At 36.4% G+C, this 70,397-nt stretch overlaps 2 long non-coding RNA genes across 2 annotated transcripts; one reads left to right on the top strand and one right to left on the bottom strand.

The window, feature by feature from the left end:
- Window positions 1–42,776: 42,776 nt before the first annotated feature.
- Window positions 42,777–59,458, bottom strand: LOC113965056. Its single transcript, XR_003533422.1, has 4 exons — window positions 59,447–59,458; window positions 54,646–54,649; window positions 49,348–49,352; window positions 42,777–42,887 (listed from the first exon to the last, which is right to left on the bottom strand). It is a non-coding gene; the product is annotated as an uncharacterized LOC113965056 (long non-coding RNA).
- Window positions 58,837–67,157, top strand: LOC113965049. Its single transcript, XR_003533420.1, has 3 exons — window positions 58,837–58,881; window positions 62,993–63,135; window positions 66,998–67,157. It is a non-coding gene; the product is annotated as an uncharacterized LOC113965049 (long non-coding RNA).
- Window positions 67,158–70,397: the final 3,240 nt, after the last annotated feature.

Raw genomic sequence — 70,397 nt, 5'->3', positions numbered from 1 at the left:
ACCCACACAAATATTGTTTCTGAAATTTGCACATTTATTTAAAGTAAAATAAGCCAAAGGTAGTTCAAATATTAATTATTATTAAAGAATTTTCATAGGAAAAAAACTTGTTACTAATTCATTATTTACTCCATATGTACAAATACTTTGACAAGGCCAGACAAAGTGTTCAACAGATGTAAAATAGATGATAAAGAAGTTTATCTTTAAACATCTTCTTCTATACATTCAACGGTCTAATTCAACATGCCTACATTTCATTTATATTCAGTGAACTTCATTTCATGGTTGCAAATGCCTATCTACTTATTTTACTAATGAATTCAAAATATTATTACAATTACTTTACAAATATTTTATGAGCATTCATAAAGATCGATCATAGTGACTATAGGAATACATTATCCAGACTTTTCTTGTGAAAGCCTCTTATTATCACAAAAGTCTTACCCTGCTTTTCCATCACTGAAAACAAAAACATCCTAATCAGTTTCTACAGGCCCTTGCATCCAGCGCGGTACATCTCACCCAACCATAGCCAGCTAAAAATTGGAGTAAATTATTCAACTTCCTTGCCATCCTGTGTTGCAGCTACCTCAGACACCACAGAAATTCAGGGCAGGCTGGACTCTCCATGGCTTCAAAATGAGAGTCATCCCTCCTTATGGGACTGACTTAAACACGGTAGACCTTCCACAGCAAAGACCTCCTACTAATACATTTCCTTCATGTCACTGAGGGCACTAACTTCCTGATTAATCACCCCCAAAGCTTCATCTGCTTTCACCAGTCTTATAGGGCTATAAGGATTCTACTTTGTCTTTCCACCTTCACATACATTTGGATTTATTTTTTTAAAAGTCAATATTTTTCTTTGGCAATAGCTCCTGTCAGTCTTGAATAATTATTATTGCTTTATAGTATTCTACTAACAGCTAAAGGTTTCCAAGTCAGCTCCTTGTGGAGATAGCTATTTTGATATCACAAATTTCAGATAATACAGAGAAAAAGACATGAAATCAAGGCCAAAAGAGGTCAAATGGTTCATGTAGCTGGTTAACTCCTGAGCTAGAAACAAGTTGTGGGTCCTGAAATATTCAGCCCACTACCTGGCTCCTGGACTACAGGCAATTTTTTGCAGATCTGCTTGTGTTTTCTTGGTGATCAATAAAGTTAGTAAAAATAAAAATTCTATGTCCACTGAGTTAGTCAGTTCTGGTTTTGTATGGCACTTTGAACAACTTTTTTGCACGTGACAAAAAGATTTGCTTGTTGACTTTTTTGTATGTTTGCTGACATTCTTTATTCCTTAATCTTTCTTCTCTGGTTTACAAGTCTGAATATAATTTATATGGTTTGTTCTACATAGGCTGAATACTTCTTTCTTCTAAAGCTCATTTTAACCAGCTCCTGATATTGCATCCCTTTGGTGATCAGAACTTAAGCACTAGTAAGCTGTTTGCACCCTGTAGCATCCTGTTCCAGTGGCAGCATCCTAGGGCAATATTTTCAAGGTCTCTTCTCATTTTGTGCTTTTATACTATGTTGGATTTTCTTCTAAGACCATAGGTTCATTCTACAGCCAATAACTCTTTCAAATAACTAAAAACAAAAATACATCTATGTATATAGTTACATCACATGTTTATATAAAGCTAAGCAAAGCTAAAACAAATCAGATAATAGTTACTTGACCATTAGGTAATTTCTTTTATGGCAAAAAAAGCCATAAAATGTATCCACTCAGGCCAAGAGAAATCCAGAGAATAGCTGACAGGTCCTGGGGCCAGTGTTATGCTGACACTAAGCCACTTACAAAAAGTAACATCTCTGTAGTTGCTACCTACAAGTCTACAATCTCTGTAGGGTTTTCAAGGGGAAATCACAATCAGAAACTAAGAAATAACTGTTTTCTTAAATTTCAAGTATTTCTGGAAGAGGAATTGCCTCTGAAAGGAGGAGAGAATAACCCTTACCCTTCTCTTGATCTGCATCACCAGAGAAAAAGTAAACAATATTACAACAAGTCTAATGTGTAAGCATTTGTCAAAAATGTGGTTTCACCCTTGCTATTTCTTCAGTGTATATTTGCAATATGAAATTCCTGATTGTTCACCACGTTTTGATTTGCAGATGATTTGTCCAGCAGAAAAGTTTTTTGGTCTTCTGCTGTCTAACTGCTCCTATGTGACAGATGGTTCAGATTCGCAAAAAAACCCCAAACAACTAACAACCCACAAGCAGTCTGTAAGATTTATTGCAACAGGATGTCAGTAGTTATTTTCCATTGTTACTGGAGAGTGGTAGAGACAATGAGAACCTGATGATTAGAGAACAAATCTAAAAAATATCCATAAAGAGATTGCTTCTGCTATAAACCCGGAAAATTTTGGAGCATCAGAAATCCAAAGAAGAATCTACTTGGTTGATGCTTTTCTGTTTGCTTTTTCTGCTGTCCACAAAAAAACTTTTAATGGAAGTAATTGTGGGAACAACCTAATGCACCACATATCTGTTGTAGCAGAGGTCTGTGGAGACTTCATTTCTTAGGGATAAAGCAGAGATCTGCAGACTGTTATCAAAGTTTGTTATAATGGGTTAGAACTAATGGTAGTTAGAACTAGCATTTACCAGGATAGATAGAAACAAATAATATTTCTGGACACTGAAAGTTAAATCCAGTTTGTACCACCTTTCTAATTTTCCCTTGCATTGTCCATAAATTAACTGTTCCTACCATTCCTTGTAAAATACACATTTTTTTTCTTTTCTCCAGAAACCACATAGAACAATTTCAGCTTTCCAAATTTCTCTTCTTTATTGATTTATTGGCTTGTAGGATTCTTATGAGTGTGCATTTTTTGCTCTGAGCATTTTCTTGCTGTTTCTTTTATGTGTTCCTTTAAAAGAAAAAAAAAAAACAGAAAAGGGAAAAGAGCAGGAGGGAACCAAATGTAAGAAGGTAGAACTGTCACTGTGGAATGCAGTTTGAAAGACAATCAGGAACAAAACCTACCAGGAGTTCTGCAACTTAAGCTGTAATAAAAGAAGAATTTGGACCTTTATTTTTCCTTTGTAGGGAACAAAATACCCTTCAAGACACCTAACAGCAGTCCCACTATTGCAGAGACATGGGACATCAGAGATGCTTTCCATTATCTTGTTCTCTTAGAATGGCATGTTAGAGATATTTTACTGTAGCTCTTAAGTTCGTGATGGTGGGATGGCAAGCGTTTTTGTAACCCTTACTAGGGAAGTGATAATGAGAAAAAGTTTCTAAAGTAGATATAACCAAGATTGTTAAATACAAATTATCTGATCTCATATTCTTTTGGTTTTTATTATTATTATCTTATTATATTTTAAATAATTATTTGACATTTGAAGTCTGAGAGTTTAACAGTCTTAGAATGGGTGTTACTTGTCTACAGGAAATGTTTCAGGAAAGATAAGGAAATCTTTATGTCAGTTTGCACAAAAAATGGGAAAAAAAAAGAAGAACAGGTGTTCCATTCTCACAGTGGATCCCAACAACCCTAAGATCTGCTTGGAGAACAGCACAGTATGGTGCCAGCAACCCAAGAGTTTCTGGCACATCAAGTGACAACTGTTTGATATAGGAATCAGATGGGCTAGTTGCAGGACTGATCCCATGGGCCATCTAGGAGGTAGTCTAATTAAAGTAGAAAAATATCAATATGGTTCCATCGGTAGACTACAATATGGGTAAGAAATTGGCTAGTTCACCATTGTTCAGTCTAGTGGTGGTCCTTGTTGAAGAAAATATTAAGCTCAGTAACAATTCCCTGGTCACTAGTAGGGAGTGCACCTTCATTAAGTTCATGGGCAACACCAAACTAAGAAGAATATTCAATGTGCTGAAGGGTAGGAATGCCCTCAAGAGTGAAGCTAGAGGCACAAGTGACATAAAAGTCCCAAAAGCAGCCATAATAACAGATGTCCAAACATCAGTTGTAAACTGATGGTATGTCATTTGAGTGTGGTTTTTCACATGTTAATATGATACTTTCTGTCATCTCTTTTGCTGAGATAACTCAGAATAAAAAGCAACATGTTGCCAGTTTAACTTTAGGAATAATTTTTGCCAAGTGTAGTAGTTACATCCAGAAATATTACAGCTGGGATAAAGGAAAGGTACACAATAAGTAGCATAACCATCTGCTTATCTAGAAAGCTGTTAGCTCACAGATGAGCTCACAGTCTAGGCTGTTTGGTTTGTTTGATGATTTAAGAGGTGCAAACAACTTTATTATGCATATGTAGCTAGAGAAAGCATACAAATTCTGCTTTTTTAGATAAATAACATCATCCCAAACCCAAGAATTCTTGCTTATTTCTTTGTTTGATCAAAGTTAGGCAATTCACATATGTTTTATTGCTTCTGACTTCCTGGGAATTTAATATTCCCTGTCATTTTTCAGAAGTTGGCATACCCTTAAATAAGTTAGGTTTAACCTAGGCATACCCAAAAGAGTTTTTGTATTCCTACCCACTTACTACTATCTCTCCTAGTAGTTGCTGAAGGGAAGCTGTATAACTTGTACCTTAGAGAAGGATGAGGGAGGACAAGAAATAAAACCAATGTCGTGCATCTCAAAACCAAAGAATGAAAATTAAGTCATAATTCATTTTTGATAATAAAACATAATAACAAAGAAACCAGAAAAAACTCAGAGTTTGAAAACCCATTAAAAGGTAAGCTCTAGAGATGAATCTGAGATACAAACATCAACTTTCCTTCCTTTGTGATTGTTTTAAAATGACACTATACCATGATCCATCCTTTGAGCTTTCAAAAGTACCTATGTGGCAACAGCATAAGTAGAGAAAAATATAATTTTCTGACAGAACAACTATTTTCTTCAATGTTATTTACACTTCCAGTGATAAATTCCACTTTGAATGCATTCCAGGCAACAGTCCAGCTCAATCTGACATTATAGCTTTCAAAAACTTCCTTCTTCTGGTCTCAGATGTCTTTTTTGAGTGTCAATGCTTCCTCATCAAAAAAGCTAATTATCCAATTTACAACACATGTTCTAAATTCCTACCACCTGAAACCAATATGCTGAAGTCCCAGTGCATACTTAACCCCATCTTATGCAAAACAGGTGGAAAAAAATCAAGTGCCTACTGATTTTCTTAGGTGTTTTTCTTTTTACTGAGACAGGATTCTCAGCTGGAACAATCAATCTTCCATACAGTGACAAATCATATTTTAGAAGTCCTTAAAATAATGTCAATGTGGGGAAATTTAAAGTGATTTTTTTTTTAAAGTATGGAGATATTTGCTGGTGGTAATGTTTCATGCAGGTTCGCTTATGCTAATGGATGGGAAAAAATCACTAAACAGTTTCACTGCTGGAAATGCTGAGTGTCTGTATAAACACATGGGCTCATTAAGACTATACTCATATGCTTAAACACTGAGCAGTTTTATACCGTGTTATACTGTTGAAACAATTCTGAAAGTGTTTGCCCAACAGTTGTATACTAGTGCTATTCTGCATTTCTGGAGTAGGCTAAAAACTTCATTAAGAACCTTATCTATTGGGTTTCTGCACCTCACTGCAAAATATCAGAGTAAAGCAACAGGACTAAGGTCATGGTTTTCGAACCACTAGTTTAATACATCTTCACTGTTGCAGTATGATATTTGTGGTGTTGAAAGCTTCCATCAACTGAATTTATTTTACAAAGTTATTGAAACAATCCTAATGAAATATAGCTAGGTCTGTTGACTTTATATATTTATTTATTTATTTTTCAGATGATTACAGAAAATAGTTTTTCATCTATTTAAGCAGTGAATTTTTATTACTTTATAGGAGACCTAAAGAGCTAGTGCTTACTGAGAATTACTGCACAAGCAGCTTCCACTAAGTAGATAATTATATACATCCTTTCATACTCCTATATTAACTTAAATGCTGATTATTGTGGTTCTTTTTCATTTTCTTTCTTTCTTTTTCTTTTTTTTTTTTAACTTAAGATGGTTCATATGGGTTCAAGTCTTAGCACATAAAGCATAGATGTGCTACTGTAGGGTCTACTTTATATACCACAGAGCTTATTGGTGGGAAAATCCTGATATCCAGGATTAACTTCACACTGTGATTAACTTTTCAGTGGCAACAGGATGGGATTTCTAATTCTAGGTTTTAATAAGTTTATGTCATTTATCAGTTGAACACTTTGGTTAGAAATACACTATACTCCCATGAAGTGTTTTTATTCTACATTCTCTTTTTCTGCTTCTCATAAACCAATTTTGTAAATAATTCTTATTCTTTTTTAAAGGATTCATTTCAAAATAGACTCACACAAGGCTTTCAAACTTTAATATTTCAGTTATTTTCCTTCCCAAGTGATTCTTCTGTCAAATGACACAACTGTTAGTGCAGCATCCACTGTTAAACAAATCAGGCTTGTTTGTGGCTTACCTATATGAATTCATCTGCTGAAGGAGAGGATAAAAATGGTAAATTACAGGGACTTAAAAGTAACTGAAATCTTGTCACGGTTTTTGAAAATTATTGGCTTAAAGGCTTTTTTTGAGCCTGGGTCATATGAGGAATAAGAACAGTCATACTCACAAAATGTCCACCTGCAGTGTTCTAAGGGTTGACCTTTGAATCCCAAGCTGACTAGCCATCACCCAAAAGCAGCCTGGGGCACTGTGTGGGTAAAAGATGACTGCTCTTTAGTTACTAGATTGTGAATTTATTTTTTATTTTTTTTGTTTCTCTGTGTATGATATGCTAAAGTATTTGATGTTTTGCAGTTATATTTTTCTAGAGATAGGTATGACTTTATTGTAGAGCATTTAAGGCATGTATACTTCAGTGTAATTCCATGTAGCTATGTTATTTTGTCTCAGAAATTACCATCAATTCAATTTGATTACAAGATATCTAAACTCTCATCCTCTTTTTTCCCCCCATCTATCACACTGTGAGTACAACATCTCTCTTCCTCATGAACTGCTTTTATCTCCAATTTCAAAAAAAGTAGCCATAGTAAATCTAGTTGTAAAAACAAATTGTTGGTCTGGATATTGATTCCCGTACTTCAACAGCTGGAAACTATTTACTTTACTGCATACATAGATAATAAGGGCTTCTGTGCAAGAGATCAGGAATGCGTGATGAGTTCACCAAAAATGCTAGGAAAAGTGGTACCCAATGCAGCATAATGAGTCATGTAGTATGCTCTGCTGTAGAAGACATCACTGGGAAGGTGGCAAAAGAAGTGTGGCACAAGCAGTACTGCTCCTGTCACCCTTCTTCATGTGTCTATATAAACCCCCATTAGGAAGAAACTAACTTGGTCTAAATGCAGCTCTGCTATTCAGCTCCAGAATCATAACAGGCTTACATGTGGTTGCCTTGACATATCTACACCTGCCTGAAATTCTCTGCAGAGGTGCTCCAATATTAGTCTAGCCCTGAGTTATTCTGTAAGGATTATTATACAATCAGAGGTCAAAGTCAAAAGAGAAGCTTCTCAGGGCAACAGACATCAGTATTTTGGGTGTTAACTATTTTAACAGCATCCCATAACATTGCAAATTGCAGAAGTAACCTTCCATTATAAATCACTCGTTTTTTCAAGTGGAGCTATGTTTTCTAATTAATTGCTTATATAAGACTGCTAGAAATTCAGGGCCAAAAATTGCTGGAAACTACAGGAGAGTAGTTGAGACAAGAAAGGTTAAATTCTGCCTTTGAGCAGTATTCATGTAGGGCATAGTACAGCCTGCAAACTTTCGCTTTATGAAATAAACTTCATCTATTTCTACTCTGCACAGAGCATAGAAAGCCAGATAATTTACTGCAGTTGAGCAGATGCTTGGGTTTTTTTACATTATTATTGTTATAAATAAAAAGAATGAAGAATAAGCAATCCCAGCCAATGGAGAAATGTTATTGCTATAAATGAAGAACTTTGAAATACTGCACAAATTGAGAAATCAGACAGAGAGAGAGCATCTCTTAAAAAGATGTCTAAGAAAAAGGATAAAGGAATAAAAAAGGAAACAATAAAAAGGATTATGGACTGAGCTTCCTTTGTTTCTCCACCATGGTGGGTGTCCTGCTGTTCAGGGACTGAGGTGGTTTCTGTAGGAGACAGAGGCCAGAGAAAGGGTACTGTAGATACTGTAGGTGAAACAACCAGCTTTCCCTTAAAGGAGGCAGAGCTTAGGAGAGGCAAGGAGCACCCATCTCATCCTCCTCGTTGGTAAAGAGGTCAGAGCATATACAAAACACCTCACTCTGAGCAGTGTGGTCCCTAGGGAACACAGATGCTCATTTCCTACGGCACTGGGGGGCATGTGGCAACAGCTTGTAACCAGACTCATCCTACAAAGTGATAGGCTTCATATATTAGTAATACTTGTTTGTGGGGAGGGTAGCTAAGAAGAAACCCTATTTCTGCATTATGGGGATAATTTTCTACATCTGTGTTCTATAAGAAAAACCTTGGTTGTGTTTTCGAGGGCTACAGGACCACGTTTAGAGCTATTTCTCAAAGGGAGCAAGATTTGTCCTTTTTGCATACAATGTTTTGTCCACTAAGAAACACCAAAGAATTAAAGCAGAGATAATTTAGCTTATTGAATTCAGGCTGTCTGAAGACTGTATGGTTTTCAGAATAGCCTCACTGCCTACATAGTGGTTAGCATGACTGACAATAAGTTAGGCTTGATGATTTATTTGAAATACCCCAACCTAGTGCTCAAAAAGTTAAACTGACAGCCAGAAGGAATGCAACTCCCATGCGGTTGGCATCTTTTCCCTTAACCTGTTTTACAAAATTTTACATGAAGGGTCTATTAAGTCCATCAGGTTGCTTGGCTGGTATCCCAGGGCAGATAGTTGGCACCAAGTAGGAATGACAAATTCTGGTTGTTCAGTACGTGACAGGATTTTTATCACTAGCTATCACAGCTGATGACACTTGCTCATTCAGTTCATTGATATGACTTCTTTTTTTCATGTTCCTCTTAGTAGAGGTTTCTGGGGTGAGATATTTTACAACTATTTTATCAGCTTCATATATGTGCATATATATGTCTTCCTAATGAACATTTGAGGCAAGGACATGTCATTGATTTGACTTTGTCAGGTATGATGGCACTTCAGCATGAACCTAGAGAAAAATAAGGTAGTCTTAGTCTTTAATAATAGCTGGTTTGGTGTGTTTGTCTTCCAAACATTCTAAGCTTTTAAGCATTGGTTTCAATATTAACTTCCTCCTCAATTGTTGGCTTATCATTTCAATTGGTATTGTTTAAAAAATATATTAGTATTTTTGTTCTGTTATATATTAACATCCATCTCTATGTAGCAACTGTCAAAGTAATGAAACTTGTTTTTTTTAATTCAGTTTATAACTTCTCTGACTTTAAGATTTTGTAGCAATTGTTTTTACATTTCACTCATAAGTTTTCACTCTACTATTTCTTTGAATGACTTTTTTTCAGGAGAATTTTTACTATGTAGACCACTCCTTATGCGATTTAAATAATTTATCATTGACCTGCACTGTTGTATCTAGTGTAGGTAGGGGATTCTAAATTCCCTCCCTCAGGTCTCCACAAGCCACCTTTAATGATCTTCATGAAATGTTGGAAACATTTGCATTCTCTTTCACAAAACAGATATTTAAAACTGATTTTCATAAAGTGTTATACTTCCACAGCATAACAGAATTGTTGCAGTCAGAAGAGATTTCTGGAGGTCATCTGGTCCAACACTCCTCATCTCAAGTAGGGACAGCTGAGGCTGGTTACCCAGGACCGTGTCTAGAGGGCTTTTAAATGCCCCAACCTCTACGGGTAACCTGTGCCAGTGCTCAGTCATCTCCACAATTAAAAAAATTTTTTCCTGTGTTTCACTTTGTGTCCATTGTCTCTGGGCCCATCACTGGGCACTACTGGAAAGAGCCTGGTTCCATCTTTTTTGGATCCTCCCATCAGCTATTTTTTGACACTGATGAGATTACCCTTTGAAGCCCTCACTTCTCCAGACTAACTGGTCCTATCTCTCTCAGCCTTTCTTCATATGTGAGATGCTCCAGTTCTTCATTATTTTTGTAGCCCTTTTCTGGACCCTTTCAATATGTCCATGTCTATCCTGAACTGCGGAGCCCAGAACTTGACCGATCACTTCAGGTGCAGCCTCATCAGTGCTGAGCAGAGCACAGCTCAGGATACCACTAGGCCTTTCCGTCACCATGCTCAAGTTAGTGTTTATCAGTAACCCACAAGGTCCTTTTCTGAAATGCCGCCTTTCCAGCTAGTTAGTCCGCAAAACATACTGGTGCTGCAAGCACCACTCCCGAGCATATACTGGGGAGGTTGTTCCATCCAGGTGCAGACCTTCGTATTTCCCTATACTTTCCTGTGCTGAAATCCAAGAGATTCCTGTCAGCTTTTTTCTCTAGACTATTGAGGTCTCTCTGGATGTCAGCACAACCCTTTGGCATATCAGCCACTCCTCCCAGCTTTGTGTCATCCACAAACTTGCGGAGGGCACACTGTACCCCATGAACCAGATTATTAATGAAGTTGTTGAAGAGGACTGGACCCAGTATAGATCTCTGGAATACACTGCCAATTACTGGGCCTCCAACTAGACTTTATGCCACTGACTACCATGCTCTGGGCTCGGGTGCTCAGACAGTTTTCAATCCATCTCTGTGTTTATCCAGCCCCTACTTCATCAGTTTACCTGTGAGGATCTCAGAGGAGACAGAACCAAAAGCTTTCCATAAGACAAGGCACACAATATCCACTGCTGCCCCTTCATCTACCCAGTCATTTTGTTGTAGAAAGCTATCAGACTGGTCAAACCAGCTTCCCCTTTGTGAATCCTTGCTGACCACTCTTAATCACCTTCTTGTCCTTTGTGCCTGGAAATGGTTTCAGAATTAGTTGTTCTAAGATTTTACCTTTTGTTTATGTGCCATGTTCTACTTTATTTGAACCCCAGTCTCACAGTAAAAGCTCAATCAAGTCAACATTCAAACCTCTAGAGTATTAGTGAATTTGAGAAAATTCTGATTGATTTTGTAACCTGTAAAATAGGCTAAGTAATATTTTACTGCTTTCTATGGAACATAATAAGTTTATTTTAAATTGGCTCCTGAATTCAAAGTGTTCTGTAAAGTACAGGTTTTTTCTCTTTTTTTTTTTCTGAAACATCTAAGCAAATGAAACATCTTTATCAATCTTATATCAATTTTGTATAATTGTACAATTTGACCCAAGAATAGGTTAAAATAATGCAAAATATGTAAAAGAAATTGGTACATTTATAATACACTTTTCTGTAGCTTCTAGATTAGACAAGCATCATGTTCCAAGTTTAACAAAATCTTGGAAAATTATTTGGTATTTCAAAGACAGGAAGTAATCAGCTTGAACTTATCATTTATTGAAATGCCTTTTCAGTCACTTAAAAAGGCATTAATTTCATAGATTAGCTTCCAAATTCAGGTTGGCAATAAATTCTTAGCACCAAATTGTAAACATGAGAACTCAGTAGTGACATCACTAATCTACAGAGAAATTGGGAAATTTTCAGCAATTTATTTACAATTTTTGGATAATTAATTTGATGGAAGGCTTGTCAGTGTTTACTTTTCATATAAAATACCGGCTTCTATTAAAATTGTCTACTTCAGATTGCTTCATTATTTGTCTATCTACAATCACAAATGATGAGGGCAGAGAGAGGGTTTTTATTTCAGGGAGTGAGTGGGTGGTGGGTGTTATTTGTTGGTTTGTTGTTTGTTTTTTTCTTTCCTAGTTCACAATAAAACATCTGACGCTTGTAAGCAGTAGCAGCTTTTACTCTAAAGATATCTTGATTGACATCACTAAAATTACCCTGTAATGGTTAATACTTTAACTATTTGAGGAATAAACTGCCATGTATTGTTTCCTCTTCTTCCCTTGATTTTTTTTTGTAAGTTTAATTGGTTTTTAGATATATATGTTATTTTCTAAAACAAAGTTATCAGTCAACTTAAAAAATAACATATTTATGAGTTCTGCTTGAATAATAGTTGGCAAAACTGTTAGTCATGTGTTTACTGCATGACCTTGGAATTTTTTAAAAGTTAGAAAAAACACAGTTTGAATTTCTTGTGTCTAGTGGAATATATGTACCTGGTAGTTAGTGGGGAAAAACAATAAGAAATCTTTTCAGTCAGAGACTGATGAAATCTAATATAGAAATCCCAGATAAAAAATGAACATGGAACTCAGTAGTGCCAGATTTGTTGTCCGTACTTAGTGTTCTTATTTCTTAGATCTTCATGAATGTCTGAAATGACTTCAAATATCAATGAAAGAGGCTGTGCCACTTAAAATTGTCTCTCTATACCATCACTGTAGCTATACAAGAACAAATTATACAAAATGTGAAAAGCCTTCTTGTTTTCTTTCATTAGTTCATTTTCAGTAGTATGTTTACCTCTTTGACTGGAAGATTTCTGCCTGCTGCTTTTGCTTCTTTTATTCATTATAAGGAATTGAGTTTTGAGAAGGAATGAAACACAGCTCTCCAATAAAACCATAATAATCACTATTGTAAACAATCCAGTAAAGTCAAAGAGAATATTTTATATAATTTTATTTCACCTGCTTATATTTTCTGAGTTGCTACTGATTTTCTCCTCTGAGTCAGACTTTTAAAAGATGAGGTTAGCTTGTGATGAAACTAAACTTTAATTTCCAGTTTTCTCTTCAGAATGTTCAGTGTTTTTGTGTTAAAATTATTGTGCTTTTTTTCATATTCTCATATTTTTCTAATACAGTTTAATTGATTTTTCTCTTTTTTCCCCAACCTTACTTCTATTCCAGTCCTCATGTTGTAATTCTCTGATTGCTCATATTTACCTGAAGCATAATATTTCCTAGACTAGATGAGAGAGTAAGAAAGATTTTCATAACTCACATCTTAAACTGATTCTTTTCGATATTCCTCTTCCAAGTAGTTTATTTTTACCTTTCTACTCTCTATTTTATAATTGTGTTTATTCTGATCATGTAATATTTGAAGTTTTAAAACAATAATTAAGAAAACTTTTTCTCCTTATTTTCAGAATAGACTTATTGGCATCTACCATATTAAACTTGAACACACAATATTTTTTTCCAAGAAAAAAACAGATGTATTACATTTACAGAGCTGTGGGGTTTAATCTGCATTTGGCATTACTTTCAACATTCTGCTCACAATTAACGTACAGTAAAGAGTGTTCTCTGTAGAACCAATTTTATGATACATTTGCAGAGATACATTTTCATTTTATATATATGCTTTTAGACGCATTATCATAACTCCTAGTAAGCCACTCACAGCTGAGTTCCTGGTCCATTTAGGAGTAAAGAAATTGTGATCCAAACAACCATATCTGCTTCAATGACTTCACATGTTAACAGTGCTAAAAAAAACCCAAAACGTTGGCTATCTATATACATGGCCTTCAGGAAAGCAAGATGAAATGTCTCTTATTTCTGTCCAGCCAATATGGGTAAATGTAAACTCAACCTCCAGCACAGTTTTGAAGGTAAACTAGATCTGGACTTCAGAAACAAAATATTGATCTCTATGAGAATATTTCAAAAATCTATAGAAGAAGGAGAACATAGATGAGGTATCAGGGTATCAGGTCATAGTTGCACAATCTTTTCTGGTTTTCCATTATATTTAATTTTCATTGAGCTTCCTTTTTTTTTTTTTTTTGGTCTGAATGAGCTAGATCCAAGTTAATGATTTAAACTTTTTGCTTTTTTGGTAGAAGTTGGACTTGATGATCCTTGTGGGTCCCTTCCAACTCAAAATATTCTGTGAATTCTGAAATCTCTGTGAAGTCCTTCACAGCAACTCGACTATGATTGTATTCCAAAAAAGCACCCTGATAGCAGTTTCACTGGAAACAAAAGTAAGCAAAAAAAAAATAATAATCAAAAAAACAACCAAATAAGCAAGCAAACACTGAATTTATTTCAAACTCTTTTCCTGGAGTATGAATGAATAAAAACCAAAAAATCACATGGATGTGATTTATTGGTAGGAACACTTAAATCTAAACTAAATTTGTTTTTGAATATAAGGCTAGAGACTTAGTGTCATTAATGTAATTGTACGTCTTTGTTGGACTCAAGAGACCAAGTCCCCAACCTCTTTGAACCCAGAGTTTTAAAAAATCTGAGGCTGGTGGGAAAGAACAGGAAACTAACAGATAAAAAGGAGCACTAATCTAATATTGTTCAATATTTTGCTAAAGCTCAAGGCAGGCCCTTTAGCTGAAGTATTGCATCTAATGTTGTGTTTCCTTTCTAGATTGTATTTTATTAATGTTTTCTTTTATAACACAGTGTGAAGGGACATAAAGCTTTTATGTTTTATTTAAAATTAATGAGGAGTATATTACTTCACCAGGAAAGAACATCAGAAGTAAAATCTTTTCCCTTGTAAAAGGAAACAGGTTTGTAAGCAAATTTGGTTTTTGGTTCTGGATCTTCCTGTTTTGTAAGGTAACCTTTGAAAAATTATTTAAAGTGCTTGTGTTGAAGTTTCTGTGTTTTTATGCTGTACTGATATATGCAAAGTAAGCTCTTAGGTGCATTGCATGCCTTCATTAAAATCTACATTGTGATAGCAAAAATTTAAGCCAATAACATTTACTCTTTTAATGAATTAAAGGCCCTTGACTATATATCTTCCATCCAGTTCAGATGTGCTGAGGCAATATCTTGTATCAAAAAGACATTGGCGCTAAAAAGTTGACAATGTTTGTTAATTTTAAGTTATTGGTTTTCCAGCTGAACTCGAAACAAAGTCAACCTTCCCCATAAATATTAATGTTGCAATATGTCTATCCTTTCATATATCACATGGGAAATAACTCAGAGGAGAACAGCTCTGACAAAAAGAAACCCTAACATAAATGTCTATCCTATGAAAATTTACAAGTCAACTGGACTTTCTCTAAAGTTTTAAAATGTCTTTCAATACAGTAGCTGCAGGTATCTTTCTCCTATGGTACAAGCTGCTTGAGAACCCTCTGCACTCTCCTGCAGACATCTCAGACACTGGTACTGTACCCATGAAATATAGGAGTCAGCTAAATAGTCTGTTCCTCTCACCTTCCCTCCCCGCCTCCCTTCCCAAAGAGAGTGTTCTTACCAAAGTCTCAACAAACACTCTGTGATTTTCTCAGGACCATTATAAGTGTGCCAATTGAGCAAATAAATGATTTATTTTTGTCAAAAAGGAACACTCCAAAATTTAGAAAAGCTCTAAAGTAAGTATTTTGACCATTTTTCTTTAAAGTACTCTAGAAATTCAACAGGTCTATCTTTTAACTTTTTATAGAAGTCTCATTCATCCTGAACGATTGAAATACAGGACAATGTATTTACTTAACTCAACAAGTCACTATTGTCTTCATCACTATAAAATCTGAGATAATTGATTTTAAGAAAGACATATTCTAACCTGTGTGATTAATATAATGGTCATAGGATAACAAAGCAGATGCACAAAGCAAAGCAACATGAATGGAGGTGATCAGAACTACAAGATGAATTATACTGTCTTCCTGAAACACCAAATAGCAAAAACCAGTTAAAATTAAGCTGTGTGTGCAACAGTTCATTGCCCTTAAAAAAAATCAGGGAGACAGTTTTTTCCATATGATTTGCCTGTTTGAATTTCAACAGCAGTAACTACACTAAACTATTTGGCATACACCATGAAACTCCAAATTCCTCATTCGCTCGTCAGAAAACTGATAGTTGGACAAGTTGTCCAAACTATGTTTCATGTGTGTGAGAATCAAATTAATAGAAAAGAAATGTAGATATGATAGATAAGCATTCCCTCAGCAGATATGGAGTCATGAGATATGGATGAAATCAGATTTAATAACTACAAAACTTTACAGTGCATATGAAGCCCAGCACAAGAGACAGTTTTTTATGATTAACAAAAATAATATTAATTTACTTTACTTCATCCTGAGTTTGCATTTTAACAAAGTCAATTACTTTCAATTACTTATTTCCAGTTTTCCTGAAGTGACTGCCATAGACCCTAATTACCACAAAGTTTAGGGAAAAAAAGCTCATAATAAAGTCTATTGATATCAGAAATGTCTGATCTCACTGTATTGAAAAAAATTTAAAAAACCAACCAGATCCAGCATGGATCAACATTCAACAGAGATTTACTCAAAGCATTTTATATAATTTATTAACTTTTCATAAGATCCTTTGGAAAATAATAACAATAAGTGTATTCTCTGTCTGCACAGAATTTTTTTTTCATGGAACATACATAAGTCACTGAATGGCCTCAACATTATAAAATGCAGTCATGTAACTTCTCATTCTCACTCAAAATAGTGTTGGTTTTTGTAGGAAGCGGTTTCATGTCAAATACCTTAAAATTGTTCTTTTCTTGTCTATTGGCAAAAGATTATAGGGTTTGATTCTTACATATAAAGGGAATAAAGGGCCTGAAAGCAACTTTCAAAATACTATAATCATCTTGACTTATCACTGTTCTTATTAATGCAGATGGTCTTGTTTATTATACTTTCTTTTCCAAGTTTATGTTATTGTTTAATGCTCACATAAAACTGATCTTCCAACTTTCTTTTCATGTTTATTTGCTTTATTTTTGTCTTCATTAAATACTAAACCACGTTGAGTTGTCTGATTCTTCTAGGTTATTTTACCCATCTCTTTCTACCCAACATGAAACTCAACAGGGTTTACGAAGTAAACTGAATTCCAGTAAGAGGCCTCAATTTTTTTCTTGCTTATACTGCTTTGCATATTTTCTGATTATGTAATTATTACAATTTTCTTCCTTAGGATTTGCTTTTGATTTGCAAGGAGAAAATTTGATTTAGAATCACTCTGAAAGTACACCTGAGAAAAGTCTGGGTCTTCAACACATATTTGATTCAGCCATTTACTGACTCAAAAGCATATTTTAAAAAGAGAAATCCTTAATAGTCAATGCTTAAAAGCATCTAACTGAAAAAAAATGTACAAAACCAGCTGAACCATTCCTCCTCTACATTCCTTGGAGACAGTTTGATAAACTTTTTTAAGACTGTCTTTATACTATTTGTGCTGCAGTATATGAGAAAATAGATACAAACATGTTTTGGGTATTAAGAATTCAAAGTAGATCATTGACCTTTGTAATCCAGGGTATTTCCTCCATTTGCTATATACCTTTCTTTTGCTGATGAAGAAAGCAAGTTTACTAAGGGAAGAGAGGCCCCAGAAAGCCAGTTAATATTCAAGGATCACCTTGTCCATGCTCAAGAGCAATGCATCCCAACAAAGAGTAAGTCCAGCAAAAAAGCCAAAAGGTCTGCATGGATGAACAAGGAGCTCCTGGGCAAACTCAAACACTAAAAGGAAGATTACAGAGGGTTGGAAGCAAGGACAGGTAGCCTGGAAGGAATACAGAGAAACTGTCTGAACAGCCAGGAATCTGGGTAGGAAAATTAAAGCCCTGATTGAATTAAATTTGAAGAAGGACATCAAGGGCAACAAGAAAAGCTCCTGTAGGTATGTTGGTGATGAAAGAAAGAGGAGGGATATTGTGGACTGTCTCTGGAAGGAAATGGGAGACCTAGCTATCCTGGTATATGATGAACGCCAAGGTAGTCAATGACTTAATTGCTATAGTCTTCATCAGCAAGTGCTCCAGCCACATCACCCAAATTACAGAATGCAAAGGCAGGGATTAAGAGAATGAAGAATCACTGTCCACAGTAGAAGACCAGATGTGAGATCACTGAAAGAACCTGAAGGTGCACAGGACTATGGGACCTGATGAGATGCATCCATGGGACTGACAGATGTGCTCTGAGGGAACCAATGGATGAAGTGACTAAGCCTCTATCCATCATATTTGAGAAATCATGGCAATACGGTGAAGTTCCCAGTGACAGGAAAAGGAGAAACATAAGCTGCAATTTCAAAAAGGGTAATAAAGAAGACCTGGGAAAATAAAAATTGGTCAGTCTCACCTCAGTGCCCAGCGAGATAGTTTCTTGAAAACTATGATAAGGCCCATGAAAAATGAGAATGTGATTAAGTGACAGCCAACATGGTTTCACCTAGGGAAAATCATGGCTGTCAAATTTAGACGTCTTCTGTGATGGGGTTTTAGTGTTGGTGGATGAAAAAAGAGCAACAAGTGTCATCTACCTGGACTTGTGCAAAGCATTTGACACTGTCTGGCACAACTTCTTTGTTTCTAAACTGGAGAGACATGGATTTGATGGATGGACTACTTGGTGGATAAAGAATTGGCTAGATGGTTGCATTCAAAGAGTTGCAGTAAGCAGTTTGGTGCCCAAGTGGGGACCAGAGATGAATGATTCCCCAGGGGTTGGTATTGGTATTAGTGCTGTTTAACATCTTTGTCAGCAACATGGACAGTGGGATGGAGTGCACCCTCACTAAGTTTGTTGACAATACTTAGCTGTGTGGGAAAGGATGCCATCCAAAAGGACCCTGACAAGCTTGAGAGATGGGCATGTGCAAACCCCATGAGGCTCAGCAAAGCACAAGCAAGTTCAAGGCCCTGCACCTGATTTGGGACACTCCCAAGTACAAATACAGGCTGGAGAAAGAATGGATCAAGAACAGCCCTGAGGAGAAGAATTTGTGGGTCTTGGTTGATGAGAAGCTCAACATCAGCCAGCTTGGACTTGCAACCCAGAAAGCCAACTGCAACTGGGCTGCATCAAAAGCAGTGTGGCCAGCAGGATTGCTGCTCTACTATACTCTGGTGAGACCCTGCCTGGAATACTGCATCCAGCTCTGGGGCTTCCCACATAAGAAGAATGTGAAAGTCCACCTTTTGGAGTGGGTCCAGAGGAGGGCCACAAAGATAATCAGAAGGTTGGAGTACCTCTCCTATGAAGACTGGCTGAGAGACTTGGGATTGTTCAGCCTGGAGAAGAAAAAGCTCTGGAGAGACCTTATAGCAGCCTTCTAGTACTTAAATGGGCCTATAAAAGAGCTGGAGAGGGACTTTTTACAAGGGCATGCAGCAGTAGGACAAGAGGGAATAGCTTCAAACTGAAAGAGGGTTGGTTTAAATTAAATAGTAAGAAGAAATTCTTTATTGTGAGGGCAGTGAGACACTGGAACAGATTGCCCAGGGAGGTTGTGGATGTTCCATCCCTAGTAGTGTTCAAGGCCAGGTTAGATGGGACTTTGAGCAACCTGGTGTAGTGGAAGGTGTTCTTGGCCATAGCAGGGGCGTTGGAACTAGATGATTTTTAAGGTCCCTTCCAACCTGAGCAATTATATAATGATTCTATGATTCCATTGCTCAGAACACGAAAGGACACATACTTCATTGTGCTAATTAAATTATATTTGAGTATTTTCTTCCTTAAGAAATCACATGAGAGAAAGGACTCAATCCTCCATTGAAAAATGTCTAGCAAAAGTTAACAGAGGGGAAAAAATAGGATAGATAATTATGATAAAATGCACTCAAAATTATATTCTACGGCACTTTTTGAGCCTTTCAGAAATTTAGCAGAAAATATTGTCCAAATAATTCTACAGAATTTTCATAAGAAGATGGGAGTTTGTCAGCACTGTTGAGAAATATCTAAATTAATAACAACTGACTTTGAAGATAAAAACCAGCATAGCAAGGTCAGAATATTTTTAAATGAATGGAGCTTTTATATTTTTTATTAGTGAATCTTTACTTGCCACAAAAACATTCAAGTTTTGTATGTGCAGGCTAGACTACCTACAGCACACTTTTAGTCTTCCCCTGAGCATATAGCTGATTATTCTTGTCCTGCTAGTGCTGAATAGAAATTTCCAACATTATGCTTGCTCTCTGGCTTTCCACTGAATGCATTACATGACAAAACAGTGGTGTTTAACTTGACCAACAGCAGTAAACTAAAGCAGCCAAAACTGGCCAGGAGTAGTGCAGTGCAATTTTTGGGTTTATTTCTATAAAATCCTTTTCCTGTGGATAATTTAATCTCCAGCTATTTTCTTTGTTCAGTACAAACAAAACCTAATTATTTCAGGTAGCTCCCAGAAATGAATACAAACAAAAAGCATTTGCATATTCAATAGCATCTACATTTTATTTTCATCAAATATACACCAAATGACCAATCTATGCTAAATGGTTGATGGTAATCACTTCTGAAATTAGAAAAAGATGTTACTAAACTAGTGAACCTCATTAACCTTATTTGCATGAAGTATAAAGTAACTATAAACTTAGAGAAACTAACAAAAGAACACAGTTACTTCAGGTTGCATTAGAATAATTTCAGTGATGTGCAGCAGCACATTATATACTTTTATTTAAATCAGTAAAATATGGGAATGCCACTGGTGCTATTTTGCATGTGCTATATTTTCACAAGCAACCAAAGCGTGCTAAATGAAGCTGTGTAAGTAGGTGCTTCTGAGTTGTTATTTTATGAACAAGATGTTTTAATCTCCATTAGACATAAGATGTTGATTCATCTCCATTTATTGTGTAAATACAAGGCGGAACACTATGTACAAAAGAAAAGCTTCACTTTGCTTGTCAAATAGATCTAAAAAGACTCTGCTGCTATCTGCAATCTTACTAGCAGTTCAGCGTATGCCCTGTGCCATGTATGTTTGGAGCTGGCTCTCTGCCAAATTGCCAAGACCCAGTGAAAAAGCCTACTCCCCAGGGAGGGAAGGAAAAAAGCCCGAACAGCCAAAGCCATAGCAAAAATATATATTTACAATTATATATACAGTTTGAATATACACACGATAGGGAGCTCCCAAGAGGGAAAAAAGGGAAAAGGGAAGGGGAAACAGGGACAAAAAAACCCATTACTATAGACCTAGCAAATTAATACAAAAAACGAATTAAATACTTCCCTGAACGAGACAGCAGAACTGTGCGAAGCACCAACCAACTTCCCCACGCCTCCCAAAGAGACTGGAGATAATGGCAAGTCTGAGGAGCAGGCCCTGGCCTATACAAGCAAAGACCTGTTGCCTTCAGCCACCGGAAGGGAGAAGAGAGCAAACTCCCTTATATACGTCTTTTTATATGTTGTGTTACAGAAAGGAATGATATGGAATACTTCCTTAGATTTCTGACCCCATTGCTAAGGAAGGCCTAAAAAATCCAAAAGCCAGCGCACTACATTTGCTGAAGTCATCATGCCTGTGTTTCAAATGCTCATCTTTCTCTTAACAGAGTAGGAAATGCATATTTTCAAAGGCATATTTTTATTTTTTTTAATTTAATAATGTGAATTTTTAAGTAATTTATTAGGTATTTTTATGAAGACATTCTCCTGTATGGGAAGTGAATAAGAAAACATTGTTTTCTTTGGTATTTTTCTTAAATAATAACACACACTGTCCCAGTTTGCCCTCCTAATTTGCCCATCAGGACAGCAACTCCCAGCTTCTGATCTGAGGAGGATTTCAGCATATTTGCCTACTTAAAGACATGGAGGTGTGCAGACCATGTTCAGATTTAACACCTGGGGGGTCCTCCTCTAGATTCAAATGCTGGCTAGACTTCCCTGACTCCATGTGAAGATTGTGCTTGCCAGTCCCATCTCATAGCCAGGTAGCCAGGCTGTGCCACCGACTGAATCACACTGGCATGGCAGAGCAGGGTCCACACAAACACAGCTCCATAGTTTCTGGGACAGAGGAGTCTCGTATCTAGGCAGGGGGATCACCCTTGCCTCATTCTCGTTCTGCTCCAAGGAATCTCTATTATCACTTAATGGAAATACCAAATTTCAGTCTGAGGACTCTTCTTCTTCCTGGTTGGGTCCCTTTGCCTTGATGTTAATCACACTTTTCTAGTGGCTATTTGAGGTGCCAGGGTAGCAAATTCAGCATAGCTCTCTCTCCAGTCGGGCAGAAGGAAGTTTAAACACTGGCGTCTTCCATTAATCCATGTCTCTTTGAACAGGTGTCTGTGAAAGGAAGTGTTAGCTCCTGCTGCAGTTTGGATAGAGCCAGATTCAGCAGGTGTAAGTGGACCCACTTGTAATAACAAATCCCTTCTTGAGCCTGAGATACAAATGTCAAGCTTGCCTAGAAGTAGAGCCACAAATACCTCAGGAAATATCATGCAGAAGACTCAAACACTTTTTCAAAACTAGCTTTGTGACAGACATTCAACACTTGAATGAGGACTGTGTACTTACAGACCAAGAGTGACATGGCAGGTGCCTAATTATCTTTATTGATATGGGCCCATAATCCTTGGTTAAAATATGCACTAAGGAGAATACTTTTAAAATTCTCCTGAAGTTTTATCGTAGCATATTAAAAAAAAAATCTTAATTTAATTGCATTTGGCATATTTGTGCTGACCATTATGTTATATGCAGCAAATGAAATCTTATCATCTCTTAGCTTGAAAAAATCCCCACATTATAAACAAAGCAACAAATAACAACATTTTTCCCAAAATGCCATCTCATGCAACCCAACCGTGTTTGTCTCTCTGCATGTAAAGCACTAGGGCAAGAGAAGCTGACAAGCATTATGCATAATTCTGTATGACAGATACTAGTGTTCCTCTGTGTGCGTACAAGTGTGTGTGCATGTGTTATATCATTTAGAAAAAGCAGGAAAGCAATTACTTTGTCAACAACTCAGAACTAATCCCCTTTCCTCTGTTTCCAATTTGGCTGTTTTTAAATAAATAGTTTATACACAAGGACAATTTCTTCCAGATGTTTTGCTATAGAAAAACTTTCACCTATTTCTCTTTTGTATTTATTCTATTTAGTGCTATGGCACTGAAAAATTAAATGAGTTCATAATTATCCATACTTTTTCTAACATTGTACCTTAGCACTTATAGAGTTTTGGGTGATGGTTAAGCAATTGTTTTCCATCTGTCAACATGCAACCATCCTGGTACAATGAAAAAGCCACAGAGGTGCCTGGCTGGTTCATTGTTTGGTTGTTGTAAAAAAACCAGAAAAACTTTATCAGCCTTATACTATGCAACATGACTTAAATAGCTTTAATACTTCTGTACTAGTTTAAAGGACTTTGTACTGAAGTACTTAAAGCTTTGAGAATATGACAGATTTTTTTTGTCCTCCCCCAAATAAAGCAAACTACCAATAGCACAAAACACTTCAATAAGTATTTATCTGCCCCCAGTGTTTTTCGGCTCTTCCAGTGCCAGGAACAGGGAGATAGTCCCATCCTGCAGCTGTCCGATCCAGCTCTTGGACTCCTCCCCATGTTGTGGTGCAGCACACCGAATCAAAGCAATTCACCAAGGTCATTCTCATAATGGTTTCTACTTGATGGGATGCATTATTTGTCTGTTGTTTTAAAGTTTCTGTTTGCAGGCAGTTTAAACCAGCGGGGGATAGTAAATGCAGAATGCCTTTTCCAAGATTCTGCTGGCTCTTTTTTATTTACACAGTTTCTATCACACTTATCACAACGGCATCTAAGCACTTTTCAGTGTTAAAGATGACAATTACACTGATGGCTTTTCTAAACCTATTGAAGCCTGCCACCAGTTGGCACAGCTTCCTCTCAGCTGCTAGATACAGTCTATGAGATTGCCAATAATTTCAGAGGCTGACAGACCAGCAGTGTTTCAGCCCAGGGATTACCCGAATGAATATCCCTTTGGCTAGTGTCTCAGTCTGTCAATTACAAAATTTCATCTCAGAATGCTTCTACACGCCAATTTTAATTGCTGTCAAAAAGCTGGTGCATGTAGCTGCAGATGCTTAGTGCTGTTACAGTTTACAGGGCAGCAGATAACAGGAGGATTAAGTAGGTGAAATGCTAGATACCTGTGGAAAATTTATGATAGTATGCAGCTACCTTGAGCTTCTATGACATTATTTGAATACAAACAAAATAGACATGGCAAGACTTTCTTCTTTTCTTCATTACACTTGTCTTTCAAAAAAGACTTAAAAAATAGCAACTATTTGTAGCCTGTTAGCCATCATCTCAAATTGTTGCTCCATATATGTTAAACAAATTTGTCTTCGGGGAATGTGAACCTTTTCATGAAGAAAAGAAAGAGGACTTTTTCTTGTCTATTTACCGCATGCATCCATCATCCCTGTACCTCAGGAAGAGTATTTCAGTGCCATTTAGAAAGTACATTCTGAAAAAAAATCTGCTAATCAAAATGCTGATTTCCAAATGCTATCCTTGGGAGATTCTGAAATGTCTACTTACGGAGTTAAGAAGTTCATATTGCCATGTAAATTTATGTATGAGAGCATTCAAAAATCTCTCTCCAAAAAGTTAATGATCCAAGCAATGACAAGTTAACCTTCTTCACTCAGCAGGATGTGGAAACACAAGAAAGCAGGGATTTAGTGCCATTGGGCTATTGTCTTAGTTGGTATAAATTTGCATGGCTTTATGAAATCCACTGACTTTCAGGATCTGAGGATCTTCAGAAACAATTTAAAATTAGACATCCCATTCCAGCCCATCTAAACTACAAACCTGTGTAAAAAACCCCACCAACACTAATAATATAAACAAGAACTCGCATACTGTTAAGTGTATAAATTAAGCACACTGAATAAACCAACTTTATAAGGCTTTTTTTAGGCATCTCAAAACTCAAATAATATCTTTGAGCCTTGACTTATTAGGAACCTCTCCCATTCACCATGATCAGTCAAATCTTACTGAAAGTGACCATGATATTACATCAGCCAGCTCCCTCAGCCTTTGTGAGAGCATCCTGCCAGGCCCACAGACCTATGGGTGTCCAGTTTGCTTAGGTACCTATTTTTTAAACTGAGCTAACCTGGTTTTTAACTTTAGGGTTTTCCTCTGTTTACAGATACGTGTTCACAGCAGATTATGCTTTGAATAAAGAGACTGGCCTTTATTTCGTCTATTTCAAGGCAATTGAACTTCCCAAGAAATTGTATCAGAAACCAAGGCTGTTTATCCAGGACTATGGATGTAGTAGGCTGCAAAGACATCTGTTGCTACAGTGAGGAAAATTACAACTACATTTTAAGATTTCAGAAACCACTTAAAACCTAAACTAAGACCAGGAAACACAAAGTGTATTTTGGCTATATTTTAATGTACTTGAGGCAGCTTTAATATAATCTTTGTAATAAATTATATTATACAATAAATTTCATCTATTACATTTGTCACAGAAAGCAGCCCAAATAAAATGAAAAGAAGTTTTGTTATCAGATTACATGGAACTAGAGCGGCATGTTTTGCCTTTTGTAATTAATATTTCCATATTTTGTAGTAGGAGAAAGACAACTAAAATAAGTGTACATATCCAGAGAAAAATCTTATTTTTCATTATTTGTCTGGGTAGATTTATGACCTATCCCTGAAACAGGGAAGTTTAACCTTCTTAGCACTTAACAGATACGTACATTGTTGGTAATACTATGGTTTTCAAATATGTCCTAGATATGTCACCCTCAAACATAATGCCATGAACTCCCATTTGTTAATCTGAATTAATGAGCAGATGATGTCCAGCTAAGGCCAGAAAAAAAAAAAATCTTATATTGTTAGAGATGATTCATATACAAATACGTATTTTCTGAGGAATAAATCCTTTATCACAAAAATTGTCTATGTTCCTCCTTCTTATGTAAGCATCCCTAAGATTTTTTAGGGGAAAACTTTTTAATGACAAAATTTTGACTAAACAGAGAAACAGCAGCTACATTATTTTTCTGGGTTTTTTTCCGGATTTTTTTTCAGTATAATTGTCGGCACCAGGAACAACATGTTTTGTGATCATTTTGTGGATTTGTTTTTTTTTAAAGAGTACAAAGAATTTGAATATTTATTCTTCAATATTTTCAAAGAATAGTTTAATGTACTACTAATTTATTTTAGCATTTTTGCAAAGCACATAAGATTTACTGAGAATAAATTAAAAACCTACAGCATATTTTGTCTTATTCATCCATGCTGTTCCATGTCTGAAATTCAATGTTTCCTTCTTTTTTCAAGTAATGGGGTATTTTAAGGTATTTTTATATTTTAATTATAGACAGTTGTGGCAATGAATATTTCTTCAGACTTTAAAGATTTCTTTCAAGAGAAAAGGCACAGAAACAGTGCCTGGTGACATTTTTGGTTAAATTATAGGGTAATTAATTTTCTTCTATTTTGTAAAATAAAAATTGATTGAAATATTTAACTAAATAGCCATTGTAAAAAAGCAAAGAGCACAGATAATTATCTCTCTGAAGATAAATATATAGTACTATTTTTTAAACATTTTCTGAGTGTCAGTATGGTGGGTTTTTGCAATCTAAAATTGTTATATGTATGATTATTAAAATTATATTGCAACTTCCTGTATCTTTTGTTGCATATTTTGTAATTATTTTGTATTATATTTGGAAGTATACATTCATTTTCAGATGGTAGAATAGCTCATCGAGTCTGCTCTCTTTCAGATTAACAGAACAAAGTGCACAACTGTTAAGCAAGAGGGATTCTGGAGCGTTAAACAACACCCCACACTCCCTAGTTCTGGATTGCTTCAGAAGCTTGTGGAACATAGAGTGCAGTAAAATTAAGTCTTTTCACTGTCTCTATAATGTCTTTCCGATTGACCCATCCTTGTACCTTTTTCTGGACCACATCTCACACACTGAGTATCTATTCTTGAGCCTTTGAACACCTTTGTCATGATAAAAAATCCCTCAAAATGTACCAGAATGCAAAAGGGAAGCCGGTGATTCTTCTTGCTATATTTTTTATCACTGTGTGTCTTAGACTGGGAAAGATGGTGTCTCAAAGAGATGATAATAATAAGAAGGCATATTTATTAACAACCTGAGTATTTAAAAAGTTTTATTTGCTACCAGCTCCTTGCAAACAATTTTCTACCTTTAGTTTATGAACCCAACCATGGCAGTATTTTAACCCTTCTGAGGTTAGGGAAACATACTTATGAAAACTTGCTTGTAATTGCAGTGCTAGCTGCATAATATTTTTCTGACAATCTTTATATTGACATATTTTATGTTTCTATTATAACATGAAACCTATAACTTGTGCTGTTTTGTGTCATTAAGAAATGATGGACAGAAGTGTTTTGACACTTGTCAGAGAGCTGAGAAAATGAGAAAAGTGAGATTGTGTGTTATGTAGAGCTGGTCAAGAAAGAAAAAGCAAAACAACATAAATAAAAAAAGCAAAATGTAGGGTGTTTTAACCAAAGTGTATTGCAAAAATGTATATTTCCTAGCTTTTTGTTTCTTTCAAAAGCACTTTCTATTGGAGCTTTAAGAAAATTAACTCATTAGACAAGGAAGTTTTTGGGAAAACTTTTAAATATCTATAAGAGAAAAAATTAATCTTTTAATACTCAAGAATAATCAGAACAGCTAAAACAAGACTTAGCTCCAATCCTCCATTTTCTGCTTTCACTGACCTATTCAGTAAAATATCTGTGTTGGACCAGCCCTCTGTATGCTCTGTTGAATGGACAACAGGGCTGAGGAGGTGCCTTTAAGTGGGGGCACCGGCAGTTCTTCCACCTTTGCCTGTGCTGGAGAAATGTTTTCATTATCCAGAGCTCTCTAGATTTCACTGGTTGTATTTCCTCTTTACCATAGTCTGGGGATAAGATGCTTGAAGAGTAGGACTCTCTTTGTCTCATCGTCACCCCTCTGCAGATCTTCAGTGCTAGGATTTTGAAATCAAGGGAAGGGACTGAGGGTTAATCTTTCCCATAAAGAGCAACTCTTCAGCTAGGGGCTGATTGCTGTTGATATCCTGTGTTTACCACTTACCTAGTGTTTCTCCAGGGAATTCATTTGTGTCATTTCCATAACATATTATTCATTACCTTTTTTTGTGATACGTGTTAGAGAGTTTTTTGTAACAATAACCCAACAACTCAAAAAACTACAAACCAATACAAACACTGAAAAAGCAGATATAAATCTCTAGAATTAATTACGTGTGTTTTGGAAATCAGTCTTTGCAGCCTGTTCTCTTCAGGGCCTCTGTAGATGTATATGTTACGCTGACTGAGACTCACCTTCAAGACATTCCCTATCTTCTAGTCAAATATGTAAATGTGTTACAGTACTACTGAATACAGATACGTCATCAGATATGACAAAATAGAATTATTCTTCATTAAAGTTTGGTATTTGAAGAAAATTCCCTCATCCAAAAAAGTTCAACTTTGTTTGATATGTGTGAGGGAACAGCTTGGAAAATATATTTTAAGAAGAACATTAAATCTAGCTAAGATATTTTTAAGTCCTATTTTTGAAGGTTTTATTGTAGATGGAAAAAGGAAAACAAATAACAAAGCAGAAACAAAATTACAGAAATTCAATATATCCTTTCACATATATCTACATCCTGTTGAAAGAATAGATGTTGAAGTAATATACCTCCTCTCATTCATAAATAAATCTTTTTAGGGCTTTTCTAAGTTATTTAGGTTTAATTAATTCAATTTACCATGAGCGTTTATAATATATTTTAAATATTTTAATATATTGATTTAATAAACACAAGGTGTTCAACTTTCATAGCTTTATTTTGGTTGTATAAATATAGATTTTAGGTGACCATACTAAACTCTCTTCCCCAAAACCTATGTTATTAGAATAAATTATAGATATTCAGACTGGATAAATTTTTATTAATTTTAAGAAATACTTACTAACTTGTTAGGAACTTTTATTAGACTATATTTTGGTAGATAGAAATCAGGATGGTTCTACTGGAACAACGTGGATTTATGCCACATATAGTTTACGGATTTAACTTCCTAGTTTTACTCTTGCAAAATACTGAGTACCTTCCACACAGAAATCAGCGTTAGTTAAGGGGGAAAAGGATATCATCAGGTACCTCAGTAGATTGCAGAAATGAACTTTTGAGCCCACAGGATATAATCTATGCTAACAAAAATATTATTTTTCACTTTTTTACATGGATGTCACACTATAGTTTAGAAGGAAAGGACAGTGAGCCTATAAATCCTGCTCCCATTCCTGGCTGAACCATTGATTTATGGTTTTTCTAGCACGCAAGATAAATCTTAACAACCTTATCAACGTCCAGATCATATCCTCCAGCAAGGAACAGGTCCATTTTGGCTTCTCCAAAATCCAGGAGGGGTTACTTGTTATTACCCAAAGTCTTCCCTCAGTGTGGCATGAAATGCATGATGGAGTTTCGAATATTGCTACAGGTCTCACTTAAAGACATATTTTCTATGAACTTAGGAAAGCCCTTTTGTTATTTTGTGCATTTATTTTTCTGTCTATAAGGCTGGTTCATGTCCATGGGGTATGAATAATTTCCTCCATCTATATGTTTGTACATTCTCTATCAAAAGAAGAGATTAATCTCAGCTGAGAGCTCTTTAAGCTTTTATAAAACAGAAACGTTACAGTATAATTATTTTAAGTGAAACTAATTGCATAGGTACAGCAATAGCATCTTCAGAACACTTTGTTGTTCTTTTCTAGTGTGTTACAAAAGGTGCTTGTATTTAGTCATTCTGATCTGCTTTTTGCACTGCAGTTCCTAATTAACAGAAAATTTAATTGAATATTTTTAAAAGAAGAAAAATAATAATTTAAAGAAATTGAATTAATGAATACTCGGCATGAAAACCTTCTTTAAAAGAATACAGAAGCTCTTTCCAAGACTATAGTTACATGACTTGTCAAAATCAAACAATGAACTTGAAGTTCTGGGCTTAGTCTGTTAATAATGATTACTAATTGCTTTGTAGCATTACAAGTGAACATAACTATTTTTACACTTTGTCATATACTTGACCTGGGTAGCCACCCAATCGATGTGCACATCATTACATAATAAGTTGTCTGAGTTAACCAGCTTATATAATAACATCACATATGTGTCAGATGGAACTGATTGAAATTGTCTTGACCAAATAAAGAGGTTCTAGTTACAAGTGTATGGGCTACATCTGCCATATTCAGGGTGAAATTCTTGTATAGAAATGGGGAATTCTGTATTTATCAAGTAAAGCTGGTGTATGCTACAGGTATAAGATCCTACTACAAGCCAAATCCCTGTCTTTCTGAAGGCAAAGACAAAATATCTGTCATACTCAAAGAACATGAATCACAACTTTAAAAACTTTACATGTGAGCAAATTCAGTCAAGAGAAGAAAACAAAAATTTAAACTTTTGGTATTTTTCAAAAATACCTATTTCCATTTATATCAATTTGAAACGCTTTTCTGACTTTTGTGTTCTTTACCAGAAAGAAAATACTTCAATATTTTTTTAACTTAACTGGAAGAAGCTTCTTGAGAAAGCATACAGTCTAATTTAATTGAAATTGCAGTCACTCTCTCTCATTATAAAGTTTAAAGCACTTAAAATAATTTCAGTGGAAATTGATAGTCACATTGAAAATGTCAGCATAAGCATTTGTATTTGTTATTAAAAATAAATATTACAATTTAAAAATTTTACATTACCAGCTAGGTTTTTATTTTGAAAGGCTGAAAAATATTTATTGTTATAATAATTAAGCTCCTTCATCTGAGACCAACAACTTATTGTGTTAACTATTACAAAAATACATAATGAGACCTTAAGATTTATTTTCCTGAAACAAAAGTCAGGTAAATTGTATGCCTGAAAACTTTCTGGATAATTTGGGAGAGTCACATTCAGAGGACATAACAGAACATAACCTGGTAAAAAAACTAGATTAAATTAGATTAAATTTTATAATGCCTTGATTTTTTCCCCATATGAAAACTATTTTATGCAGTTGTTACTATTTAACTTTCACTGGTATACAAACCAGATCATTTTTACCGTCAGTGCACTTTGCTTTCATGAATTTGTCTTTGCATATTATAAAATAGGATGGTATATTTTCTATAGAAACACAAAAGGCAAGGTATAATAATGACAGAATAAATATGTCTCATTTTGTACATTCTGGGCATCACCTGAATAACAGCACCAAATGAAATAAGACTAGAGATAGTCACTAATATGGGAAAAAAATTCAAACAAATATCGAAACTTAATTTCTGGTTTTGTTTTTCACGTTTCTCCAACTCACTCCATACTACTTTAGGCAACAGGCATCATCAGCTCTTCATGTCAAAGCTCACTCTTTCAATTTCGCAAACATCTGTTGGAAAGTAGGGATAATTAGTGTCTCATTATTTTATTTCCTAAACCTATTTAATTTATGGACATAAACCTTGTTGCTAAAAATATATTAAATATCAGTGACCAGTAATAGGTAGAGATGACTGAAAGACAATACTGGCTACAGAATTTCATTGCCACCTTAGAAAGAAGTTGGGGTCATCCTCGTATTTAAAACACAGAGCAAATGGATGATTTGACAGAAGGCTTGGCAGATCCCCTGCTTACACTGTTTTCCCATTAAAAGGGAGAAATGCACTTGGAAAATGCCTTTAGATCTTGTAAAGTCTTTCAGAAACTAAGAAATTCAGTTATTATTTATTATATGACCAACACATTCTAGCACAATAGAGTCAAGGCAAAGGGGTTTTCAACTGACACTGCAATATTATAATAAAGGGGACTTTTATTGAGTATTTTTTGAAGCAGGAAAGGCTTTTTATTTCCTCAGTCCCTAACTCAAATGTGCTTAAGATTTAAATTTATTGACTTTGACATTAAGTCTTTGAGTTGAAAGGTGCTAAAGGAGATTATTTAAAACAGAGTCATCTCTCACTCTGGGCTCAGGACCTGCAAATACAAAGCTTTAAGCATATATGTAAAGAATTCTGTATGTCTTGTACACTGGTCATAGCTTTCCTCCTGACATTATATGATGTCCTCTGTGCATTTGTAGGTCAGCTTTAAGAACAGACATTCCAACACACACAGCAGCCTGTCCTTTCCTTTTCATCTATGAGACACCCTTGATACTAAATTCCTTCCCCTGAAAGTGTGTTGCAAGGCCGGTTCCTGTGTCCTGGCCTAGATCATTTAATGTATGTAAAGACAAAGGAATACTGCTCCTTATTTACAGGTGTCTGAAATGCTACTTAAATATGACACAATCAAGACACATCATAGACCCTGGTCAGAGAATCCATTACATATTTGAGTTGCAAAACAGCTAAATATGTGTTCCTGAGTTTTTACCCTTCTTCACATTCCAGAATTGCCAATTTACTTGCTTTTTATGATCTCAAAGAGAGACTGGGCTCATGCAGAGAAAGCAATTCTGATAAATACATACTTCTCAAACTGCACTGCCTTATAAGCCATCAAAGCAATTTGAAAATCAATTTGATGTTTGACAGGGAGCCAGTGTATTCCCTTCAGGATACACTGACATGCCGAGGCCACTTAGTGAGAGGAAAATTTTGACTATACCATTTTGCCAGAGTTGGAGTATCTGCAGTGTTTCTCAGAAAGATCACTGAATAAATAGGATAAGTGTCTAACCTAGAAGTCAAAGTTCAGAACACTGGTAACTTTAGGCTGCTTTCTGACTAGATGTTACCATTGTATTCTCTTTTTATGTCCCTACAGGTATGACAGATCTATCAAGAGATGTAACAAAGTTCTCGTAAGTTCTTTATTAAGCAGTAGGCGTTAGCAAGCTAGAGAAAAATTTCTATAGTCTATGGGGCTAATTCACTGACACTTTAAAATAATTTCTGCAGAAGTCTGATTCTTGAAAGCAAGGATTTCTTTTCTTTGTTTTGTTTTGGTTTGTTTTCCATCTGAAATAAACTATTTCCATTGAAAATGTTGGGGTTTTTTTTCTGGACTATTTTGCGCAGCTATTTTGAATTATGTTGCTGGATTTTTTTTCTTTCTAGATCTCCAGAAACTCAATATTTCCATAGTTATATAAAATTAATAGTATCACTTTGAGTTACATAAGATAACACATAGGCCTATTGTCTGTGCTTTTAGTTGCAGCAAACGTTTTAGTTTCAAATAGAAAAGGGAGATAATATTCTCACAGCTTAAAAATATATCTGTTCGGAAACATAGAATTCTACCAAAGCAAGAAAGACAAAACCTGAGATATTCTTTTCAAAATTATACATAGGAAAATGGTTGTATACGTCTAAAACCAGAACAAGTATATATGACCTCCTAAAAGACTAATCAAGCAAGGATTACTCAGATCACCATGAGAAGCAACTGCCAAAACCTTACAAATTAAAATTGTATTTCGATAGATATTCCCTAGGTTGATCAAAACATATTTTTCAGAAAAATATATTTTTAAGTAGCAATTAACAAATTACATATTTGTGATTAGAGATTATCAAATTAACAAGCACAAAAAAAAAAGGAAAAGCTTGGAAAAGCTGTAAATGTATTCTTATTGAAAGTGATTATACCCGTGAATCACATTGTCAGACTTGACAATATTAATTTATCATAGTCATCCATAGATCACAGATTAGAATTTTCATGGACACACTGTGACATGGAACAATTAAGGTACTTTTCCAAGGTCACATAGGAAGTCTCTTGCAAAGGTAGGAATAAAAATCCTCCACCTTCCCATCCTTAATACTGTTTACCTTTTCCCTAAGTCATTCTTCTGCCACAAGATGAACTGCTTTCCTGTTAAAAAACATAAAAACGACTAAGGATCACTTTGACACCAGCTGGAAATGAAGGTGAATAAAAGATAGTGTGTCAGCTACTACTCTGAATTTCCTTTCAGCCAGACATGCAGCATAATGTCATTTGAACTTTCGTTGATTTATTGATATATTTTTTCTCCTATTCATTCCCCATAGTCTGCTATGTCGTGTGGGTAATTTATATCTTGAGAGATGTGGCTGATACTACACTTGGGGTCATCTAGCTGTATTTTTCTTTGTCTTTAATGCTTCTGTGCTTAGTTATACTCACAGAACTCCTAGGAAAAGATGGTGTACTTTGTCATAAGGCATAAATCTTCTTCACAAAGCCTTCTTTAAACTCTGAATACATACTTAAGGAAAGAAATTGCTTTAGTAGTTTAGTCGTACATAGTACATAGTACGGGTAACATAGTTAATGTTATAGGCTATAGGAATTGTGATGACTAGTACAATTGCAATAGTGCCTTAAATGTTGCTGTGCAACCCACACCCAGAAAAAGATTTTTAGGGAGAAAATTGACAAAGTAGGAGTGAGTTACCTCATTTGTGGTGCTGTTCTTCATTTTGTCAAAGAGAAAGGAGAATGAAAAAAAGACAAAGCTTTGGTATATGATGATAGTATAAAACAAAATGACCTGTATAATGAAAAGATGTGCTATTAACTACAGAGTTTAGTTTGATTTTTGCAAGTGATAATTAATTTTTATTTCCCTCAGTTCCCAGCCTGCATGGAGTGTCTTCCTCTTGCCTCTTCAAAATCTACAGTCATTCAGTCAGGTCAAGTTTAGGCCTGCAGATCAAATTATTGCTTTAGCAAGTCCTACTGAACTAGTGATTTTCACCTTTTAGTCTTTGTGCTAATGTGTTTTCAATGATTGTGTTAATTTAGGTGAGAATTAAGTAATTTTGTTAGCACAGATCAATGTAATTTCTTTTGTGTAATTTGATGTACAGGCAGCCCAATTACCAGTGGCAAATGAACAGACTCTAATATTAGAAAAATTTAGCTAATATTAATGTCAGCTTAGAATTTCACACAGGGTAGGGATGAACAAGAGGGCAAAATATTGGCAAATCATTTAAGTGGAGAGTAATCTAAAAAGGAATAAATTTGTGTTCCCAAGTGAAGTAGAGAACTAAAATACATCAGGCACTTTACATGGCTCAGAAATTAAAGTTCTATTGCAAATCAATAATCTGATTCTTACCTATTCACTTCTGTAAAAAAAAGGAACATATTGAATATATATATTCCATCAGGGTAAAATATATGTGAAACAAAGCATCCTCAACATAGTAAAAAAACATAAAGTCAAATCCTGAGATAACTGTACCACAGAATTAAAGTACAAATAGACTCCACAAAGACAAATCTATGCAGTGGGATTTTTCATTTGCTGTTTTACGTGATAAAGAACAAGACTTCCTGGCAGATCTCTACAGAGGTAACAGCACATGCTGTGCATAAATAAGGATGAGGTCAGTAGGTCAATTTCCAAAAAGAACTGCAACTATAAGCCTTTCAGGGGAGAGCAAAAAAGAATATCAGTTGTCACTAAATACTTGTTCCCCTGTAAGGTAATCAGTAGTTTTCCAGACAATAAACTTTAATAGTGTTAACTGCAGAAGTCAAAGAAAGACCCCTGAGCACCTACAGAAATAACAGCTACTAATAGCAATAATTGTAATGCTGAAATGCTGGAATCCTTATCTTTAGCCTTAAATTCAAGATAATTGTACTATCATTTTCTTCGTTTGCTATTGAGCTATTGGTATTTGGTATGAAATTAAAACTGAAATACATTTGGATAATGAGGAAACATTATTCAGCAAGGATCAGAGCAATCTCATTTTGTACATTTTTTAATAAATCACAAAAAGTCAAGGTTTAAAGGAAGAGCCATGAACATGATCTCTTATTATCAGTTATCGTCAGGAAGACTCCGCATTAGTGCCAATCTTCAGGACAATTGTCAATATAGTAGTCTCAAACTGAGGGTCAAAACCCAACAAGTTGCAAGTGAAGAATTAAAATGTGAATGAATTACAAGTTTAAACACAAGGGTATGTTTCATTTAATGATGAAAATTTTAACATCAGATATCATTTTTGTCTATTACCAAAAAAAAGTTACAATCTATTGAAAGAAAACTAGATGGCTGTTACAACATGTAAGGAGGAAACATGAGGCGAAGAGATCATGTAGTTGCTCACTACAACTACCTGAAAGGAGGTTGTATCAAGGTGGGGGTCGGCCTCTACTCACAGGCAACAAGTGACAGGACAAGAGGACATCGTCTCAAGCTGCGCCAGGGGAGATTCAGGCTGGACAATAGGAAAAATTTCTTCACGGAATGGACTGCCCAGGGAGGTGATGGAGTCACTATCCCTAGAGGTGTTCAAGAAACAACTAAACATGGCATGTAGTGCTATGGTCTAGTTGTCAAGGTGGTGATTAGCCAAAAGTTGGACTCACTGATCTTGGAGGTCTTTTCCTACCTAAATGATTATGTGATTCTGTGATAATTCCTTCCTGTTCCCTCCACATTTTGTTCTTTCCACCCTTCAAATAACATTAGGAGTAACGAAAGGTTTTAGCACTCTTTAGAAAAGGAACTTTTTTATTCTGTGTCACACTGGCCAACTAGGTGGTCAGAAATCCCTTTGAATATCTACTTATTTTTTGATAGGTATGTATATGGTTATCTGTCTGATAGTATTAACAATGCCAAGAAAAAGTATAGTCTGAGATTTAAAACTGACACTTCTACTATGACCAAGAAAGGAATATAAGGTCTACCACACTGAATCCCTTAGGACTAGCTAGCTACACTAAAGAAAAAAAAACAACAACCCTCCAACAGAAAACCTCCCAAGCGAACAAAACAAACAAACAAACACCCGAAAAACAAAACCACAAACCAAAAACTCCTCAGGACAGGCAAGATGCAGCAATGAGAAAACTTCTTTGCATCTACCAGTGGAGTTTTCTGATAATATTTTCTTGAGGCTGCCCTCCTAAAATGGGCAAAACCTACCTTGTCTTCAACACCAGTTTTCAAAGCAAATAAGTTTTTGGTTAAGTGCCTTAGTAGAAGATTCAGAATAAGAACTGAATTTCTTCCTTTTAGTAACATATTTTCCAGTTAAAACTAAAGGAAGAAAGTGTGAAAATATATATCAAAAATATTCATCCAGCTTAATTTAAAGTTGGCTTATTTATTTGGTTTCATTGAGTCATCCTGGCCTAATTATTTTTAACACAGAGACAGTGAACAATGCTTTCTGTGAAACAGCTGTTGCTGGAGTCCTTACTAGCTAGCAAATTCAGCAGAAAATGTGTGTGCCAGAACTGCGCTGAGAATCTGTGTATGCCACAGCATGTCCATCTGCTGTATACAACACATGCCAGTCTCTTCAGTATGCACTGGAAAGGCAAGGGTGGGGTGTAGGGAATCAGAAGGATTAAATGCAGAATATAAATAAGACATATCATACATGATTACCACACCCATTTCTGTTGTTTGGTTTTTTTTAAGGCATCCTTTCACATTTTATTGTTAAGGCCATTGACTATATGCCGTTTTCTAAGCACAAGGCATAAATAATAACTTTGCACTACAGTGAGTTATTCATACTATGTATGCTAGTACCAAGCTTTCAAAATTCCAGAAAAAAGTAGGATTAGAGCTGCCACCTTCTGCCATGTATTCCTGCTTCTGTGGTCACAATTTCTGGCTTATGTTTTAACAACAGAAATCTGGCTTTTGAAATTCTGGTATTCCATGGAAAATAGGACAACTTAAATCAACCATTACATATGAGCCAAGCTCTGTAAAATGATGAATCCTTTTGCATCTGTATGCTCCCATTGAGGATAACTCCTACTGTATATAGCACCCAAATCTGTGTGGAGGTCAATGAAGAGATGGTGGGCCTGTCTAGAAAAAGACAATCTTACCAACCAACCAAGCAACCAACAGCAACCTATTTTTTGTTCAGACAAAGTCTGCATAAATAACACCCTAGTATCTCTTTACTGCTATACAGTTCTGCAGCTGAAATTCATATGATTATTAAGGTTTGAATTTTTGCTTTGTCCATCTGGGAAGTTCTTCAATTAGGACACAATCCCTAGACATACGCAGGCAGGAAATTACACCTCTCAGAAAATGTATAGAAAATTGATAATGCTAAATCCCAGGAAAGAAATGCAATCACTTTGAAGCTCTGTCAGAAAAGTAATATAGAGCTCAATCATACAACTTAGGCACAACCTGGTGGCGTGAAACTACAGTGTATCAGAAGCAGCAAAGGAGGGTATTCGTGAGATAACCAGTTCACTTTTAAGCAGGGAGTTCCCATCTTCACTGGAGGTGAGTAAAGATACCAAGAGAAGGCAAAGAGTTCTTGCTCTCCCTGTAATTTTTTTTTTCATTAGTTTCAGAGTTTCACCTTGGGAGGTTAGAGAAAGAGGTATATTTCAGTGCTCTTGTCTGAGCAGCTACATTAATTTGTCATTTGTATTACAGTAGGAAACAACCTTCGTGCAGTCTGGTAGCACAGCTGGTTTCAGGGACTTCCATCACTTACTTATGCAAATTTTTGTGCAAGAAATGAAAGACAAATTGGTTTGGTCAGTGGTTTTCATTACAGTGTTTGTGTTTTATGCGGACAACAGCAGGATGCGAGCAGAGATGTAACAATTCAAAGGTATATTGCACCTAAAATTGAGGCTCATATTCAGTGTTCATTTAGTTCTCATGAAAATAGTTCTGACTGATTGTCTTCATTGGGAGATTTCAGTCTAGAGGGCCTGAGTTAAACAGAGTGATAGTTTTCTGGGATACTTTTTCACTTTGTGTTCTCTTGGGCAGGTTAAGTATCTTTTTGTATAAGTGTAGACAATTTCTTTTAGAATGTGAGTTTCATTTTATAATAACATGTTCATAATGACATCAGTTGCACAGTTTAATAATAATTGTTTGCATATTTAAACATAGAATTTTTTTAAACTCACTTTTATCTATGCGCTCAAATACAAATTCAGTAAAGGGAAATCTGAAGTCATAGAAAGATTCCTAAAAGAAACGCAAATCATCAGCATTTTCAGTTCATACTTGAATATATTGCCATCCTTTGCACACAAACATTTCTTGCAGTGTAAATATGCTTTTGTTGTCTTTGGAGCAAACGTTTGTTGATAGTGTTTTCTCACTCTGCAAAATCTCACACTATAGTGTGAGTTTTATTGTTTCTATTGTCTCACCATATGCACTTAAAGAGGAGAGTTTCATGTTTTGATAGCTACTTTCATCCTCCCTCTTTCAGAATTCTCTTTTTTATCTAAGCATATAATGTAGAAAGTTGCAAAGAAGTCAAAGTCAAATTGAACAGAGTCAAAAGACACAAACTGAAACACAAGAGGTTCCCCCTGAACATCAGGAAACATTTTTTTTCTGTGGGAGTGACTGAACACTGACAGACGTTGCTCAAATAATTTGCGGAGTGTCCTTCCTTGGAGACATTCAAAGGCCATTGAACATGGTCCAAGGTAATCAACTCAAGATCTCTATTTGTGCAGGGAGGTTGGATCAGATAAACTCCAGAGGTCTTTTGGAATCTCAGCCATTCTGTGATTCTGTAATACTGAGTTTGCCTTTGAAAACTGCTTAACACTGCCTTTTGGAGCAGAACTTTAAGGATTTTCTTAGATTGGTTTTCTTTCCTTGAGCTTAGTTAACAGAATATTTCTGAGCTGGAAAACAATCCAAAACAAACACATTGAATGTTTAACTTTGCTACAGAGTTACCGAGCCTGGAAATTTCATAGCATCTTTTACATCAGAGTGATGCTTAGTCAGAACTCATGCGGGATACCAACTACATATCAAAGCAGGAGAATGTATGTACTCTGTGCATTCAAGGCTTTTCCAGCTCACAGCTGTTGTGTCACTATAAATGCATATACTTGGGAAAGGGTAAGAGGCAGTTAAATGATATGTGTCTATTTCTAACATTCCTTCAAATCTTTAAAAAGATTACTTATGTCTGTCTTATTATTTAAGTCAGAAACTGTACTCTGAGTTGACACCTGAAATCAGTCAATGATCAGTTTTTCTTTATTGCTTCACTGTATCTTTTTCCTTTCTTTTTTTCAGCCATCCTGTTACGTATCTTTGTCCTCATGGCATCAACCCTCAGACTCTTGTTGCTCTTCTTCCTATTCCAGAGCTTTCTCTAGTGTTTTACCTTTCTAGCCTCCAGTATTGCCCCCATACTTGCTCTTCTTGAAACTCCATAAAAAGTCTATTGCCGCTGCTTGTTCTGACATCAAATACTCACCCAAAATTTACAGTCTTTCTCTTTCTCTGGAAATAGAAAGCTTGAATATGTAATGAAGGAGGCTTTAGTTAGACATTAAGAACTTTATTTAAACTTTTTTTTGCAGTATCTTTGTTGCATAATTTTTGGATACTTTTTTTACAAACTCACACTGAACCACTTACAAATAAGTATACTGAATAGTCTAGGTCAGTCAGAGAATCTAACCTTAGAAGTCTTGATCAGTAGAGAAAAACTATTAATTTTCAAAATATGATTTTTCTTAATATTTTCTAACTTTCAAATAAAATGAAGTTATAATGGCCATACTGGAGTATAATTAACATTTTTTATTATTATTATTTCATAATTTTAATATGTCACTAGTTCTTGGCATCTCTAATTAAAAAAATGGATTCCTGTTTTTCTGTCATACTTGCAAGGCAGATTATGCAGTTAAAAATGTCAGATAGAAATTGTAAACAAATATTTTTTGCAGTTACATGTATATTTTTGAGTCTACATATCTCTCACCCACTCTTACTTTTAATATTTTATTTTTATGTTTTGATTTTCCATTTGGACTTTTGCATGTCTCAGATGTTCTGAGTTATGTTTTCTTGCTAGAAAAGGTCAACATCTGAAAATAGGACCCATAGTGATTTAAACACTATGAACATGATTTCTGAGAATCTTGGTATACATTTATCTTCAGCTGTTTGACATACAGTATGAAACTGCTTTGCTGTAACCTTTTTCATGTAACTTAAGGGCTAAAGTATACTTGTTTCCCAGTTGTCTTTCCCAGCTGGCAAAGTCTAATGACGGTAGAAGCTAGCATAAAATGAATCTGTTCTCACAAGGCATTAACAAGGAATGAGACTAGAACAATGCTAATAAGTTCTTACAATATCCTTCCTCTTGTTATCAAGATGCTTTTAGGAAACATCAAAAAAAAGTATTTTCCAGAGCTCTATGACTGCAAGTTAGTTTAGGCACAAGTGAAAAGACTGGAAAGGAAACACAGAAATTCTGAAATCAGAAGCACTTTCTGACAGGATGACCTTCACAATCTAACAAAGTATTTCAGCACATAGAGACTTCAAATATGAGCAGTAAAAATTATCAGAAGCCACAAGGGATTGTGAGCTTCTCAGGCAATGCGACAGTCTGAATTTCTGACTCATCAATCCCAACAAGCTTGGACACTCGGAGCAGTGATGAAAACCATCAATAGTCAGTATAAGCAGGCCAAAACAACAGGACAATTTGACCTTTTTGTTTGGGAATACCTGTAAGGCCTGCCCAGAAGACTCTGCCTTTGCGATCAATAGGAATGGTCACTTTTGGTTGGGCTTTAGGAAAGGCAGGAAACAGAGACAGAGTATTGCTACCTTTGGGTAAGTACTCATACACTTAGAGAGGCAAGCCCTGCTTTCTGTAATCAGAGAGCATTAACTCACTGTTTTTTCCATTGCAGAATTTAGTTTTATCATCACAGAAAAGTTTGGCACTTAAAAGTCCACTTCAAAATATACTATGATATATAATACATCAAGTTCCACATCAGATTCTTGTAGAAAAAGCTGTTATAATTGTACTATTGATTTCCATTAATTAGGAGAATTAATAGAAATGTTGTCATTCTGTTTATGAACAGTTTTGTTTGTGAAGATGTTGGGACAAATGGATGTGCTAAACATGTTACTTACTCTATTAAGATTACAACTAAAAGACAGAATCACTGACACTGAATTTTCGTATTCTTTTTCTCAACCACAGGTTACGCTGACTAGTTTCAGTTCTTGTCGCTCACTTTGCCTCAGCATGCTGGAAGAACTAAGCAGTGAGAAGGTGAAATCTGAGATATACATTTCTGGGGATCTGCACATACAGAGAATTGTATTTAAAGATTGGTTGAGTTCTACTTTATAACTGCTAAGTGTTTTGCTATATAATTTGCTAAAAGTTTAAGAATACCTATTAAAACTGTATGTGTGAAGATAAAAAAGGTAACTGGTTTTATCCAAAAAAAGAGTGAAAGATCTAAGAGGTCTTGGAAGATCATACCCTAAAAATTTACGTCCTTCGTGTAACTGAGATATCCTACCCTCTGACAACAACCAGCAACATTTGAACAGAACTTGAACCCAGTCTTTGGTAATCAATATGAGCAAGTTGGATTACCATGCAAATTTTGTCACAAAAATTGTAAGTAAAATATAAAGTTTTAAAGTGAAGGATTTAATTTAAAAATATTTTGCCTTTTCAGCAATAATCTGAAGGCAAAAAAAAACCTTTGGCTGAAAAATGCAAAGTTAGTTGCCACGGCCCGAAGGGAAAGGGGATAGGGACGCAGCACTGCAGAGAGGGTTCTGACACAGCAGAAGGTCAGGGTGCAATAGCAACTTTATTAGCAGAAACACAGACTTAAATAGGGTTTGGGTAAGGGGAGGTTCAATAACTGGGGTGGAGCATAGGACTGACAACTCAGGGCAGAATAGGATTGGGGAGAGGGAAAAGAGGGGTGGAACTCCGGGGTATCCAGGGGAAAGGACCAATGGGAGCTCACTCTTCACTGCAGCAACCATCAGCCAATCAGTGAGAGAGGAGCGGGAAAGCAGGGGAGAACAAGGGAGTAAACAACTTTTGAAGGGAAAAATCTGAGGGCAAGTCCAGGCAAGCCCTGAACAGTACAAACTATAGGGAATAACATGGGGGTACATTGAACTTAGTATAAAACTGGTAATAAACTGGGGAATAACAAGTCAGTCCATGGAATAATAGTCTTTTCAGGCCCCATAAACATCTCTCCAGGCCTGGAATCGTTCCCAGTCTGATTTGTTCTTCTCCTCAGTTAGTTATTCGTTAGAGCCACTATTTAACAACCTGATATGAAAATATCATCTAAGCAACAGTTTTGTATCAATATTTGTAAATCTTTGATACCAACGTATATTACTATTGAATTATGGTTTTGTTTATATTTCTTAATGATTTATAAACTGAACTAAACAATGATAATTGTGGTTCCAGCTCTACTCAGATCCATTCTAATTTCAGAAAATCTTTAATGTTGCAGTAAAATGGACACAGAAGTCTTACGAGGCAGTCACGAGTGGCTTATGACTATTTAAAGACAGTACGGATAGGATAAAGTGAGATATCCTATCAAAAATGTGAGAATAGATATTACCATTATAGAATTTTTTCTCCGTTCTGACAAAAGTGAAATGTGATAGAGGATGTTGTTGAAAAACGGAGTAAGTTTGAACACATTTGTGTTCTGCAAAATCTTAGCACACATGGTCAACTTGGATCCTAAAAATCACAAACTATGCTTTTGTGCAGTTTTTTGGCTATATATCTCCTGTATTATCCTTTTTCTGGATAATGTATGTGCCAATAGATCCTTTGTCTCATTTGCAAACAAATTCAGCCTGCTCTCTCTAAAAGTCAGCAAAGCCCGTCTTTGTACAAGGCTGCAACTCTGGACAAGACCATTGCTGAAAACAGTCCTGGGAGAGATCAGGTAGAACAACAAACAACTGTAAAAGTGCCAGGAAAGGTTGGGTATGACACTATTGGTACAAGGTACATTATCATGTGTGATGTACTAAGAGAGGACTGTACTAAGAGAGCTCCAGTAAATAGCTATCTTTTGATAGATGTCAAAATACTCTGTCTCGAGATTGGCAGCTGTCTTGACCACAGTGACCATGAAGCAATAGAGTTTAAAATCTCTGTCTACAGGAGGAAAAGTGCCAGCAAAATCTCAACTCTGGACACGAGAAGAGCAGAATTCAGGTTGCTCAGGGAAGCAGTAAGTAAGGTCCTTTGGGAAAATGGTTTTGCAGGTGCTGGGGTTCATCAGTGGAATAGAGAGTATAGAAACATCATTGGCCTGTTACAGGATGAAGATGGTCACCTCACAAACAGGGACAGAAACAAGGCAGAGGTGTTTAATGCTTTCTTTGCCTCAGTTTTCAACACAGATGATTGATCAAAGGAGTTGCAGTGCCCTGAGTTGAAGAACCATCACTATGAGAATGATCAACTCACAGTTAACCCTGACATTGTGCAAGACCAGCTGCTCCAGCTGGATCCCTACAAATCTATGGGACCTGATGGGATTCATCTGAGAATCCTCAAAGAGCTGGCTGATGTCATCACAAAATCTCTCTCGATGATTTTAAGCAGCCTTGGGAATCTGCAGAGGTCCCAGCTGACTGGAAGCTGGCAAACCTTGTCCTGATTTTCAAGAAGGGAAAGAAGGAGGACCATGGAAACTACAGCTCTGTCAGTCTCACTGCAGTGCCTGGTAAAGTTATGGAGAAGATTATTCTGGAAGACATTGAAAAATACCTGAAAGACAACTCAGTAATTGGTCACAGCCAGCATGGCATCATGAGGGGAAAGTCCTGCTTATCAAACCTGATTTCCTTCTATGACAAAGTAATCCACCTAGTTGGTCAAGGGAAGCCAGTTGATGTAATCTTTTTGAATTTCAGTAAAGCTTTCAATACTGTCTCTCACAAGATCCTTCTGGACAAAATGTCCAGCACACAGCTGGATAAACACATAATGGGGTGGGTGAGCAATTGGCTCATGGGTTGAGCACAAAGGGTAATGATGAATCAGGGAACATTCGACTGGTGACCTGTCACTAGTGGGGTTCCACAGTGCTCCATCTTAGGCCCTGTGCTCTTCAACATCTTCATAAATGACTTGGACATAGGACTGGAAGGCATACTAAGCAAGTTTCCAGATGACACAAAACTTGGAGGAGCTGTTGACTCCCTTGAAGGCAGGGAGGCCCTGCAGAGAGACCTTGACAAATTAGAGGACTGGCCAGTCACCAACCATGTGACGTTCAACAAGGGGAAGTGCTGCATTCTGCACCTGGGATGGGGCAACCCTTGGTGTACCTACAGACTGGGGAATGAGATGCTATGGAAAGGGATCTGGAGGTCCTGGTCGATGGCAAGTTGAATATGAGTCAGCAGTGCCCTGGCAGCCAGGAGGGCCAACCGTGTGCTGGGGGGCATCAGGCAAAGCATCAGCAGCTGTTTGAGGGAGGTGATTATCCCGCTTTCCTCTGCACTGGTGCAGCCTCACCTTGAATATTGCGTGCAGTTTTGGGCACCACAATATAAGAAGGATATAAAGCTATTTGAAAGCATCCAAAGGAGGGCAATGAGGATAGTGAAGGGTGTTGAGCAGAAGCCACACAAGGAGCAGCTGAGGGTTCTTGGTCTGCTCATCCTGAAGGAGAGGAGACTGAAGGGAGACCTCATGGCAGTCTACAACTTCTTTGTGAGGGGAAGAGGAGGGTCAGGCACTTCTCTGTGGTGACCAGTGACAGACCCTGAGGGAATGACCTGAAGTTGTGTTGAGAGGTTTAGGTTGGATATTAGAAAAAGGTTCTTCACCTAGAATGTGGTTAGATACTGGAACAGGCTCCCCAGGGAAGTGGTCATAACACCAAGCTTGATAGAGTTCAAGAAGTGTTTGGACAATGTTCTCAGGCACATATGGTGTGAATTTTTGGGATGGTCCTGTGCAAGGCCAGTAGCTGGACTTGATGATCCTCATGGGTCCCTTTCAACTCAGCATATTTTGTAATTCTGTGATTACAGATTTATTTTTAAAAGGTATAAGAATAAACTGAATAACTTGAAAAAACATGTTCATTGATATCTAAAACAGATTACATAATTTAAACAGAATATCTGTCTATACCATGCATCTTGTATCAAGTAGTCATTCCGCTGTGACTGAGTACTTGTGGTTTTGTGTTCCCAAACACCTTTGCTGTGGAGGTGTCATGGTTTGAACAGCCTCAAAATCCAATTCTTGATTCCTAGCCCCCCTCCCACATCTCAACCCCATGTAAGATGGGTTTTCCAGACAAAAACACAAGACTCAATATGGGGGGAAAGGAATATATTACAATGACTGTACACACAAATAAATAGTATAATACATTACATACAATCTTATCTTAACTCTATCTCTACCATGACAATATAATATTTACAATGGGCTAAATCTCTTCTCCCTCCAAATAAAAGTCCAGGAGAGAAGAAGAAGAAAAGACCCCTTCCAGTCTCTCAGCAGCAGGTCTCTCTAGGCAGCAGGCTCTCTGTGTCTTTCATGAAGCAGCAGTTGCAGCTGGATCCTTGCCAATGCACACTAGGAGGCCTCCAAGCCTCTCTTGGCCCCTCGTCTCCAAACAAAGGGTCTTTCCGTGGGCTGCATTACCCCAGACAAGGTTGCTCCACCACGGTCATATCACGAAGCACCGGGGTCTTCGTGACGGTCTGGTATCCTCAGGGTTTCCCCTATGCAGAGCTCCCATGCTGTGACTCAAGATGGCTGCCAGCTTCTCTGAAGCTGCAGCAAGGGGGGCCAAGGTCACCCCACACACACATTCCTTTGGCCATCCTGGCATAGCTCTCAGGAGGCCATGAGCTTCTTAGCTCCTCTCTGCAGTGCTTACTGCACTCCAGGACTTCTCTCAGGTGGGAGTCCACCACCCCCTCCTCTTTCTCGGAAGGGTCTCTAGGGAGTTTGGGGGAAGTTGGTTTTTCAGTTCTTACCCCCCAAAACTCTGTCTCTGCAATGGCTCGGTTCTCTTGTCTTGCTTTCTGCTGCTGGCTCTTTTTCTCTCTTTCCTTGCAGGAGTTCTCTCTGTGTTGCTGCATGCCGGCTTCTGCTGTTTCTTATCTCTTGGCTCACTGCCACCATTTCTCCGTCCACTGCTGCTCCGTCGCCGCTTCTCCCAGCATCTCCCACTGCTGCCTACCGGGGAGAAACTCCCCCCAGCTCCTAGCCACAGGCACTCAGCCCAGTTTAACACTGTTCTGAGTCCCTGCAGCCCCCCAACCGGGGGATGGGGGGGGGGCAGAGCCCCAAGGGGCTCCGAGCCCCTTCCTCGTGGCCTCACCACAACATGGCCACCACTGCTTCTACAACAAGTACCACCTCTTTTCCGGTCCAGAGAGATATGTTTATATTTTGCAGGAGCACTGATTGGGTTAAACCCCAAGGGTCACCACCCGCTGGGGGTTACCACTTTCTTAGTTTCAGGGGGAAAACCTAGTTCAAACCACTACAGGAGGTCAGATGTGAAATGGTGGTCAAAATCATGCTGCTGAAATAAATAGTAAGAAGCAGAATATAATTACTGAGAAAATAAACTAAAAGGACTACATGGCCATTTCCAGACTTCCTCTTTCTCTTGGAAAATCTCATCATCAAGAAATAGCATTATATTTTGACAGAGTATAAGATGTTGCCTTACAGCCATATTATGGATTAGAGAATGGAGATAGACAGAGATATGGAAAGAGACAAATATAGATAGATAGAGATATATGTAGCTGCAGTTAAAGTCTATTTTTTTCAGGCTCACTTCAGGATATGTATTGTTATTTCACTTCTCTGCTAGTCTGAGTCAAAAAAAAAGTACAAAATAAAGACATAATAACAACGCAAAACAGAAAACAACAATCCACATGCAATGAGGAAGCAGAAATAGATTAATGCAATGAGACATTTCAAGGAGACACCAGATATTCAGTTTTTATTAAAAGAGTACCATGTCCTGGGCAGGTGCAGAATCTCTATAAAGGAAGGTACTAGCCATCTTAATTTTATAAACACAGAGTCATTTCATGTTATCAACTGGCATATGGTACAAAAAAATACTAAAGTTTATTTCCTAAAAAAATACAAAAAAGTTTTTTAAACTTTTTTTAATTCCTTGTTACAATGAGTACTTTGTCGCAAATGTAGCTTTAAATATTCTCTACTTTTTCATATTTTAAAGAGAAAAAAAATCCCCCAAATCCAAGAATTATTTAGAAAGGAAATAACACACCATTAATTTAGATAATATGATCCAAAGAAAAAAAAAGAAAATGTAATTTTTACAGGATTGAACGGTTTTAAAACTAGGGACCGTTGTATGCTTTTTATTTTGAGGATCAGATTTATTGCCATAAGAATAAAAGATATTTGAGACAATCTAGTCCAATCCAGAGAGAGCTCTAAGGAATAAAAGCTTCTGCATTGATTTACTAAACTCTTTCCCTTTCTATTCAAGTCCTTTTTTTTTTTTTTTTAACTACAATGAATTAAAAATATAAATGAGAAATTTAGCTGCAGTGAGAAAATCAATGGGCTGCTCAGGAGGAGTCTGCAGAATTTGTTTCCTTGACCTCAGCTTTGCCTTTGGTAATCCATTTGAACAGGATTCCTGTGTAATGGCAGGAGACAATTGGAAAGTGCTAAAAGAAATGCCACAATTTATTATACATATGAATTAAATAGACAATGCTTAATTTTGTAGATCTTCTTTCAGAATGTTTTTCAGCAACTGCTTTTCACTGACTGAAATCACTGTAGAAGACTGTGACAAAACACGACTAATTTATTTTCTTTTCTCTTCTTTTCCATGAACCCCCCAGCGCCTTTTTTTCCCTGTTTAATTTTAAATGCATTGGCTATTCCCTATTAGGCTCGATAAAGGCAGACTAACAACTGCTAACAGAATTCCATAAACAATAAATTAGCTTGTAGATAAAGCTCTCTTCCATTATTTTTTTAAGGCTGTGATAAGAACTGCATGAACCTCAGAGTGCTAAAACTAAATAAAAGCTATCCTTCTTCTTAGTGCCCAAAAAGAGAACTGAAATACATTTTTCTAATGGTTTCATGAGAATACTGCTGTATTGGGTCGGCTGTGATGGAGTTCTTTTTCCACATAGCAGCCCTCACAGCACTGTGCTTTGCATTGGTAGCTAGAAAGGTGTTGACAACACACCATTTTGGCTACTGCTGAGCAGCGCTGGCACAGGATCAGTGATGTCTCTCCAACCTTCCCCACACTCATCAGTAGGCTGGGGGTGGATAAGATCTTGAGAGGTAACACAGCCAGGACAGCTGACCCCAAATGACCAAAGGGTAATTCCACACAATACAGTATCTGCTCAGATATAAACAGTAAGACAAAGGAGGAAGAAGGGAAGGCATGCAATATTTATAATGTTCGTCTTCTGGAGCAATCACTGCATCTACTGAAGCCCTGCTTCCTGAGAGGTGTTGGACATCTCCTGCTGATGGGAAGAAAAGAATAAAATCTTGTTTTTCCTTTACTTCCGTGTGCATGACCCTTGTTTTTTCTTTATTAGGTTACCTTGATCCACAGAGGTTTTTTTCCATGTTATTTTCTCCCCCTATCCTGCTGAGGAGAGTAGTGACAGAGCAGCTTGCTGGGCACCTGACACCCAGCCAAAGTCAACCCACCACAACTGCTTGGAAATCAGATACTTTCTTTAAAGGCCAGAATCTTATAGTATGGTAAAATGTTCCAGAAGTGGACTGTCCTGAACTTTATCTGTGGAAAAAGCTGTATAAGCTAACAGACTAATCTACAGTTAGAGAGCCTGTGCCTAGGTTTTATTATAGCTATAGGAGTAGAGTCTGCTTCATGTTCAAGAGATAACCAGTCCACCTGCTTGCTCAGAGCACAGCCATCTATGAGGTCAGGCCAGGTTGCTCAGAGCTTTGTCCAGTCAGGTTTTAAAACCTCAAAGGATAAAGAGGATACAGCCTCTCTGGGTAGCCAATTTCTGTGCCTGACTGTCTTCATGGGGAAACACCTTGCTTGTTGCAATTTACGTTCATTGACTCTTGTTACCTTGCCAAGAACAGATGTGAAGAGCCTGTCTTTTTCTTTCCAGCAATCTAATGCACCGGGGAGGTGCAGTTCTGTTCCCCCAAAGCTGCCTTTTCTCCAGGATGAGCCAGTTCTTTCAGCCCCTTCTCACAGGGAAAGTGCTCATCTCTGTGTCCTCTGTGTCCCCTGATGAAATTACTCCAGTTTGCTAATACCTTTCTTATCCTGGGTGTTGGGAAAAGGAAATGCCTCTACAACAGTTAAAAGATGATAGAGAGTGGCCCTGGAGGGCCTCACAAATATATGTATTCATTTTAGAATACATACACACATATATATATGTGTTTAAACATCTTTCATCTGTTCCTTTCGTGTGCCTTTCAGAATTAAATACTTAGGGAGATAATATAACTAGAAAGTTACAACTGACCCTGAACAGACTTGCAGCAACATCCTGGTTTTATTAAAGGTATTTTTGTAGGTAACAGACACATTAGTTTATTCTTCCTAAGTTGAGGTACTACCTAAAAAAGGAAAGATTATTTTCCTTTCCTGCTATTCTTTCTTTACGTTGAGAAGCACCCTGTATTTAGTCATATTCCGCCTCTTGTCATTAAAATCCTTAATTATCATCTGCATTATTATGTAAAAAATACCTACAAAGCTGTTTCTCAAAAACTTAGATGGGCTCAGAAAAAAATAAAAGTAAATATAATTTTGACAATCCACATTGATGAAATTTTTTTGTTTGTTTATGAAGCTCCACATACATCAGTTTTCTCCAAAGCAGAACAGTAATCCAAAGAGTTATTAAAAATAATATAGAAAACCATAAATAATGTAATAACATGCAGATTTGGAGGTCATAGGTATGTAGAGGAGTCCCTGCATGACACCCTTAGTCCCTGCATGACATCAGCTACAACTGCATTTGGATGGATATGTTGAACTGTTCTCAGAGGATGAAACTGGTGTTTTGATCTAAACAAACAACATGTGGCCTGTGCAGTTCTTTGGTCTTGGACCATTAAATAATGGAACATCTCCAGAAGAACAGCACAATAAATAGGAAAAGAAGAATCCAAAGAAAAGTTTGAAGCCTCTAAAGAAAACAGGTAACTCACAGGGGAAATCTTCAGAGAACCTCTGAACAAGTCATTTGCACTAAAAAAATAAATTAAGAATATTTATTTGAAGAACAAAATTCACAGTCAACATCTAGGGGTTTCTGTGAATAAAATGATACATTGAACAAAACAAATAGATTTTAAAAAATATTATATTTAATGTATTATTTTGAACCTGAAAATTAGAAAATAATTGAAAAAGCCCTTAGTATTTTTTAAAATACACTATTTAATCGGATTTTAATATGGACAAAAGTACATGAAGACTATTAGTACAAAGGTTTCTGAAATCCCAGAAGATGCAGCAAATATTGATTCATTGCTTCCTCTCCAGTGAAGTGAATTTCCCCCAAGACACCTGCAAGAAGACACATTGAAGAAATTCCCTCTTAGGATGGTTGTTGCCGTGAGATTCTGAGGGACATCATTGTCTTGTTCACTGTTGCCATATGAAGCAATGGATTAGAAAATAGCAAATACTTATTGAAATAAATGAATAAATGAGCACTGAGAGAAATTAACAAATGCGAACTGAACTTCTCCTTTGATCACATACTAACATATCAACAGCATTAATGCCTTTGGATTTTTATATTTGATGTGTCAACACAGATCATACTGTTTCTGGAGAAGGGCAAGTTTACAAAAGATGGCTACTTCATGATAACTGTGATTTAATTAAACAAAAACACAAAGAAAAACTCCAGAAGTGGAACACAAAATATTCTTTCGGTATGCAAAGAGACACTGCCGCGGTCCGAAGGGGGGAGGGGAATGGGACCACGACACAGCATGGGTCAGGGACACAAAGGTGGGATGCAGGTAGAGTGTTTATTCCAGTGCGCACGCGGGTTTTTATCAGCTCCGGAGGGGAAAAGGTCAGAACATAGGACGGAGCATGAGACAGACAAGCAGGGGGACAAACCAGGATAGGGACATGGGCAAAAGGGGGAGGAGTGGGGGAAGCAGGGAGCAGGCACCAGGCAGCAGGCAAACTCATGGCAAGCCTGGGCATGACCAGATTGTGCACTGTGTAGTGTGAATACAATGAAACCACATAATAACAGTAAAGTCCATATGATAACTGTAAGGTCCATATAATAAAGTCCTGCCAATTGCTGTATGCTTTTCTCCACGCCTGGAACTGTTCCCCTCCTGAATCTTGCTCCTTCACAAGACACTATCACGATACAGTTCACAAGCAGTATCACGATACCACGCTATAAACTGATATCATGTCACTGACAGCAGTGTTTGCCTAGATGATGCCTTATTAATAATCTGAGGGTATACAAGTCATGCTGAAAATATTAAAAAAATTCCACAATCAAAAAAGTCTCTCTGTAAAACAGCTTTAGTAAATATTTCAGTTCTTTTTTTCTCATTTTAAACCTGTTAAATAATTATCTACAAGAAATTCCTGCACCATGATAGAAATATAATGTTAGATAGAAAGTAGATAGAGTTTGTATGAAAAAAAAAAGCCTCTGAAGTATTTCTTGTGCACAGATATTCTCCATTTGTTGTTCCAGTTACAGTATAGTTACTTTTTAAATGAAATTTCTTTCAAAAGGTTAACTGCAAGAGTAACTTATTTTCATTAACAGGATGAAGTGAGTCTAGATGCCACTTCAGTCTTTAATAATGGTATTAGTGGAAGGTAATTGGTATTTGGGGCTAAAAGATACTTTTTGACACTATTTTTGTTCTGTGCTCTGGTTTTATACTTAAGCCAAAAAGGAAAATGTTTTCCTCTAAAAATATTTCCTTACTAGTTCCACTTCTGAAAAAACTTGCTCTTTTTCTCATATCCAAAATTATCATGTCTAGCTAAACGTCCAAAAAAACAGCATGCTTTCAAAAAGAATGTAAAACTTGTTCTTCTCTCCAATTACCAAACTCTTACGTCTGACATCTATAGAAAGAAAACAGCAAGTGAAAACATCCAGCCCTTAGTGCTGACTTTACACTGCAAATCCTCTATAAGCACTTATGGCAACCCCATTATTGCCAAGTTAATTCATCATGATTAATTTTATTATGAAGATTAGCAAATAAATTAAAAATAATTAAATGACTTTACGATGTTAACTACTAAGCTTTAAATACAATTAGATGTAATTTTAGGAAGCAAATCTGCAATAGATTTCTAGAATTAAAATCCTAAGTCTTCTACAAAATATTTTAGCTTTCAAAATAGCGATGTATTCTTATAGGATGTGAATAAATTACAGCTATTAAGAATTAAGTATGTGCACCCGAAGAGTTCTTAAGTGTATTTTATTCCATAGCAACTCTGGAAATAAATTTAAAAAAAAAAAAGTTAATCCTCCTCTCTTTGCCTCCTGTGCAACACTTCTGCTGCATTTATATAATGGAGACTAAGATGGATTGATGCCTTTCACATGGGAGTAGTTTACACACAGAACTCACATTCCCCCTCCACTCATTCCATACCATAATTTTAACTCTGAGATAATTCTCTTTTAGCCTTCCCTAGTTATATTTTCATTGTGGGTTTTTTGATTATGTTAATTATACTTTATGTCTTTCCTATAATTGACAAATTTTTAATCTTTTTCAAGAAACAAATTCAAAGCTGTAAAGAAAAGACTATGTCTACTAACCAAAATGTTAATACCCTTTTATGTAACATTCTCTAAAATAAAGTCTGCAAGATGTTGGGAACTTTGCTCAGTGGAAATGTCATCAGAGACATAATATTGTGATCAAATTTATTTCTTCATAAGGCAAGTCATATAGATCAACATAAATCATGCATTGCTTCTCTTTGCCTTGAGTCTGTATCTCAAGATATGATTTTCTGGTAAATCTCACTAGCAGAGGAAGGGCTAATAAGTATTAAGGGAATCTTAACTATCTGCATTCATACATCAAACTAGCCCAAACAACTCTCTTTTTGATGGTTTCATTGAATTTATCTAGGAAACTGCTCTTTCTGTGATAAGGGTGATGGAAGTACTGCTGTTTCACTTGCCTTATAGATCAAGATTTGGTAGAGAGACCCTATTTTATGCAAAACAATGTGGCTTCACATGTGGCATCTCCTCCTGTTTTACTTACTGATTCTTGGGAAAAAACTCATCTTCTTGACAATTAATTCATATATTGCTCATGATACTGCAGATCTTGTAGTAAACAAGTTGACCTTCAAATATTGAAGGCTTCCTCAACAATCTCTTCTCTCTCTCCATCTTGACCAATACTCATTCTGAATCATAATGCTTCAATTGTTGTGGCTAAAGTTCCTCTGATTAAAAAAAGTGGTGTGAGACACTTGTACAGTCCACCAACATAAGAAGAATATCTTTTAGTGTTTGTGTGACACAGTGTTTAGGATGGAGGGATTAATGCAAATGTAAACAAAGCATTTTCTGTAAGTGGGAAATTATTGTTTCCTTGTGACCTTTCTTGCTTGAAAACTCTTCCATATTATTAAGACTGAAGACAAAACAAAAGCAAAAATCAAAACCTAAACAAGCCCACCCTCCCAATTTATTTTTGAGCCATTTCATAATTGCTAGCTGGCAGCTTCTGCTGAAAAATGGTGAATACTCTTTGTCTGTACTCTATTTTTCTATAAAAACTGGATACCTTTATAATTATCTGAAGACTTAACCACCTGGAGGCACCTACAAAATTTGTGACTGTATTATTCCAATGTAAAACTTCACTGAAACTTAAAGTTCTGCTTCTGCCCTTGGCACCTGGCAGCTTGAAATCTCTCTCATCTCTAAACCCCACTGAGAACTGTAAAGTAGGAATTCCTCAAACTACCTCACTTGAAGGAATCAATCCAGCCAGTGTCACAAGGTGACACATACCTTATGCATTGTGGTCACACTCCAGAGACTGCCAACTCACCTCTGAAAGACGAGTGAGAAATGTGTTTATATGGGGTCTTGAAACACACAGATGTAAACCTTGACTTTAAATCTTGCTTCTAGGTGATTTCTTACACTTATTAAAGAAAGACTCCTGTGAGGAAAATTAACACCAGAAAACAGCTTTTGTCAAAATGGTATTTCATATATTTTTCCATACATAATTTCCAATGCTTTATAAGAATATGTATTAAATGTTCATTATATCAGGACACATTGTATTATTTCTATTAAGGCTGTGGGAATTATAACCCCAGGTAGAACTCTGACTTTCTAAACCACTCTGAAATACTGAATTCTAGCTTTTGCTAGAGAAAAGGGATAATGAAATGTAGGAAAAAGCTGTTTAGTCTGATTCAACGTCCTTTAGCTCCATTACGCAGAAGCCCTCGACATGCTTTAACCTGAAAAATGCTTCAATAATAGAGTAAAAATGTTGTCAGGTATAATTATCACTCTTGAATAGGAACAAATGAGGCAATAACTGTTTCAAGGTACAATGGAAATGGACTGATTCAGTGAAGAGAATATTTTAGATATATAAAAAATATCAATTTGTAGCTTTAGAAATTCCAACTAATACTTAAGAAATCACAAAAAAATAAGGGCTCTTATTGATTACTTACTCAAATTGTTCAATTCCACTGACTTTAAATAGTATCAAAATGGATAGTTTGGGTTTTTTTTAGATTTGGGGCAAAATAATCCCTTCATGCTCTAAACTACAGTCGAAAAAATTCCTCTGTGCAGCAGAGATAGAAGCATAGGCTCTATGTGATGAGTTCAACTCAATTACGCTATAACTGAGTGAAGTCTGCAATGTGGACGAGATCTGTGTGGGGTATTCAGCAGTTCAAGGACTGAACCATCCAATTTACTGAAGATAATGAAATGTGTCATAATCATTCCCACTGCAAATGCTCATGTGGAGAGGATTTTTCATTGATGACAAACATATGGACTGACAAAGGGAGCAGGTGTGAAATTGACTTAGTTAAAGCAGAGCCTCAAATCTAGGCTCACTTCCCTTTGATATGTCAAACTAGTCTTAGTTCTGCCCTAAAAAATCACACAGTACTTAGGATCACTAATAGTCATCATAATCATACTTAGTGTGTGCATAGGACTTTACGTCTTCAAAGTACGTACACATTTGCAATTCCATCTTATTTGTGTATGGTCTTGGAATTGATACTCAGGATGAGCATTGAAAATGTACACAGTTTTCCAAGTGAGAGGGCTGCAGTTATTTATCATTTTTTATGTGAAAGAAGGGTGAAGAGAGGCTAAGAAGGAAAGATTGGTTTCAGATGGGAACTGACAGTCCTTCCTTTTGTCTATCATCTCAGCTGCAGCAATAACAGAAATATCTGAAGTAAATGCTCTTTTCCTTTTAGGAGAAAGGGACATCGGATCCTAGCTCATCCTCCTCCTAATCCTACCATGCATCCCCTAATCCATCCATGCATGATGAGGGGGATAGATAGAGTGATAGAGAGGTGGCACAATGCTAGTTGCAGAGTTGAACAGGAAACACAGGACTACCCGAATATCAAATATAGAAGACAAAATCTCAAACAGGCTAAAAGAGGACAGAGAAGACAACTCAAACATTCAAGAACTGTGAGGAAAATTAGGTTTGCCATTGCACAAAGAAACTTCCATGTGGGTTGTCTGCTGCTGGCTATGAGACACAGATGTCATACTGAGAAAAAAAAAGAGGGAGAAATAAGGGGAATAGGTTTGCTCTTACTGAGCAAGATAAACAGACAGTAGGAAAAAATGCTTGTTAATGGAAACCATCCAACAGTAGTGGATATTAATCCACCCTACCAGATGATACCCTACCTCATGTTCCTGTAAAATAAAACCTGGCATAGATAGCATAGTACACAGGGCTTTTTTGATGTTTCCAGATCTTTGGTGTTCAAATTAAATTGCATATTTTTAATTGATGGACAAAAAGAAGCATAAGAGGAAACGTGTTAAAAAAAAAGGGGGGTATAAGTTATATAAAGTAAAAAAATGAGTTAAAAATAACATGAGCATAGCATAGCTAAGAGAAATAAGAAAAAGAAAGGCTAAGAGAAATTTAAAAAATAATCTCAAGATAAGCGGAATTATAGAAAAAATAAAAATCTGTAATAGGAAAGAGATGGGAAAGTTAGAAACTAAAATTAAAAAGCAGTCATCTTGATCTCTAGTCTATAAACATTCAGAAAAAAAGGGCAAGAAAGTGGGAAAATAGAACATGTGGCATACAATCAATAATATTAGACCATTATTATTTTTATCTACTTCTTCAGTATTATAGTATATTTATTTTCAATACAGGTCTTGGGAAAGGTTTCCACTCTATAATGTATTTTGAACAGTTTTACTCTCACAGAATCATATTTGACTGGGTCTGGATACAGGAGAATGCTGTGAAAGTCTCACACTGACAGACAGTGCCTTTTTCCACCAAAGAAGCTCCTAAACACTCCTATAAGAAGTAATAGACCATATTTTTACATACGAATTTAATGAAATATGTGACAAAAATGTCTAGACCTAATCAGTTGTGATTTTTCTTTTTTACTGATTTTTCACTGTGAAAACTCAGATCTGAATTATGTTCACTGAGATACAGAGATGCAGAACAAATAAGTAGAATCAAAGTGTAACGATACAGAATATAAATGCATCCACCTGTGACATTTTATCTGTCTTACATTGCTCTGATGAAGGTATTTCTGCATTTCTAAAGTATTTTATGCAGGACGAGTGATGAGAGCTATCTGGAGAAAGATTATCAATATTATTTCTTATGTCTGCAGTGTACCAAAATATTTGTAGCTTAACCTATAATATTCCATATAAGGTTTTTTTGTACTTGAACATGTTATATCCTGAGGAAAAATGGAGATTCACCTCAAACTGTTATTGAGGCAGCCAGTTTGAATATGATAAGTTGATATGATCAAGTAACACAGCTACTGACTTGCAGGGTTTTTCTTTTTTGCATCCTGTACTGGTTTTGGCTGGGATAGAGTAAAGTTTACTCATAGTAGCTTGTACAGGGCTATGTTTTGGATTTGTGATGAAAATGGTATTGATCACACTGTCGCACATTAGTGGGTCTTTAGACAAATTTATTAGAGAAGCTCTCCCATTGAAGCAGGAGGTGCAGAAAGGACCCCCGTTACCTTCTAAACTCCTTCTCAGAGAGGAGCCTAGGTGCAGCTAGATCCAGTCTTAGCCCCAGACTCCAATGTTTAAGTACAACTTTGTCCCACAGGATAAAAGATGGCAAACCTGGAATATGTATATAAAAGTAATTAATTATTATTACAGATTATTAGAAAAAAGATATTAATCAGAACTATTTACTACAATATATAAAAGCTGAAACTACAGTAGTGTATAGTATAGCACACTATATCAAATCAATTATATTAAAGCTAGCAAAAACCCCATAGTTATTAAGTAGAGATTTGATGTAACTCACCATACCAATGCTCATGGGCAGATCTCTTTCTCTTGACGTCCAGCAATATCCTTGAAAGTTCGTCCCCACTTCAAGGGAGAATCTCCACACACTCCAAGAAGAGTATGTTAGAAGAATCTAATTGCACGAAAGTGGACTGGAATATTATGGTATAAAGCGATTGACTGTCAGGTCAAAATGAAAAGTGTCTCTAGGTCAGCTTAGCAGCTTATCTGCCAAATCTTTGCCTCACTATCAGGATGTTAATTTAGAGTTGATGTGCCAGACTGGTTTTAGCATAATTCAATACCAAAAGCAGCACCTGTCGCCCCTCTCAGCCCATCACTGACAGCTTGCAAAATAAGGCACTGTTTGAGTTGTTTGACCACATTCCAAGGGCAGAGTATCCTGCTACAGACAGTGATGATGTAGTTACTGCTGAGCAGTGCTCACACTGTGTGGAGGCCCTTTCTGTGACTCGCACCAGTCTGGGGATGGGCTGGGGATGCACATGGAGTTGGGACAGGACACAGCTGGGCCAGCTGACCCCAGCTGACCAAAGGGACATTCCATACCCTATGCTCAGCAATTACACTAGGGAGGAGATTGGCGGCAGGGGGTCTACTCAGGGACTGGCTGAACATTAGTCAATTGTTGGTGGTGAGCAATGGTTTTCGTTTCCATCAGTTGTCTATATCTGGTGTTATCTAACTCTATTTTTCCTTTTTTCCTTACAGCTTTATGTTATTATTAGTATTAATATTATTTCTTTTATATTATTAAACTGTCTTTAGTGAATTTTCTGACTTTTACTCTTCCAATGCTCTCCCACATCCTACTGTAAGAGAGTGAGCAAGTGGCTTTGTGGCGCTTAGCTGCTAGCAGAGGCTAAACCATGACAATCCAATGGTTTTGTATGAAAAGTATTGGGTTAAATTTACAAAAAGCATATCCAGACATGATTGATGTCTCCAGTTTTCCACAGGAGCCTTTTCCAGCCTTACAAAGTTGTGTTTTGTGTATTAACCTATGCTTACCAATTTCTGTGACCTACATTTATCTATTCATTTATCTATTTATTTAAATATTTATTGACCATTGAAGTATGAACGTGGAATGCCAGATTTTGAAATAAATTCTGAATAGGCTTGCCAAGGCAAGGGGATAAAAAACATTGTCTGGCACCATCAGAGCAAGTATACATCACCTTAAGTGCAGCAGAGACACCTCTCAGTAACTATAGCAGAGGCCTACTCCACTAAGAGATGACCAAGTGGCAGAAGGCCTTATTATAAACACAAACAACATGGTTGTAGTTGTATCAGGCAGCAGCAACACAAACTGCTGATAGGTCCCATCCCTCTGTTCAACAGAGAGGACCCCATCTGTAAAGACAGCAGAGTTAGCTGGTAGCCTGGGGACTACTCACACTGCAGCTGACTGTACCTCCAGCAACAGTGGTTGAGACACTGAACTCACTTATGTCTCCCATACAGGAGTATTTTCACAGTTGCCTTTGAAGTGCCCCCAGAAATGTCCCCTGGGAAGGTTAGATTGAATGGAAAAGCTGTTTCAGCTCCCACCTTGCCTGAGGAGGATGTACTGCTCAGCCACAGAGAATTACCATGTCTGCCTTTGACCCCTTTTTGTTCACCACCTCCCCTACATGACGGGCTCCTCTGCTGCTCTCATTGTCATGGTTCTTAGAGAGAATTAGGTATCACATTTACCTTTCAGGTGTTTCTGTAAACTCTTATGGGCAGAAAAATCCCCTTTTGCTTGTACTGTACAGATGGCACCTATGTTATAACTGCATGACACATTGCAAATAAGTGCTAAATTCCTCAGGTCTTTGACATACAATAAAACTCCTAAATATTAATGAAACAAAGGACAGTAATCTCTTTATATATAAGACACATAAAAAAATAATCACAAACAATCAAATCCTTAATCCAGTTTGATAATTTTCAGACATTTAAAAATGCACTAAGGAATGTCATACAGTAAAGTTTATGGTCAGTCTTGAACCCATAAATCAATCTGTTGGAAACTCTTCATACAATGTCTGTATCTACTCTAGGGGATTTTACAAAATAATAGAAGCAGTTTAAATAAATGACTTTCCAAAAAACAGTTATGTTTCATATATGACAGTTAAATGAAGGTAACTAAAACATGTGAATCATTTTTCTTGTTTTTCAAAAAAGTCATACAGGATGTTATCTGCTTAGCTATTGACAGCTTGCCAAAATTAAAAATAAACAAACTAAAAGAAATCCAGTTGTTACCTCACTCCTTAATGTTTTCTCAGGTGGTAGAAGCAAAGTCACTTCAGCTTTTCATTTTATAGCCATCTTTGTTTAAAGACAGACCTCAATTACTGGGAAGGTACCATTATAGCCAATGTAGTTGAGATCAGTCTGTAGTGTATGTTAAGTCTAGGGCAATCTGCAAAGACAAATCATGTGTTTTCTCCTTCCCCTGCTCTAAGTTGCTCAGCGTGATACTCATGAGATGATGATCTTCATTCTTAATAATTGACCAAAAATCATGCACTGTTCACAGGAACCCTCAATATCTTCACTTATTTTACCACAGTAGCTAGTGTCTTGAATTATATTTTTCCTAAAGTATTAAATGTATATGTGAGGCAGAGCGGGGGTGGGGGGAAAGAGTTTGGATTGGTGAAGGGAAGAAGTGATCACTTTAGCCTAGGGAATAATGAGGTCATATAAAACACAAATGCTCTCATGTATTCCTGTGTATTCAAATATGTGTGAATATATGACATTCAAAATAGTGCTTCTGATCATAATATTTCAAAATAAAAACATAATGAAGAGGCAAAGAGCAACCTAATATAGAATCAAAGACCTTGAAATATTGAGTTAAACCAACCGCAGAAAAATCAAATCAATTGAAAGCCTTGAGGTAACTTGCATCTCTAATATACTGTATGTGCAAGAAAACACTCTGCCTCTGGAGTCTCTTTTCTCTTTGGAATGATTCTGCTATTGTAATTTATTTGTTTTTCCTAATATTTCTTTAGGCAGTGATATCAGTAGTATATTTTTTTTCTCAGATAAGTGAATTCATTTCAGATTTTACCCCTAGAGGACTTTGAGGAATCCCATGAATACATCAAAAAGAGGCTTCAGTAAAAAATCAAACCTTGCATTCTAAAAAAAAAAAAAAATTTTGAGGAAGTAATAGAAATAAGAAATACAACCCCTCCCCACAAACACAACACCTTTAGATTTGTTTAAAAATTGTACTTCAATCTCTACTCTTAGCAGATAAGATGAGCTGAAATTGTCTGAAGCCATCTCAGAACAAAAAGACAACTCAGAATTTTTATGCTAGCAAAAATTGCTGATGGGCTTTATACCAGAGTTTTTCTTTACTGTCTTGAAGAGAACTCAAACATGAAGCTGTATGTCAGACAAGGATTTTCTTCATGATAAGTAGCCAGCATCCTCTCTAGTGGCTAAAAGGACTTACAAAGGGAACAGACAAGTCTATATGGATAAAAACACTTCAGATTTCATCTTTAAATTTACTTTTGCTTTCTTTTAGAAACCTAACAACTATCCTGACTAGCAGTGCTAAAGAACCATTCAGTGATATTTTTTTTCCCCATATACAAAATTGAATTCTCTCCAACAGTTAAAACTTGACCTTTTCCCAAGAAAGTATCTAAAATTGTTCTGATGGTTCATTTGTTTTCATTTTTAAGAGATACATAAGGCCTGCTATAAGGTCTGGGACAGAGCTTTTTGGAATAAATGGGAAAGTTCCATTTTTTTCAGTTTTATGTCATTGTCCTAAAATAGGATGGACCCCTGAGCAGGCAATCTGGTAATTTCTATCCTTTTGTAAAATTGAAAACTTATAGAACCATTAGTTCCCTAATGTCCATAATCCAGAAACAGACATTTTGTGTCTCAATAAATCTCCTTAATCTTAAGAAGAGACTTCATCTTGATAAAAACAATTCTATTAAAATTGACGACATGCCTGATTTAAAGTTTGCTTGTACCTGCAATAGATTGAGATAAGAATGAGCATGTTTTTATTCATATTTCAAGGTATATAGTAATTTGTAATTGCATTTGCTAATCAAATTCATAACCTAAATCATTCTGCTTGAAAGTGTTCAGCAGATCACTTTACTTTTGAGTTCTGATAACCCTTTTATGGATCAGAAGTTCGGAACAATGCTACAAAAACTTTGAAGTCTCTTTCTGAGCTCAGGCATTTTTTATGCCAGCTGACTTTCTGGAGTTTAACCAGTGATCTGTAAAGTAAGCAATTTTCCTCGCAGCTTCCCTTCCAGATCTGATAACAGTAAAGCAATGAAAATAGAATAGAATCATAGACAACAGACACTTACTAGCTAACTATATAAATAAATAAATAGTAATTTTTCATTTTTCAGTCCAGGCTTATTCTATATTCCATATATTTTTCTTTTCATATAGTTCAGAAATAAAGCTAAAAATTAAACTTTGGTATCAGTGTACAGTGTTCTAAATACAAATAATGAGAACTAGATCATGCCAAGTGATCAAGGGTGATAGGCTAAGAAATGAAGAAACACATAGGAAAGTCTGTTAGGTGTACCATTTTCTCTCCTACTCTCAAGTATACCTCTCTGAAGCACATTCAGATTTTTACAAGGGCCTTTGCCATCCTGAGAAGGAAGGTTAGCTTAAGTCATGTCATCGCCAAAGTGAAGCAATTCATTGAAGTTGTATCTATTTTACAGGCTGTCCTGTGTTGGAATGTGTATTATCCCTGTACTCTGCTCTTACTCCATAGATCAAACAGCTACAAGGGCCACAGAGGAGCAATAGCCTTGCCTCTGGACTGTGAAGTAATGTTAGAGGAGTGTAAGATGGCATCAGAGTGGTGAGTTTTCTTGGCATCCTCTCTGCTGCTGAGACTCATATCAAAGCCTCCCACAACAGTATGGGTGAGAAGGGTGAAATCAGGGACACGGGTATTCGCTCTGATTCTTATCTTACTTTCGTCTCCACTTTGGCTCTGAAAAGCTATCCACAAAGCTAACACTTGTGTCAAGATGTACAAAGAGCCATTCCCTTCTTTTCCTTATCTCAGGCAGAGAAGTCTGTCTCAGGGTCAGGAGCTTTATGTGCTGAAAATATTCTTGGGCTGAGCAACACTAAAGATTTTCCCTTCCAGAGGGAGGATAATGCACAATCAGCTGCAGCCAGATTACATTGCAGGTTATTGATACAAGGTGCTACAACTGAGACTAGAAAATTTATGGTTCAAAAAACCATAGATTTATCTTTAGTGTCTAGGGAAAGAATCATACTATGAAATGGAAAAAAAAAAACAAAACATAATTATATTGATTTTTTTTTACATTGAGTTTGTTTTGAAAAATTGTTTTCATGACTCTTGAAGTAGCTATTATGTTGCTAATATTTTCTGTATATGAGTGTGATTTAATTATGATTTAATTAATTAATATCAGATTAACTATGTTCTGTGCAATACTCTTAGATCATGTTTTCATGTAAAGCATATGGTACTTATGAGGGCTTTTTCTAATATTAACATTACTTAGGCTAACTGTTCAGAATGTCTGACAGGGTCAAGTTTTACCTAGTGATCTGATATGAAGTATGAAAGAAAGTTCTTCAAGTTTTCCTAATTTTTCTTTGGTATCTGGAGCTTTGGTCTAATTCCTAACATTCTCTGGATATTTCACTATGACATTGCTGGAAAATGGAAAAAATGCCATGCATAATTATGGAAAGTAACGTTAACTTAGAAATTTTCTGTAGTTTTTCATTATCTTGATGTAAAGATCATAAATCATCAGAAACCACAGAAAACCACAGACCAATGTAATTCCATATTTTCAATGATATAGAATGGTGAAACATATTGATAAGACAAAGGTGGAAAATATCAGTCCAAGGAACATGGAAAAATCATATAGAAAGATTCAAAAGACATTGATACATGAACCATATTAAAAACGATGAGGTAAGATCAAGTAGTCCAAAGTGCAAAATCATTAAACTTGGATAATATTTGGGTTAACTTCTATAAACTGAAAGCAAATAACAGATAGGAAAAAACTGACCAAATTACATTACTATTGAAGATGTAGTCAGTTTGGAGAGGTTTCAGAGAAAGAACACAAAGATTATTGAAGAGCCACAAAGATGACCAAAGAACAAGGACGCTTGTCATACGAGGAAAGGTTGAGAGAATTAGGTTTGTTCAGCTTAAGAAAGTAAGGCTTAGAAGAGATCTTATAATCGTGTTCCAGTATTCAAAGGGCAGCTACAAAGACGGTGGAGATTCTCTTTTTACGAAGAGTCACGTGGAAAAGACAAGGGATATTGGGTACAAGTTACTCCTGTGGAGATTCCAGTTGAACACAAGCGGAAAATTTTTCACCATTAAAACAATCAGCCATTGGAATAATCTGCCCATGGAAGTGGTGGATTCTCCAACCTTACACAATTTCAGCTGGACAAGGTGCTGGGACAGTTTGCCTAGACCATGGTTTTGTCAAGAAAGGTTAAACCAGATGATCCTTGAGGTCCCCTTCCAACCTGGTATTTTTGATTCTATGAATCAAGCAAGACTATGGAAAAGTAATCACGCTCATACAAACATTAAAATTAATAGCAGAGTTAGAAGGATATTAGGAAAACCATCTGTAGAAAATTATAAATGGTGCTACACCAAGTAGCAAGGTAAACTCCTGGAATCTTTTCCTAATCTACTTTCTATGAGTCTAGTAGTCCTGGTGAGAATTATTTAAAAACACTGAGTCCAACTTTTAAAACTGAAATTTAGAAAACTAGAAGTTTAACCTCAGGAAAAAAAAAGGGGTCTTCAATATGACCTCTCATAAGGAACACTTGTCCTATAATAGAAACGGAAGTTCGGCAAAATGTAAATCAAGAAAGGATTTTGTTGCTCTTTGCAAAGAAACAGGAAGTGGAAAAACACCAAAGACATATCTAACTGAGGCTGGAGGTTTATTTTTAAACATAAACTTTTAAAAATAGGCTGAGAAGCAGCAGGCATCAAAGCAATGAGGTTGTGGAAGATTAGGAATGATGATATACAAAAATTGAGAAATTTTGTAACGGAGGTTGGTACATGCAAGGAAAGGATGGCACAGTATGATCATCCACAGAATCAAATTAATAGAGGTGGTAAATCAAGAGATCCCTGTGGTTTCTCATGCTGAAACAGAGTCCTTTAAACTTTGTTGCCAACTTTATTTGTAAGTCAGCAGATCACAATGTAGGCATCATATTCAGATTCTTGTATCTATACTTTAAGCAGAGACTGAATTACTTTTCTAAAGTGAGAAATTTGAGTTCAGAAAAACATTTCTCTTGAATGAACAGAAATTTTTTTCAGCAGTGACAAGATTTAAATTTTCTTTAAATCTCTGTTTAATGTTCTCTGAAGTTCATCCAAGTTGTGCTGAGCAGCAGAGGAGCTGATATTATTAATTAATCAATTAAAATATTTAATATTTTTAATAGAGAATTTCAAATTTATTAGTGTGATACAGCAGTACTTTCTTTGTAAATGTATCCTCGCAATATTTCCAAGACAACTAGGTCTTTACCATTTTTTGGGGATTCTTCTTGTCATATATATCTCTTACTGTTTTCCAGTAGAACAACTGTCCTTGTCAGTTCAGTTTGCTGTTTTTTGTTAATTAATCTTATCAGTTAAAAGAGAATTAAAAGAAAACCTGCACATTTTGGAACATATTTTGGAACAATTCTGATTTCAGATACTAGGCTAAAAAAAAATACAAACTGCAAAAAATATGCTGATTCACAGCTCCGTAAAGTACCAAACAGATTTTATTGTGCTTTTCTGAAAAGTAGGAAAGCTCCTGTATATAGTCATACATAGTAATGCACACGTAGCCCAAGCTACTATTACTTCTCAAAAGAAAAGTATGTTCAATAATAATGGACGTGCCCATTTTGCTTAATATGAAACATATTTGTTGAAACTGAATGTGAAAACCATAACTACTGGGTTCTGAAAAGATTGTAAAATAGAACTAGAAAGTAATGGAGGGGAGGGCTAAAAAAATGAAGTAGAAAAAAAGCAGAACATTTGGAACAGAAAATAGCAAAGCCAAGAAACATGGAAGAATTATGGGGAAAAGGCATTAGGCAAGGAGAGAGCTGTGACAAAAACGTCTATATTGCACATGCAAGTTAGATTCTGATTATGCCTTATAGACCTAAACTCTAAATATCCATATACTGTACTACCTATCCTACAACCTTCACCATCTTCTCTCTTGTTTCTGTCTTAGCTTTTGTTGAATCCTTGGGAATTTTAACCTTATCATTAGAGTTTCAAATATATGTTCCTATTTCTGAAATGTGAAACACTGGGGAAAAAAAAACACAGTCACAAAAAAATCAATAAACATTAGACAGTCTCTTTTATTATGCTAAAAGACAAGTTTTCTAAACTACTTCAGACTGTAAGATCATTTCAAGGTACAATACATCTTCATCTGTCACAAATTGGCATAGCCATTATGGAAGCAAAGGAGATTTGATTTGCAATGATGAAAATCTGGCCCTATGAAGTTCATAGATTCTACTTCCCTCTGAATAATATTTGAAAAAAGAAAAATCTTTATTATTTTGGTCATCCGATGACCTCACTATCCACTTAAATTGCCTTTGTGCTTTTCTATCCTCTTGTCTTACTCTTCCTTTTACTTCTACAGATTAGTTGTCATCTAACTCCCTTCAAGGAAACAAAGAATTTGAAGACTGGCCACTAACTACATAGGTGTGGTGGGTTGACCTTGGCGGGCTGCCAAACAACCACTCAGGTGCTTTCTTGTTCTTCAGTGGGAGAGGAAGAAAAATAAGACAAAGAACCTCATGAGTCAAGGTAAATACAGGGAGATCATTTAGTAATTACCATTTCACAGACAAACAAAAATTCATTTAGGGGAAATTTATTTAAAATTTTGTTAATTAAGAGACATTCAAATGGTGAGAAAAAAACCTAAAGCACCACCTCACCCTTTCTCCCAGGCCTGACTTAACTCCTTCATTCTTGATTCCTCTACCTCATGGCCAAATGGAGCAGGGTGATGGGAAATGGAGGTAGTGGTCAGTCCATAACAGTTCTTCTCTGCTGTTCCTTCCCTCTCACACTTTTACCCCACTCCATCACGGGTCCTTCCCATGGGATGTAGGCATGGACTTTCCACAGACCGCAGCTTCCTTCAGAAAATATCCACCTGCTCCAGCCTGGGTACCTTCATGGCTTGAAGTGTGGATATCTGCTCCAGTTTCTGGTCTGCTCTGGACCACCTCCTCCCTCTCTGCCTCTCACCTTGCTGTCTGCAGGGCTATTTCTTGCCCTTTTATTTCTCACTTCTCCCTCAGCTCCCGTGCAGTGTTTTACGCTTTCTTAATTATATTTGGCTGAGGGTCTCAGCTGTGCCCTGCAGTGGGTCCACTGGAACCAGCTGGACGCAACTGCATCCAGCACAGGAAAGTCTCCCCTCTTTAGCCATCTCACTGCCAAGGCATTGCCATCTACACCCATTACACTAGGTAAAATGTGGGGAGAGGTACAGCAAAAATACTGATGCCAGGATGTTTCCTTGGCCTAGTTCTTTGCCTCAGACCTTTTCTAGCTCTCATGAGTACATTCCCTCTCTCTGCCTCATGCAGAGACAAGTTATGAATCTAATTTTTAACCAGATTGTCATTTCTTTAGCTGATAACAAGAAACTGAAGATCAGTTAGAAGCCTTATGTTTTAAACATCACATTTCTCGGCAGAGCAACCGGGATACTAAAAAACTGAAGATATTCCAATATTTAGGAATTAGTGCTACTGAAATTTTAGTCAGAGAAGTGCCAGTAAATTAGTGTAATTAGTTCTGAGAAACTTCTCTGACCTATTTCAAACCATCTACTCATCTCCATTCAAACTTTTTTGGAAGAGTCACCATGAATTTTTCTTCTTAATGTCAGTGAGCAAGAGAACTGTATCTTGGATTAATTAAAATAAAATCAAATCCTACTTAACAGGTAGGAAAAATCTAGGATCAACTTTTATGTTTCCCTAACTTACATGCATAAATCATTTCTGGAAACTGCCTTATTTTCTGTAAGACACCTACCCCTGATAAAATCAAGTGTCTGGGTTTTGGTTTTCTTTTGTCTCTTTCTTTTACCTTTACATATGGAGAAGTGTACATTTCCACTGTACAATCCATTTCATTATCACGCCTTCAGACTTTCCCAGTCCTGAAGTGGCTAAAATATACTAAATAACAAACAAGACATCTTTCATCTTCTACCATACTTTTCCTGATAGGTAGAGAAAGAAGGGTAAAAAAAGTTTTAACGAACCTTTTTTTAACAAAAAAAAGTGGTATTTGGTAGGAAGATCACATTAAGTTGAGTATGTCTGTGCTAGTGTTGAACCATGATCCAAGCTTGCAGTCAAGGCCAGGCTTGGGCATCTAGCTTATAAGAGAAAAAAATTCAACACAATTGTGGGATTCAGCAGGAGCTTAGACAGCACCGATGAAGACCGAACTTTCCAGTTCAACCACTGTGCTACACAGTCCAGCAGCAGCAGCCTCAAATTTAGTTTTTTCTCATAACATACTTAAATACTGCCAGAGCGAGTCTATGATAAAGATATTCCTTCATTGGGAACTATAGTACTAGGATAAGGAGCCATGGTTTCAAACTGAAAGAGAGGAAATTTAGGTTAGATATAGGGAAGAAATTCTTTACTGTGAGAGTGGTGAGGCAGTGCAACGGGTTTCCCAGAGAAGTTGTGGATGCTCCATCCCTAGCAAAGTTCGGTGGGGCTTTGAGCAAGCTGATCTAGTGAGAGGTGGGTACCAACACATGGCATGAGGGTTGGAAGTAGATGATCTTTAAGGTCCCTTCCAATCCAAATCATTCTTATTTTATGATTGTATAGAAACCACATGAGTTATGAGGCATTGTATGCTGAAGACTAATCTTCAACCTGCTATATAATTGGCAGAATAGGTGTTTTTGAGAACTAAAACTGAAAATATCAAGGTCTCATGAATCTAACAAGGTAGTCAGCATCCAAAAATGACAAGGAAGAAGAAAGAGGTTGTGCATGGACAAAATGGTAGTGATATAGCAGCTCAATGTCTGTTCTGGACAAAGAACAGTGAAAAAGGATTCTCTCATGGAAATAAAATGAGGTTTCATACCAAAGCATCATCATTTTACCTTAAAAAAATTACCATCCTCAAAGAAGAATAAGCCTTGTTTGAAGATTTCATATCCAAGTGTAATTTTTCATTGAAAATTTCCCCTATTAATAATCATCAACTTACACAATTTCAAAATAGCCAAAAAACCCAAAACGCCCTAGAAACCCCCTTTTCAATATTAGAAAGAAGTGAATCAGATGAGCCCTGCCCGCACAAAGAAATTTAAAAAATCCCCATTACTACACAAAGGTACACAGCATATTAAGAAAGCCTATGTTTGAGGAGCACATTGTCCTGCTGCGAAGCAGCTGTACTAGACTTTGTAGCTTCTGTTACGGAATATGAATATGGTAAGCTATGGGGTGTCTATTATTAGTGCCTCAGCACCTTGTAGGATTCCATGTTACATAGACATGATACGAAGAGAAAACCTTGTGATAACGTTGGTAGCATGTATCAAATGTTTTATACAATCAACAAGGGCATGTGTTCTCCTATAAAGGCCATAATACACTATTCACATCTCATAGGGCATTATGCAATATAACCTTCCTATTATGTCAGCTGGTGATTCATTCATCTTATGTTACAGATAGTGGCAGCTGGTAAGAAAAGTATTAATGAGCTTTCTCTAAATTGTTTTCAACCTGCAAAAATGTGGTTGAACAAAAATAAGAATTTTTATTTATATATGAAAGAGAAAAAGTTGCACATCACCACACCTGAGGGCTGACAAACTTCTTCTTGAAGCTAGTCTGTGGTTTTTAATATTTTTAATTCATAATGTATGTCTTAAAATAATTTCTTTAGGTTTTTTGTTTAATTGTTTGGGTTTTTTGTGATACCCTGCCCCAAATTGAATTACCATAAGCCACTTAAAATTACCTAATTTTATT

Source organism: Neopelma chrysocephalum, unplaced genomic scaffold (assembly GCF_003984885.1).
Source record: "Neopelma chrysocephalum unplaced genomic scaffold, ASM398488v2 Primary Assembly neopelma1_22b, whole genome shotgun sequence".
NCBI classification, from domain to species: domain Eukaryota; kingdom Metazoa; phylum Chordata; class Aves; order Passeriformes; family Pipridae; genus Neopelma; species Neopelma chrysocephalum.
The sequence above is the reverse complement of the archived record's forward strand: the minus strand, read 5'-3'. Positions and strand labels throughout refer to the sequence as shown.